Here is a 60,398-nt window from a genome sequence, read left to right on the forward strand (position 1 = left end):
CCACCACACCTGGCTAATTTTTGTATTTTTAGTATTAGACGGGGTTTCACCATATTGGTCAGGCTGGTCTCGAACTCCTGACCTCAGGTGATCCATCCGCCTTGGCCTCCCAAAGTGTTGGGATTACAGGTGTGAGCCACCGTGCTCGCTGAGAAATTTATTTTCTTACAACAAGAAGTCTGGAGACAGGACAGTTTCAGGGACAGTTAACCCAAACCTTCAACATCTTTAAAAACAATTTTACTGTTGTTTTGTTTTGTTTAATTCTGCTCACCTCAAGGTGCTGGATTTTGTTCTCCACTTCGTACCTTCATAGTTGCAAGATGGGATAGATACAGCAGTTCTCAACATTATACTTTCAAGTAAACAACATTCAAAGACAGCAAAAGGGAACAATGGTACAGAAAAAGTACTTGCTCTCTCTCTTTTTTTTTTGGCTGAAGAGATTTAAATTTTTTTTAGAGTTTTATGTTTACAGAAGAATTGAGCAAAAAATACAGAGAATTCCCATTCACTTCCTTCTTTCCCCTTTCAGTTCCTCTATTATTAATATCTTGCATTGGTGTGATACATCCGTTACAGTTGATGAACTAATATTGATACACTATTATTAGTTAAACTCCACAGTTCACATTAGGGTTCACATTTGTTTGTAGAGTTCTGTGGTTTTGACAATGTATAATGGCATCTATCCATCATTACTGTATCATACAGAACATCTTCACTGCCCTAAAAATTCTTTGTACTCTACAAGTTTACCTCTTTTTCTGTCTTTGCTAGCCCCCAGCAACCACTGATCTTTCTGTCTCCATAGTTTTGACTTTTCCAGAATGTTATATACTTAGAATAATATAGTACGTGGCTTTTCAGATTGGCTTCTTCCACTTAGCAATATGCATTTAAGATTCCTCCATATCTTTTCATGGCATCACAGCTCATTTTTAAATTACTGAATAATATTTCATTGCATGGTGTACTGTAGTTTGTTTATCCACTCATATATATTAGGGAAATTTTGGTTGTTTCTAAATTTTGGCAATTATGAATAAAGCTGCTATAAATATTTGTGTTAAGGTTTTTGTGTAGGCCTAAGTTGTCAACTCATTTGGGTAAATACCTAGGAATGTGATTGCTGGGTCATATGGTAAAACTATGTTAGCTATGTAAGAAACTGCTAAATTGTCTTCCAAAGTAGCTGCACTATTTTGCATTGTCACCAACAGTGAAGAAGAGTTCCTGTGGCTCCACATCTTCACCAGCATTTGGTGTTGTCAGTGTTTTGGATTTCAGCCATCCTAATAAGTGTGTAGTGATACCTTATTTTTTAATTTGCAATTCCCTAATGACATATGAGGTGGTGGTTGGAGCCTGGGGTTTCTGAAACTATGATTATGGAAAGTGGAGTTATTGGTGATAAGGTAAAGGAAATACCAATGAAAGTGGGTGGCTGTCATGAGTGGGGGAAATGTTGCTGGAGGAGAGGAGGCTTAAGAATTGAGAGGCAAACAAAGACCAATTAAAAGTAAGAAACAGGCTGGGCGTGGTGGCTTACCGCCGTAATCCCAGCACTTTTGGAGGCTAAGGCTGGCGGATCATGAGGTTAGGAATTCGAGACCAGCCAGACCAACACGGTGAAACCCCATCTCTACTAAAAATACAAAAATTAGCTGAGCGTGGTGGTGCGTGCCTGTAATCCCAGCTACTCAGGAGGCTGAGGCAGGAGAATCGCTTGAACCCAGGAGTCGGAGGTTGCAGTGAGCCGAGATCGCACCACTGCACTCCAGCCTGGGCAACAGAGTGAGACAATCTCAACAACAACAACAAAAAAGTAAGAAACAGTGAGAAATTTGTCTTCTTAATAAAGTTCAGATTATCAAAGAACAAAATTTCCACCAATTGAGTTTCAAATATCTAGTTGGCTTTTATTAGACCTCATCTCTACAAAAAAAAAAAAAAAAAAAAAAATCCAAAAATTAGCCAGGCATAGTGGTGTATGCCTACAGTCCCAGCTACTTGGGAGACTGAGGCGGAAGGATGGCTTGAGCCTGGGAGGCGGAGGTTGCAGACAGCAGAGATCATGCCATTGCACTCTAGCCTGGGCAATAAAGCCAGATTTTGTCTCACAAAAACAAAAATGTAAAATTTTGTTGCATCAAAAGATACTATCATGAAAGTGAAAAGACAGACCACAGAATGGGAGAAAATATTTAAAAATCATATATCTGATAAAAGTCTAGTATTGGGAATATATAAGGCACTCTTAAAATTCAATAACAAAAAGACAACCCAATATTTTAAATGGGCAAAGGACTTGAATAGGTATTTTTCTAAAGAAGATAAACAAACAGCTAACAAGCACATAAAAAGATGCTCAATATCATTAGTCATTAGGAAAATGCAAATCAAAATCATAATTAAATACCGCCTCACACTGACTAGAATGGACATAATTTTTTTAATGGAACATACATGTTTGTGAGGATGTGGAAAAGCTGGAACACTTGTACATTGCTGGCAGGAATGAAAAATGGTGAACCACTGTGGAAAACATTTTGGTGGTTCAACATAGACTTAACGATATGACCTGGCAATTCTACTCCTAGATATACACCCAAAAGACTTGAAAGCAGGGACTCAAACAGATACATGTATACTGATGTTCATAGCAGCTTTATCACAGCAGCCAAAGGTGAAAACGATCTAACTAGTGTTCATCAACAGGCGGGTGGAGAAACAAAATGTGGTAAATCCATGCACAGAAATATTGTCCAGCACAAAAAGGAATGAAGTGCTGATGCATGCTGCAATGTGGATGAACCTTAAAAACATGTTCAGCAAAAGAAGTCGGACACAAAGGCCATATATTTTTTGACTCCATTTATAAGCAATGTCCAGGACAGGTGAACCCATAGAGACAGAAAGCAGATTAGTGATTGCCAGGGATCAGGGGGAAGGGGAAGTGACTGAATAAAAGGTACAGAATTTCCTTTTGAAGTAATAAAAATGTTCCAGAACTAGATAGTAGTAAAGGTTGCACAAAATTATGAATGTACTAATGTCATTGAATTGTATACTTTTTTTTTTTAGACAGTCTTGCTCTTTTTCCCAGGCTGGAGTGCAGTGGCATGATCTCAGCTCACTTCCAACCTCTGCCTCCCAGGTTCAAGCAGATCTTGTAGCTGGGATCACAGGTGTGTGCTACCATGCGTGGCTAATTTTTATGTTTTTAGTAGGGATGAGGTTTCACCGTGTTGGCCAGGCTGGTCTCAAACTCCTGACCTCAAGTGATCTGCCTGCCTGTGCCTCCCAAAGTGCTGGGATTACAGGTATGAGCCCATAATCAGTGTACATTTCAGCCTAGCCTGAATTGTACGCTTTTAAATGGTTACATGATTAATTTTATATTATGTGAATTGTACACACCCCTCCTCCACACACACACACACACACACACACACACACACAGAGAAGGGGCACGGAATGGATTCTGAAACAGTGAGGGGAAATTAGCCAGCCCAGGAAACAGGGAGAGGTGCTTCCCTTGGAGCAGCCCAAGCCAAGGTGAGTGGACTGGGCTGGGGCACCTCAGCAGTGGAAAGATATACCTGTGGTCAGAGATACAGGAGGGCAGAGGCTACTGCTCCTACATGACAAGGCAGTGTAATCCTTAGGCGATTAGCACAAAGCACATCAAAAGGCTTCAACAAATACCCATTTAAAGGCTGGAGATATGAATGAAAAGAAATTGCAAGCCTTTGCTATGAAGAGTGGTTCCCTCTCCTTCCCCTGCGACAGAACATAGCCTTCCTTGCTGTGAGAATTCCAAGTGTGGTCTGGAGAGTCTAAACCTGTCTGTTGAAAGAATGGCTCTTAGAGGGTGAAAAGCAGGGATGTTGTCGCCCTCATCTGGTCACTGAGCAGCTTTGGTGTCCCCCCTCTGACTGAGGCGGCCACCACTGCTGTGAGTGCAGAACCCAGGGCTGGAGATGTTTGGCAGCCAAGGTACGGGGCTGTGAAGGCAGTTGGCTCTCCACTCCCTCCTCACCCCTCTACAAATGCTTTCTCAGTTATTCAGGAGGCTGAGGTGGGAGAGTGGCTTGAACCCAGGAGGTGGAGGCTATAGTGAGCCATGATCAAACCACTGCACTCCAGCCTGGGTAACAGAACGAGATTTTGTCTCAAATTAATTAATAATATAAATAAATTTTTACAAATTAAAAAGGCAGCATGTAGACAAGGCGTGGTGGCTCACACCTGTAATCCCAGCACTTTGGGAGGTCGAGGCAGTGGATCACTTGAGGTCAGGAGTTCAAGACCAGCCTGGCCAACATGGTGAAACCTTGTCTCCACTAAAAATACCAACATTAGCTGGGCATGGTGGTGCACACCTACTTGGGAGGCTGAAGCAGGAGAATTGCTTGAACCTGGGATTCAGAGATTGCAGAGAGCTGAGCTCGTGCCATTACACTTCAGCCTGGGTGACAGAGTGAGACTCCCTCAGAAAAAAAAAAAAAAAGCATCATGTAAAAGTGTAATGTTTCCACATTGGTGTGAAAAAATTACCTATATTTCATTGTGCTTATAAGTGCATAGAATATGTCTGGAAGGATAATGAAGAAACTAGGTAATGTGAAACTGGGTAATATGATTTTGTGTCCGGAACTGGGTGGTTCTTGGTCTCACTGACTTCAAGAACAAAGCCACGGACCCTCGTGGTGAGTGTTACAGTTCTTAAAGGCAGCGTGTCCGGACTTTGTTCCTTCTGATGTTCAGATGTGTTCCGAGTTTCTTCCTTCTGGTGGGTCCGTGGTGTGGCTGGCTCAGGAGTGAAGCTGCAGACCTTCACGGTGAGTGTTACAGCTCTTAAGGTGGCGTGTCTGGAGTTGTTCGTTCCTCCCGGTGGGTTTGTGGTCTCGCTGGCTTCAGGAGTGAAGCTGCAGACCTTCACAGTGAGTGTTACAGCTCATAAAGGCAGTGTGGACCCAAAGAGTGAGCAGCAGCAAGATTTATTGCAAAGAACGAAAGAACAAAGCTTTCACAGTCCCCAACAGGACCCCAGTTGGTTGCCACTGCTAGCTCAGGCAGCCTGCTTTTATTCTCTTATCTGGCCCCCACCCACATCCTGCTGATTGGTCCATTTTACAGAGAGCCGATTGGTCTGTTTTAACAGGGTGCTGATTGGTGCATTTACAATCCCTGAGGTAGACACAAAAGTTCTCCACCTCCCCACTAGATTAGTTAGATACAGAGTGTGGACACAAAGGTTCTCCAAGTCCCCACCAGAGTAGCTAGATACAGAGTGTTGATTGGTGCATTCACAAACCCTGAGCTAGACACAGGGTGCTGATTGAGCTAGATACAGAGTGCCCATTGGTGTATTTACAATCCCTTAGCTAGACATAAAGATTCCCCAAGTACCCACCAGACTCAGGAGCCCAGCTGGCTTCACCCAGTGGATCCCTCCCCGGCTGCAGGTGGAGCTGCCTGCTAGTCCCATGCGGTGCACCCGCTCTCTTCAGCCCTTGGGCGGTAGATGGGACTGGGTGCCATGGAGCAGGGGGCTGTGCTCACCCGGAGGATCAGGCTGTGCAAGAGCCCACGGCCAGGGGGAGGCTCAGGCATGGCAGGCTGCAGGTCCCGAGTCCTGCCCCACAGGGAGGCAGCTAAGGCCCAGCTAGAAGTCGAGCACAGCAGCTGCTGGCCCAGGTGCTAAGCCCCTCACTGCCCGGGCTGGTGGGACCGGCCTGCCTCTCGGAGTGCCGGCCCACCGAGCCCACGCCCACCCGGAACTCACGCTGACCCGCAAGCACTGTGCGCAGCCCGGGTTCCCACCCGTGCCTCTCCCTCCACACCTCCCCACAAGCGGAGGGAGCCGACTCTGGCCTTGGCCAGCCCAGAAAGGGGCTCCCACGGTGCAGCAGGGGGCTGAAGGGCTCCTCAAGCACAGCCAGAGTGGGCACCAAGGCCAAAGAGGTACAGAGAGCGAGCAAAGGCTGTGAGGGCTGCCAGCACACTGTCACCTCTCAATTTTTCTGGGGAGAACTAAGGGACTAGGAAGACAAAGGCACACTTTAGTCAACACCCCCTTTTTGATTGTGGTAAAATATACATAACACAAAATTTACCATTTTAACTGTTTTTAAGGGTACAGTTCAGTGGCATTGAGGACTGATATGGTTTGGGTGTGTGTCCCTGCGCAAATCTTGAGTAATCCCCCTTGTTGGAGGTGGGGCCTGGTGGGAGGTGATTGAATCATGGGGGCAGATTTCTTCTTTAGTGCTGTTCTTGTGATAGTGAGTGAGTTATTGTGAGACCTGGTTATTTAAAAGTGTGTGGCACCCCCCCCTCCAGCCCGACTCTCTTTTCCTCCTGCCCTCGCCTTGTAAGATGCGCCTGATTCCCCATCACTTTCTGCCATGATAGGAAGTTTCCTGAGGCCTCCCCAGCCATGCTTCCTGTAGAGCCTGTGGACCTGTGAGCCAATTAAACCTCTTTTCTTTATAAATTACCCAGTCAGGTATTTCTTTATAGCAGTATGAGAACTAACACAAGCACATTCACATTGCTGTGTAAATAACATCACCACCCATCTCCAGAACTGTTTCATCTTCCCAAAGTGAAACTCTATATCTATTAAACAATAACTCCCCATGTCCCCTCCCCGCAGCCCTGGAAACCACCATTCTATTTTCCATCTTTATGAATTTGACTAGTCTAGGAATCTCGTTTAAGTGACATCATACAGTATTTGTCCTTTAGTTTCTGTTTTATTGCTTTTAGCATAATGTCTTCATCAATACACTTTGATAGATTTTTAAAGCTCTTGGGGAGCTTTTCTAAAAATGTTGATACCCAGATCTTACCTCTAGAAAGTCTGATTTTTTTTTTTCTTTTTTGAGACGGAGTCTCGCTGTGTCACCCAGGCTAGAGTACAGTGGCGCAATCTCGGCTCACTGCAACCTCCACCTCCCGGGTTCAAGCAATTCTCCTGCCTCAGCCTCCTGAGTAGCTGGGACTACAGGCACATGCCGCCACACCCAGCTAATTTTTTGTATTTTAGTACAGACGAGGTTTCACCGTGTTGCCCAGGCTGGTCGTGAACTCCTGAGCTCAGGCAATCCACCCGCCTCGGCCTCCCAAAGTGCTGGGATTACAGGCGTGAACCACTGCACCTGGCCAAAAGTCTGATTTTATAGGTCTGTGGGGCAGCTTGGGCACTGGATTTTTAGGTGATTCTAAGGTGCAGCCTGGACTGTGAACCACTGCTCACTCCCAAACCAGGCTGTGCACCAAACTCACCAGGAGCTTTTCAAAGCTCACCCTCATAGACTCCCTTGTCCCACCTCTGACCTACTCATTCAGAATTTTCAGGAATGTGAAGTTTTAACCACCACTCTGAGGGATTCCTAAGTAACCAGCCTGGCCTGGGCTGCAGAGAAGCCCCCAGGAAGCCCTGTCCTGGATAAAGCTAGGAACTGTCAGTGCAGCCTTTTACTCAGCTGCAGTGATTGATGCACATGGGGCGCTGTCCCCACCAAGTACTGAGGAAACAGAATAAAAAATAATTGCTAATCAAAAGAGAAGAAGTTCCTAATTTTAAAAAATAGTAATAGGCCCGATGCGGTGCCTCACACCTATAATCCCGGCATTTTAGGAGGCCGAGATGAGTGGATCACTGAAGGTCGGGAGCCCCAGACCAGCCTGGCCAACATTATGAAACCTGGTCTTTGCTAAAAATACAAAAATTAGCTGGGCGTGGTGGCAGGCGCCTGTAATCCCAGCTACTCAGGAGTCTGAGACAGGAGAACCACTTGAACCTAGGAGGCAGAGGTTGCAGTGAGCTGAGATCAGGCCACTGCACTCCTGCCTGGCCGACAGAGCAAGATTTCATCTCAAAAAAAACAAAATAAAATGAAAATAAAAGTAGTAATAACGACTATTTTCACACTCGCCTGTGATAGTCTTGGTTCTAGAATGATTCTACTTAGGGAGGGAGGTACAGGAAGGGACAGTCTGTTTCTGGTAACCTCACACTGAATGAGTGGGCAGAAGCAGACTCATTAAGGACCTTACCCTTGACTATACAGGACTAGTGGGCTCCATATAGCAGCTGAGGGCTAGGAGAGGCACGTAAGTGCATTGCCAAAAACCCTCACCTGTATATTCTCTCCCCATTCGTGCACCCATCAGTCATTCTAGAAATAGCTGCTGCTCCACGGGCGACTGAGGGAAGAAGAAAGAGGAGCGTTCCGTTCTTCAGCTCCCCCACCAGTCCCCTCCTGTTCAACCCCCCTCCCCGTTCCCACACACACCATTCGGTAACTACTTGGTTTCTAGTCCCAGCTCTGCCACTGGCCTTGTCCGAGTTTGCCCAGGACTGTCCCAATTTATTACTGAAAGTCCTGTGACCCAGGAAAACCCTCAGTCCTGGGCAAACTAGGGTGATAGGTCCCTCAGCCTGGAGGGGAACATGGTTAAGTGTTCAACTTTGTGAGAGGTGACACAATAATGCATGCAGAGTCAGGGGGGTGGGGCCTTTGAACAGATTCAGCTCCCTCAATTTAAGATCAGCAAAATGAAGCCCAGGGAAGAAGAGCACCCTGCACAAGGTCACAGAGCTGGTGGCAGGGGCACAGTGCCCCAGCCTGGTTCTATCCCCACAGGTGCCAAAATGACTTAGCTGATATTTTCCCAGGGGCAGAGGGACAGATTAGTTGAGCTTTCAGGCATTTTCTTGCACTACCAGCCCCGGCCCCCAGTTGATGAGGCCCACCATGCGTCAGGGCTGTGACTGTCCCATCCAGGGGCAGGAATTTCTGCCTCTGCCAATGACTTAGCTTTCTCTTTTACCTCCTCCCTCCTTACTCACCCCACACCACACGTTACAGGACAGGAGACTACTGCAGTAGCTCACACCCACCAAATCCCCATCAGAGCCACCCTTATTCTTGGAGGGAGCCAGTAAGCATCATAAAAAAAAAAAAACGTGCTTTCTCAGGATCCCTGCTCAAAATCTCTCCCCACCTGCCTGGCTATTTATTTATTTATTTATTTATTTATTTATTTTTTATTTTGAGGTGGAGTCTCCCTCATCACCCAGGCTGGAGTGCAATGGCACGATGTCTGCTCACTGCAAACTCCACATCCCGGGTTCGAAAGATTCTCGTGCTTCAGCCTCTGGAGTAGCTTGCCTGGCTTTTCAAACAGACACTAGGGCAGCACTGTGCGAAAAGGAATATAATGCAAGCCACAAACATAATTTAAAATTTTCTAGATGCTACATTAAGAAACACTAAAAAGAAACAGATGAAATTAACTTTGAATATCTTTTATTTAACCTGATATATGTAAGATACTGTCATTTCAAAATATAATCAATATAAAACGTTATTAATAAGATATTTTTACATTCTTTTTTTGATAGTAGGTGTCCAAAATCCAGTGTGTATTTCTTTTTTTTTTTTTAGATGGAGTCTCACTCTTGTTGCCCAGGCCGGAGTATAGTGGCTTGATCTCAGCTCACTTTTACGTCGGCCTCCCAGGTTCAAGTGATTCTCCTGTCTCAGCCTCCCAAGTAGTTGGGATTACAGGCATCCGCCACCATGCCCAGCTAATTTTTTTTTTTTTTTTTTTTTTTTTTTTAGTAGAGATGGGATTTCACCATATTGGCCAGGCTGTTCTCAAACTCCTGACCTCAGGTGATCCACCTGCCTCGGTCTCCCAAAGTGCAGGGATTACAGGCATGAGCCACCATACCCAGCCTTCCAGTGTGTTTTTCATATGCTTACAGTGCTTATTAATTTAGACTAGCCATCTTCAAATGACTCAGCAGTCACCTGTGGCTGGAGAATACCATATTGGACAGCATACACTAGAGGCCCAGGAAACAATGCAAATATCCTTTGGAAGGATCCTGCACAATCACTGCACACACACACACACGCACACACACACATATTTTAGAGACAGAGTCTTCTCTGTCTTCCAGGCTGGAATGCAGTGGTGCTATTATGGTTCACTGCAGCCTTGACCTCCTGGGCTCAAGTGATCCTCCTGCCTCAGCCTCCCAAGTAGTTGGGACCATAGGCATGTGCCAGTGGGCCTGGCTAATTTGTATATATACATATATATGTGTATATACGTATATATGTGTATATGTGTATATACGTATATATAATGTATATATATATTTAGACATGGGGTCTCACTGTGTTGTCCAGGCTGGTCTTGAACTCCTGGCCTCAAGAAATCCTCCCACCTCAGCCTCCCAAAGTTCTGGGATTACAGGTGTGAGCCACCACACCCAGCTTCACTGCCCACATAAAATGATGCAACAACTCTGTCTCCTTGGAAGTCAGGGTGAACAGGGCCCTCAGAAAATAGGATGTGGAATTATTGGTTATTGATTATAGCAGAGAAAAGCCAAGGCCAGGCCAAAAAGGCAGGTTCACGGAGGGTTGCTGCCACCCTCGACTCTGAGCAAGAGTCCCCCACACTGGGAGCTCTCTGCCTGCTCCGTGGTATAAGGCAGCAGGCTAAGGGGCTGCAAGGGGTACATGCAGGGCTGAGGTCCCCTGGTGAAAGGAAGTTTCAGAAGGGGGAAGTGAGAAGGGGAGTCACAGGGTTCTACAGAGAAACAAGGAGTGCCACAAGCATGCGCCATCCCCATGAAGCAGAGGCCTCCTCTGGCTGACGTCCCTGTCAGCCATAATCGCACCTAGAGCACCTGTCTCCCAAGGAACATTCCACAGCAGCTGAAGAGAGATGTTAGCTCATGCCAGGCCAACCATGCAAGCGGAATCTTTCAGACAGTCCTTCCAAATGGGGGTCCCAGGAAAAGATCAGCAGTTCTTAATATAGAACGCCTCCTCATGCAGATCAAAAGAATGCAAAGTCCTGGTGAGTCTCCAAGGGACTGAGTTCTTAAGAATGTAATTATGGATTGGAAGAAGATAAGTCCCTAGAGTCCAAAAGTTAGTTGTCAAATTGTAAGTGCCGAGAGAGAGAGAAGAAAGAAAGGAATCCTGGCTAGATTGGACTATTTGTCATGGTGGGATGGAAGTGGTTTAACAGCTGCTTTGCTGGATTTCCTAGCACTCCTTGAAATACAGGTTCCTTGATAAGTAGTGTGTATTTGGAAGAGTTTCTCTTTCTGCAAAAGCATTACTTAAACCCTGCATTACACACACACACACACATAAATATGTACTCCCCAAATTTTTGGAATCAATGGCACCTAACAGTGTTGAAGAAATCAGTCAAAGAAATATGCTTAAATTTGGTAATAAATGAGTCTCATGGCAGGAGGGAGATGTACAGCAATCCTAATTGACTATGTTAATACAACTCATGCTGTTAAATTGTTCTAGAGAGGGCACAACAGCATGAGGTACTTGCAGTTTTTCCGGCAGCCTTCAAACCTGCTGTAACAGGCTATGGGCAGATAATACCCCAGCAGCAGAGCATGAGGACTAAGCTGAATAGTACATGTCCATCTAACAGAGCTTACCCCAAGTGAAAGCACTTTATTAAAAAGAGCAAGGGATGTGCCTGATAGGCTCTGGGGGTGGCTATATTCACAGTAGGGAAAGAGGGATTACGTTTTGAGATGAGAAATGATTTCCACCCCCTCACCCCACACACCCTGCAGGAAATCCCATCCTAGCCAAACCCTCCGTTGGGAGAAACCAGCTGAGATATCTTGCCCACTGCCTCTTTCTGCAAGACTCCACATGTCACACAGGCTGGATTTACTCCACCCAGTGGAGCCAGGGCAGGACCAGAAGGGGGAAAGCAGAGGAGCGAACTAGAGACTAGGCAATGGCTTTGCCTGTCTGTTTGTTGCTTATTTTTAATGATTGTTTAAAGCCCATCCATGAAAAAATACTGACAATATTTCTTTAGTTAAGAAATCATCATGAACTGCTCTCTTATCTAAAGAACTTTGAAAGTAGAAGCTCTAAAGCTCAACTTTCTGCCACAGGCTGCCTGCCATTGGCCACACCACAGGCTCCAGCTCCAGAAACACATAGAAGCAGAGAGGGCAAGATTTGAACACCCCTTAGAGATGGATGAACCAACCCCACCAGCTCAGACTCCTCCCCATCCTATAGCCAGTTGGGGGCAGTCACACAGTCAGTTGGAGACAGTCTTGCATCAGTGCTGGGGAAACCAGAAGTTATAGGTTTTAATTTTTTAGGTAGACCTCATTTGTTCACATCTAAGTCTCCATCTTATTTAATGAAAAGCCTTGGGAAATCCAAAATGGTAGGCCACCCCTTACTTTTCTTGGGAAAGGTAAGAGTGAGCAGGTTAATCATTAAGTCCTGGTATAATCGCAGATCCAGGTAGGGCAAAGGTCTTTTAAGATGAAACAGATTTAACTATGCAAATTCCATTACCTTCATAATACAACCTTCTCTTTGTTTATTGATAGTTAATGGGAGGACACCAGACATAAATACAAATAGTTTAACCACGTAAATAAGCAAACCATGTTTACTATAGGAAATTGTGTTTGTTCCCTTAAGTCATAAAATTTTTATTTAGGAAATTGAATTTGTTCCTTTAAGTTGTAAAATGAGCTCACTAGCTTTGAATTAATTTAATCCACCACTCCGCACAGTGTGTAGATCTTACTCGTCAGAAAATCTCACATTCCTGGGCTTCCTCTTCTCAGGCTTGTTGGGAGCTAGTAAATCAACTGTCACTCTAGTAGATTTAAATCCAAACATATAAAATTTTCATTTTTCCCTAATGGAGTTTAATTAGTTTTTGACTTAAACTTTTTTTTTTTTTTGAGACGGAGTCTCGCTCTGTCACCAGACTGGAGTGCAGTGGTGCGATCTCAGCTCACTGCAAGCTCCTCCTCCCGGGTTCACACCATTCTCCTGCCTCAGCCTCCCAAGTAGCTGGGACTACAGGCATGTGCCACCACGCCCAGCTAATTTTTGTATTTTTAGTAGAGACAGGGTTTCACCATGTTGGCCAGGATGATCTCCATCTCTTGACCTCGTGATCCACCCGCCTCGGCCTCCCAAAGTGCTGGGATTACAGTCATAAGCCACCACGCCTAGGCCACTTAAACTTGATCTTACAATTACTACTAGAGTAACTTACAGGAAAAGAGTCAGGTTTTCCACAATTCCTGAATGTCATTATTTGTATCATACCAAAAAAGTTTGGATATAACTAAATTTTACAAAATAGATAGGTGTTAAACTTGTAAACTGAATCTATTTGACATGTAATGGGTACTTAGTATCTGGAACAAACAGCCTTATGTAAAACAATGTATCTACCTAATTTTACCGCGTTTATATTTTTAAGATATTTATGCATAGTGATTACTTGGTGCTTTTAGTTTTTATTTATTTTTATTTATACTATTTATTTATATTATTATTTATTATTATTTATTTATTTATTTATTTATTTTAAATTAAAATCTATAGTACCTGGCCACAAGTAGGCTGGGCACTGTGGCTCACGCCTGTAATCCCAGTACTTTGGGAGGCCGAGGTGGGCAGATAGCTTGCGGTCAGGAGTTCAAGACCAGCCTGGCCAACACCCTGTCTCTACTAAAAATACAAAAATTAGCAGGCGTGGTGGCATGTGCCTGTAATCCCAGCCACTTGGGAGGCTGAGGAAGGAGAATTGCTTGGACCCAGGAGGCAGAGTTTGCAGTGAGCCGAGATAGCGCCACTGAACTCCAGCCTGGGCAGCAGAGCGAGACTCTGTCTCAAATAAATAAATAAATTGAGATCTGTGTTAACATCTTATTTCATTCTCTCCACCCTCCACCTTGTACAAATAGGCTCCAATCATGAGTGGCTACCATGTAAACAGGAACACTCCAGCCACAGTTTACATGGACTGTCTCATCTGATCATCAGAGTATCTTGTGCTATGGGTTTTACCTCCACTTGACAAATGAAGACCCCGAGGCTCTGAGAGGTTATGTGACTTGCTCAAGATAACCAGGTAGTAAATGATAGAGTCAGAGTATAAAGTTGGGTCTTCTGATACCAAATGTAGTGTCCTTTCAGCCCGCACGATGTCACATTTGAGAATTGAGCTTCTCTCCTCTTCCAGCGGCTGGTTATATCTGCTGATGCAGTCAGGCAGGCATGTTGAAAAGCTTTGGATTTCTGATCGCATTTTTGCTGTGGCAGAAGCATGTGCCTCTAGCAGTGTCGCTTAGGAAATGACATTTTTAACTCTCTGAGCCGCATTTCTGAAAAACATTTTCTTCTTGCAGGGAGACATTTGGGCCATTACCTGGTTAACATTTGCAAACTGCTGTAGGAAATTCATCTGCTTGAAAGGAACATGATTAACAGCATCACCCTCGGAAAAAGAAGGTGGGGTGTTAATTATTAACAAGAGCTTGCTTAAAAGATACAGCACAGAATTCTTAACAGAGCTGTTGGGAATATTAGGATGGAATGAACAGGGCCTATTGAAACCATCTCTAGAACGTAAAAATGCACTGCTCCTGCTCTGAGCAATCACAGCACCCCAAAGGGCCGAGGGGGAAAGAACCACTTGCTATTCTCATTGTTATGATTCTTATCTGTATTAAAATTCCAAAACCTATCAGGTGACAGATTCCTACTTGGTCAAAATGCCAGCATTTGTAACTCGATGAATTCAACCAATCTTTACTGAACACCCGTGTCAGGCAAGGCTCAAAGCTACATTCTTGAAGAACTAATAAAGGATACAGAAGCTACCTCCAGGACTGGTGGATCAGGGTAATGCTCAAATTACCAATGGACCTGTCTGAAGACCTGGGCAGCTTCAAGAAGAGAAGAAATAATGTCTGGAGAGTTTGTTGGGAATGAGAAACAAAAATAACATTTCCTAAGCACCTTCTATGTACCAAGCACTCTGCCAAGTGCTCAGTGTGACTTAATTGAATCTTTGCAGCCCAGCAATTCTATTCATTGGGTTATTGTCTCCATTTCACAGATCAGCACACTGAGGCTTGGTGCGCTGACTTGCCCACACCTGGCTAAACGGCAGAGCCAGGCTGCATTCTCCCAGCAGCTCTGCTCTACCTCTGAAGAAATGGGCATTTGGAATCAGTCCAGGGAATGGCTGATAGAACCAAGGAACTGGAAAGTATTCCAGACAGTAGGAATTGAGGAAGCATCATGGGAAATTCTAGGTTGGTGTTTATTATAAGGAATCTTAGAAGTCTGGCTTGGGAGTCTTAACTCCCAAGTGCTTAACTTGGTAAATAATAGGTGCCTTTGCATATCAAATCATCCCTCCTCAGTAAATTAGGATGTGTTGGGTTTATCTAGAACCCAGGGTTTTCCTGAAACCATTTAACATGTAAATAAAGGAACAAAATGTTTACTGTACTGTGGTCAGACAAAATTAATGTAAGTTCAGTAACATAAATAAAATGATAATCAATCATAAGTCATTTTATTTGTCATCAAGTTATATTATCAACAGGTTATTGTCATCAACAGATTAAAACAAAATGTCTCAAAAGGACAAAGGCAAACACATACTATTGAGAGTAAACAATAACCATCCCAGGCTTTCCAAAGCATATTATCACTTACACTCATGGACTTTTTTTCATTTTAAAAGGGCACTTTGCATGTGTTTTATAACTATAAAAGTAATACACGCTCATTGCAGCAAACTTAGAAAATGCAGAAATGCACAAATATCTGTCTTCCATACAACACTGCTAGCTACCCTACACAGCTGTTGTTTCTCACTTTCAAAACATTCTAGTGCTTTTTTATAACGTGTGACGCGTTCCCCCAATTAAGTGGTCTATTAACTGGAAGTTCACAGGCTTCTGCTCTCATTTGGTAGCAGAATTGGTCACACCTGTTAGATTCTCAGCCTCCTCCTTTGTCATTTTCTCTCCTCTCTCTCCACCACTTCCCTCTCCCCTTTAAGAAAGACCTATCTCAGCCAGGAGCGGTGGCTCACGCCTGTAGTCCCAGCACTTTGGGAGACCAAGGTGGGCGGATCACTTGAGGTCAGGAGTTTGAGACCAGCCTGGCCAACATGGTGAAACCCCATCTCTACTAAAAATACAAAAATTAGCCAGCCATGGTGGCAGGCACCTGTAATCCCAGCTACTCAGGAGGCTGAGACAGGAAAGTCACTTGAACCCAGGAGGTGGAGGTTGCAGTGAGCTGAGATCGTGCCATTGCACTCCAGCCTGGGTGACAGAGCGAGGCTCCATCTCAAAAATAAAAATAAAGAAAGACCCATCTCATGAGCACCAGGGACACAGGGGACCAAGCATAGCTCTACCCTGAGCACTTAGCATGGGGGCGGGGCACTTGAACATTCCTTCTCTACCCTGAGCACTTAGCATGGGGGGCGGGGCACTTGAACATTCCTTCTCTACCCTGAGCACTTAGCATGAGGGTCGGGGCACTTGAACATTCCTTTTTTCTTTCTTTCATTCAACTGCTCAATAAGGTTCAAAATTAATGTTCAAAATTAAGAAATGTCAAAACATTACCTTTGGGTTGGCATTCAAATAAACGTGGGGAAGGGGAAACTTGAAATGCACAAGCATAAAGGTAACCTGTACATTGGTTATAAGGAATGAAATCGATGACCCTCATTTGTCAAAATGGGCTCCTCCCAGGAAGGAGTGACAGCTTCAGATGACTTTCTGACATTTTTCCCCCTAATCAACATTCATTTACAGAGTACTTTTGCTGTCACCGGGGAGATACAATGAGGTACAAGATACAGCCCTGCCTTCTGTAGTTTCAATCTAACAGGATAAAAAAAAAAAAAAACATAAAGACATATACAAAAAAAAAAGCTTTTCAGATAAGATATAAGTGGTATAATATTGCTAGAATGTTCTGGGAATTCAGAGGCTCGAGCTCTCCCCTGATTGGGGGGATCAGGACTTTGATCTAGGCGTTGGAGTACAGATAAGAGATACACGTGAAATGTGTGTGTGTGTGTGCATGTGAGTCCAGGTGGGTGTGCACAGGTGAGCAGGGAGGGGACGCAACACGGAAATGGCAGACTGAGCAAAGGTGAGGGGGTGTAGGAGAACAAGACATGTTGAGAAAAGAGAAAGGACCCAAACTTGGCTGAAGCACAGAGAGTAACAGAAGAAAAGGAAGTTTGAAAGCCTGAAATGGCAGACTGGACATTGGACTTTATTCCCTCTACAATTTGGAATCATTTAGTCATTCAGCAAATGTTCCTTAATCACGTGGCCAGGCCCTGTGGTAGGTATGGTGAGAAACAGAAACAAACAAACAAAATAACATAGTCCCTTGCTCTTGCCACCAAATTTCATGATAACATAAATTTCTGGAAATAGAATTTAAACTCAAAGAAGACTTATGAAAAGCAAAACAAAATTAGCCAAGACAACAGTTAATAATAAGGAATCTTCTTTGGTTACTTATTGCAGTGTGACAAATTATCCCAAAGGTTAATGACTTAAAACAACAATCATCTGATTCTTTGTTCATGCTTCTGCAATTGAGACAGGCTTGATGGAGACGCTCGTCTCTTTTCCATATGGTGTCAGCTGGAGTAGCTTCAACAGCTCGGGTCTGGCTGGAAGGGACAACTTGTGTCATGTGTCTGGGCCTCGGACTCTGCCGTGGGTTGGGTGTCTCCATTCTCCTTCACATGGTGATCTCAGGCACTCTCATTTGTTCCTGGTAGTTCAACCCCTTATGTGGCAGCTGGCTTCCCCCACAATTCAAACGAGGAAAAAGCCAGGGTTTCTAGGCCCAGCACAGTACCATTTATCACAATCTCCTGATTAAAGCAAGTCACAAAGGCAGCCCAGATTCAAACAGAAGTGACTAAATAAGGACATGAGTATCAGGAGGCATGACTCATTGGGGGCCACCAAAATAAAAGGCTACCATTGAATCTTAAAGTCAAATAATCCAACCGCATCTTCCACAATTTTAACCGACAGAGGGACATTAACTGCATAGGTTTTTCTTCTCTAGAGCACGTAACCCCACCCATCTCACCCTATCTCCACCTTTTTGAATGCCAGCCACATGCAGCCATTTCTCAGACCACTCACTGATCACTTAATGGAACTGCATCAAGTTTAAACCAACCTTGCAACAAAATTTCAAAGAGGCCAACATCCGGGGAGCGGGTGCTGGGGAGGGGCAGGGGGCTTACAGCTCAGAACCACCCATTTGCTCTTGAGCCTGTGTCCCTCCTAAAATCTCTTGCTGTCATATTCTTCAGATTCAAAACAGGAAGGAAGAAAATCCATTCCTGCCTGGCACTTGCCACTCCATCTGCCATCTCCCACATCCTTGTCTCGCCTAGGATTCTCCTCATCCCCGCATCTGTGTCACACCACGCTGTCCCTAGGAGCTACAGCAGAAAATTGAGTTCCTGATTCTCAGAATGCCATTTAAGATCCAGCTGTAGCTTTTATAATCTCCTTTGTTTTAAATTGTCTTGAACAAAACGCTCCAGGTGTGGCCTAGATACTGAGTTCAGGGGTGGTACCAGAGTTTCTATAGAAGCTTGGGATGCAATCTGGTTAGAAGGAGGGTGAGAGGGACTAAGAGATTTTTCTTGTGATTTTTATGAGTGATGTGACTCCTCAGATAACTAGGATTGATCACCAAGATAATTGGCAATAATAGCCAAAAAGTAATTAATAAAAACATACACTCAGCTCACATAAATTAATAAAAATGTATACTTAGTACATATAAAATCAAAAGCTAACTGGGCTTAGTAGAGGAGCAGAAGCAGAGACGTTTGCATTTGTTTTGTTTCTAACATTTCCAACCAACCATCAGTTATTCCACGGAGAGGCAGGATGGCATGATTATTGAGTATGGGCTCAAGAAGTCAGTCCGTACGCGTTTGAATTCCAGCTCCACTGTTTACTGAGTTATCTGGGGCAAGTTACCTAATTTCCCTATGTGTTAGCTTTCTCATCTACAAAATGAGAACAATAATAGTACTTACTATCTCATAGGGTTGTCATGAGTATTAAATAGAACTCTCAAAAAGCACTTAGACTGTGCCCACTAAATTGTAAGCACTCAGTGTTACCTACTATTGTTATCCCATAAGTTATCATGAGCCTGAGGATTTTCAACACATGCTTTATAGATCTTTTTCTGTCTATTAATTCTTGTTTAGGATGATCTTGAAAGCAATGACTGTTTAAAATTATGAGAAGCCAAAGATACCCCTGCAAGCCACCTTCTTGGTATCTTGGCCAACTTTAAATAAATCTTGGCAAGAAAAGGTATCAATAGCAAAGTATCAATAGCAAATACACTAAAACAAACAAACAAACAAACAAAAATGCTTAAGGTAACAAGTAGTCTCCTAAGCCTCAGAAATTATTAAAAATAAAAGCTAGGTGACAGATGAACTTAAGAAAGAAAAAGCTGAGAAATAAGCACTGAATCTATATACACTTGGAATGTTTTAAAGAAAGTGTGTACCTGCTCATCAAATTTGTATGGGGAGGAAATGAAATAAGTGAAAGCAGTCTAGAATTTTACTTTAGATATAATCATACAATTCCATGTATTATTTTTGCCTTTGATTGCTCTCCCAGCACCCTGGTTTCCATTACAATCCCAAGAGGCAAGCAGAAGAGGCATCCAGTGAGATAAAACAGGGGAATATCATGGCTCAGCAATGCACTCATATAGAACAATTTCCCTGCTGTTCTGCGCTTACAGAATTTTATTTGCGTAGAAGAACTGAAGGATCTCTGGATGATAGTGGCTCTGAAAGAAATTAGCAAAGGTACGCGTGAGGGCGGGATTCAGCAAACTTCCTTGACAATATAACTAGTAGGCAGTGATCAGTGCAGGGCATGTGGATAAGCAGGAGAGGTGGAGGCATCATCTGTATCCAGCTAGTGACCTGAATTGGAACTGCCAATATATCTTGTGCTTGATCCTCTAGGCGTTTTGCCATTTACATTGTATGATGGGTCAATTACAATCAAAACACAGTTGGCTTGGCCGGGCATGCTGGCTCATGCCTGTAATCCCGGCACTTTGGGAGGCTGAGGCAGACAGATCACTTGAGATCAGGAGTTCGAGACCAGCCTGGGCAACATGGTGAAACCCCATCTCTACTAAAAATACAAAAATTAGCTGGGTGTGGGGGTGCATGCCTTTAATCTCAGCTACTCAGGAAGCTGAGGCACGAGAATCGCTTGAACCTGGGAGGTGAAGGCTGCAGGGAGCCGAGATGTTGCCACTGCACTTGCTCTTCTCAGAAAAAAAGAAAAAATAAAGAAAAACATAGTTGGCCTGAGTCGTTTTATGGGGGGTAACTCTTTCTTGTGCTTGGCCACCTTCCGTGTTAACCACCGGGAGGGCAGGGACCGGAAAAGAACTCTCTGCTCCCCTGGCTCACTCACCAGCTGCCGGTAGAGCTTAGTGTTCCTTTGATCTTCTTCACTCTGGAAGCTGTATTCCTTCTTTAGTTTCAGATATGGAGAACAGGCTCGAAATGTGGTTTTGCAAGCCTGAGAAAAATAATATTACTATTTTATTTATTAAAGAGTTCCATAATCCCAAGCAAGGAAAAGTATCCTAGAGGATTGCACCCAATCTGTGGTCAGGGGCCCACTGAAAGTGTGAAAGTAACTTCCAGGTAGTTTCAAAATTTGAATCTTAAAGGATGTATGCTTATAAAATGGCCATGTCTATAATTTGGGGACTGGTGGGAAGGGCGTAGCTTTATAGTTTAGCACAGCCTTTTTTATTATCCCATCAAAAGTAGTACTGGATTCCTAAATTTAATCTCTCTCTCAGTAACTTAAAGAAGTCAAGTGGTTTGATAGAAAGCTTTGCTCCCAATTGTTTTGAAACATTCACCAAGTCCCACTCCAAAGCAGGCCTGAAGTTGATCCAACCTTGTTAGGACACATTTTCTCCAAGAATAAAACAAAAATGCCAGAAGAAATTAATAAGTCATGGGTGGAGCCCAGCGAGGTGGCTCATGCCTGTAATCCCAACACTTTGGGAGGCTGAGGCGGGTGGATCACCTGAGGTCAGGAGTTCGAGACCAGCCTGGCCAACATGGTGAAATCCCATCTCTACTAAAAATATAAAAAATTAGCAGGGCGTGGTGGTGGGCACCTGTAATCCCAGCTACTCAGGAGGTTGAGGCAGGAGAATCGCTTGAACCCCAGAGGCGGAAGTTGTAGTGAGCCGAGATCATACCATTGCACTCCAGCCTGGGCAACAAGAGCAAAACTCTGTCTCAAAAAAAAAAGAGAGAGAGAGAAGGAGGGAAGGAAGGAAGGAAGGAAGGAAGGAACGAAGGAAGGAAGGAAAACGAAAAGGAAAAGGAAAAGAACAGAACAGAAAAGAAGCCATGGGTGGGAAATCTATACCAAGCACAATGACAAAAGCTAACTGGGCATGAATAAATATCCTCATTATGCGGGCTGCTGCACCATTGATTAAATCTGTGCCTCTCTGCCCCCAACCCCATTACCCTGAGCTTATCAATAGCATTGACAGGTGCTGGGCTTAGGCAGGTGGGGCAGATGAAAAGTAACACTCTTGCTCAAAGAGAGATTACACACCAAAGAGGCACCTTGTCTAGGATGTGTACAGAAACGCTGCTAAGCATCTACAGCAGTGCTGGCAGGAACCCCAGGGTCTGGCGTCTCAACTCGCAACTCCCTTTATAAATAGCATGGAGATGTCACTCCGTTGGTTGCAGAGTCAAGGTCTTACCTTGGCAACCTGGGGATTTCTGTCCTGTAAATGGATCAGGAGGGAATCTTGTGTCTGCTTAACCTGACTGGTGAAAAATTTTTTCCATTTTCTCCCGGCAAAGGCAGCCAATTGCCCAAACAAAACAAAGGCCGAGTATCTCAGACTGTCGTTCTCCTGTGGTCCCCATCAACAAAACAATAAGAAAGCCAGATCATTACCAAAAGGCAACTGCATCTGAACACATCACAGCCATCGGTCAGAACACATCACAGCAGTCAATCAGAACACATCACAGCCATCAATCAGAACACATCACAGCCATCAATCTTGGCTGTACATTACAGGGTGGGCAGTGAGATCTGGTCTAAAGCATTTAGCTGGGTAGGTGGGGGTGGCTTGAAGAGGGCCCAAAGGCTTCAATGAACCTCTTCTCCAGCAGACAAGAGGACTAGCCTGGGAAATCACTAGTGCTACTCCCACCTTCCCAGATTTTTTCTTCATTATTTCATGTTTTGGAGATAGAATACATTTACCAATTCCCAAAATTCAAAATAACCAAAAAGCTTCATAGAAAAAGTAGGTCTACTTTCTACTCCTCTCCATCAGCCACCAAATTTTCCTCCCCACAAGCTAATAAAGTTATGTTTTGTGTGTATCTCTCCAGAAAATAAAGAAGAAAGATGCATATCGTATAATCCTTTCCCTATTTTTTACATAAATGGAAGCACATGCCACTGTTGTTATGCACCTTGAGTTTTCTCAGTCTGAGAGCTCTTTCTACGTCAATACATAAAGGAGGTTTCATTTTTCTTTTTCTTTTCTTTTTTCTCTTTTTCTTTTCTGCACCAGAATTCATTCAACCAGTTCCCTGTTTATTACTCCAGCATTTTTGCCAAGTCTCTTCTCTTTGCTTTTGGTCTGAGTTTCTCCTACCTGCAGTGGATATAATAATCACATTTCTTCCCCCAACACCCTCTCACCTCTCCCTGCTTCCAGTCTGACTGGTTGGTTTGTCCCTGAGTGCATTTCAGTGGACTCTGCCCTCTCTTTCTTTCCAAGGTAAGCTATTTGGTCCAAGTATTACCTTTCCAGGTGAGGAGACCAAGGCCCAAGGCACTTAAGGAACTTGCCCAAAATCACACTGTCAGGTAACAGAGCCAGTATACTAACCCAAGCACCTGACTCCCGGTGCAAGGGTTTTTATATCAGTGTTTTGTAGTCTAAGTCCTCCTCCAGGTAAATCAGAGGCAGGAGGGCTGGGGTGGGCCTTCACAGGGGGGAAGAAGCACCAAGAACTGGGGGTCACAGAGACCCAGCAAGACTGAGGACCACTAATCATATTGTGAAGTATCTTTTAAAAATTTAGCACATGATGCATACAGAAATTGTCTTAGGGTTTTTTTTTGTTTGCTTTTTTGTTTTTTTAGAGATAGCATCTTGCTACATTGCCCAGGCTGGCCTCCAACTCCTGGGCTCAAGTGACCCTCATGCCTCAGCCTCCTAAGAAGCTGGGCTTACAGGCACACACGACCATGCCTGGCTTAGGGTTGTATTATCTTCACAGTTCTATCAGTGAGAGTGTGTGTGTTTGTAGTGTGTGTGTGTGTAACTAATTTTAATGGAGAATGTACCCCATTCAAAGCCATACCCTAATGCTTTAAGATGTACAGACATGTAAGACAGATGTTCGTCCCCTTAGGAGTCTGACAACTATCTAACTGGGAACACACGCACGGGTGAGCTTCATGGCCTCAGATAGTGAAGAGTGCTATCTGTAATCGAGATGTAAACTGTCAGCAAACAGCTCTGCATAAGAATTTCTGTGTTTCTACATGGCCAGGAATTTATGCTCAAAAATTCCAGGCAACCAGGGTTTAAAAAAATGGTTGAAGGCCAGGCACATGTCTCATGCCTGAAATCCCAGCCTTTTGGGAGGCCGAGATGGGAGAATTGCTTGAGCCCAGTTAGAGACCAGCCTGGGCAACATAGCAAGACCCCATCTCTACAAAAACTACAAAAATTAGCCAGGCATAGTGGCATGCACTTGTGGTCCCAGCCACTCAGGAGGCTGAGGTGGAAGGATCACTTGAGCCTGCGAGGTTGAGGCTGCAGTGAGCTGTGTTCCTGCCACTGCACTCCAGCCTGGGCAATACAGCGAGACCCTGACTCAAAAAAAAAAAAAAATAGTGGTTGAATGACTAACAAGTCCTCGAAGTTCAGATGGCACCTCCAAGAGATTTAGAGCCATCTCCCTGGAGACATCTGCTTACACTTCAGGGTGGTAAGTAGGGACCTTCGCCCGCTCCCTCCCCAGAGAGGACTGGCTTACATTCAAGAGCAAAAATCCCTCTGTGTCTCTGGAGCAGGTGGGACACATGTGCCCAGCTCCTATATGAGCTCCAAGTTACATAAGGTCAAGGCCTCTTCTCCCCTTCTGCGCTGCTGACACATCTGGCTCTCGCCATGTGGCTCCAGAGAGAATTAGGGCGTGGGGAGATGATGCAAATCTCTCTGGGAGTAAATAAAAGTTCTGTTTGCTGTTCTGTAGGTCTTGTCTTTCAGGGACAGAATAACTGGCAGGCTAACTTGTTAGCTTGCAGTCAGGGTCTCTGACTCTTCTCAGTTTCGGGCTGAACAATGTGCCAGTGCACTTTTTGCTTAGCCCGATTTGTCATCTGGTAGTTGAGTGCAGCCCTATAGTCAGAGGAGCTGGTGGCATGTCCACTTCCTGGCTCTGTGAACTTGGGCAAGTTCTAACCTTTCTGTGCCTTGGTTTCCTTGTCTACAAAGTAAAGATAATTTCAGTGCCCATCTCACAGGGTTATTGTGAAGATTATATGAGATGATTCACATAAACTGCCTAGCACTGTGCCTGGCACACAGTGAGGGCTCACTAGATGCTAATCATTGCTATTGCCACATTTATAAGAGAGCATTGACATGTTAGTCAATCAGTGTACATCATCATCAGTGTACATCATCATCAGTGTACATATACCCACTTCTCTGTTAAGATGAAAACTCGCCAGGCACAGTGGCTCATGCCTGTAATCACAACACTTTGGGAGGCCAAGGCAGGTGGGTCATTTGAGCCCAGGAGTTTGAGACTAGCTTGGGCAATATAGTGAAAACCCATCTTTACCAAAAATACAAAAATTAGCCAGCCGTGGTGGCATGTGCCTATAGTCCCAGCTACTTGGGAGGCTGAGATGGGAGGATCAATTGAGCCCGGAAGGTGGAGGTTGCAGTGAGCTGAGATCACACCATTGCACTCCAGCCTGGGTGACAGAGTGAGACCCTGTCTCAAACAAACAAAAAAACCGTTGAGGGGTAGAGATAAAATTCTATACATCTTTATATGTCCTCCCAACCCTAGCACAGTACTAGGCTCTCAACAAGATGTGTTAATAAATAAGTGAATAATAGCGACCTTGTTCCCACAGCAACAAACCACCCACAGCTCACATTTCTTTCTTTCTTTCTTTCTTTTTTTTTTTATTTGAGAGGGAGTCTTGCTCTATTGCCAGGCTGGAGTGCAGTGGCGCGATCTCAGCTCACTGCAACCTCCACCTCCCAAGTTCAAGTGATTCTCTTGCCTCAGCCTCCCGTGTAGCTGGGACTACAGGCATGCACCACCATGCCCAGCTAGTTTTTTGTATTTTAGTGAAGACAGAGTTTCACCATGTTGGCCAGGATGGTCTTGATCTCCTGACCTCGTGATCCACCAGCCTTGGCCTCCCAAAGTGCTGGGATTACAGGCGTGAGCCACTGCACCCCGCCCCACAGTCATATTTCTAATCCCATTTTGATTTCAATAACCCAGAATTTTTCTAATTTACTTACATCATCTAATAAAGTCCTGGTCTGAAGGGTGATGTCTATGAAGAAGGAACCCAAACCTTTCCCCTGGATCTTGCCCAGAACAACGGTCAGAGTCTTCATACTCTCATGGATGACTTCCAAATTCACAGGGTCATACAGTCCATACACCAGCAGGTCGAGGACAATTTTCTTATACTTTCTCACCTGTCACCAAGGTTTGAAAAGCATTAATAGCACAGGAATTGCTCCCCATAGGTTGAAAAGCAACCCTACATCTAAGCTACTAATAACCTAGGACTTGAACTAACAGACCAGGGCTTTTTTCAAGATCTGCACAATTCTCATTAAAATACAAATGCTTCCATTAACCCAACCCAAGAGCCCAACTCAGCCTAGGAAAGAAAACAGAAAGAGCAATCTGGAGTGTGGCATGTGGGTGGGTGAGGCTGGGTGGGGCTCTTCAAATAGGGTGGCAGACCTGGGTGATCGCAGGGCCTGGGGAGAACGAGGTACCTTTATAGTGGGGAGGAGACAAAATGGGCACTGAAGTTGGCGGATGGTAAAGGAGGAGGTGGGAAAAACATCTTTTATGAAACAAACATAAATTGCTAGAAAAAAAATCACTTAAATTCACGAGGAAGGGTAACAGCTGTGAGTTTATCCTTCCTGCAGCTGTCTCCCACAGCTGATATCGCTGAGGTGTCATGAGCCTAAGATGACCCTGAATGAGTGACACCCTGAATGAGTCTCCTCCCCTTGAGTGCAGAAGGAACCTGTGACTTGCTTCCAGCCTACGGACATGACTTGACTTTACATTGCATAAGACTCTATCTTTTTTTTTTTTTTTTTTTGAAATGGAGTCTCGCTCTGTCGCTCAGGCTGGAGTGCCTGGTGTGATCTCTGCTCAAGCCTCAGCCTCCCGAGTACCTGAGATTGCAGGCACATGCCACCATGCCTGGCTAATTTTTTGTATTTTTACAAAAATATAAAACAGATGGGGGTTTCACCATGTTGGCCAGGCTAGTCTTGAACTCCTGACCTCAAGTGGTCCACCCGCCTTGGCCTCCCAAAGTGCTGGGACTGCAGGCGTGAGCCACTACAGCCCAGCCCATAAGACTCTATCTTAGCAGACAGGAGGAGGCGACACCCTCCTGCTGGCCTGGAGGAAGTGAGCTGCCTGATGTGAGAGAGTGGCCTCTAGGCATTGAAAGTGGCCCCCGGCATAGAGCAGGCAAAAAAACAGAAACCTCTGTCCCACAATGGGAAGTAACTGAATTCTGCCAACAACCATGTAAGCGAACCCTGAGCTTCAGGAAGGAATGCAGTCTGGCAGACACTTGATTGCAGCCTCGTAAGATCCTGAGCAGATGACCCAGCTGAGCTGCACCTGGACTCCTGACCCGCGAAAACCCGAGATAATCAACACGTGTTGCTGTAAGCTGCTAAGTGTGCGGTGGTTTGTTCCGGGGTGATAGATAACTAATACAACAGAGACCATACTCCAGCCCTGGAGTCTCCACACCAAGGGGGTTGGAGAGGCTTGGGGGGCTGGCTGAGCCCCACTCTCCTTCCCTACCTTGTCAGGGGCTTCATAGGCCATGGTTCCCAAGTTTCTCATTGCCATGTGACGCTTTTTAGCATTGGGGTCCCGAGCTCTTTCTGCCAAGATGAAAAACACATTCTTCAGAGGCTCCCGCTTCTGGAACCTCAGTTTCCAAGAGACCTGGGTGATGGGTCAAAAATGTATTAATTTGGGAGTGTTCAGAGTCATACCCAATCCCAACCCCAATCCCTCCCTCTAAAGAAAATCCTGTGATTGCCTGCTCAATTTTACCCCGTCTTTCTCCTAATAAAGATGCCTGGGTTTTGTTGGAAATGTACTCATTTGGTCTACATAACGAAGAAATTGATGGAGAAAGAAGGCAATAAAGATAATGCAGGCTGGTGTTGAGGTAAGTTTAGGAGATTAAGGGGAGGGGCTCTAGAGCAGCTATGGGTGTGATAGAAGTCGAAAAAAAGAGGACTTGATCAGTGTTGATGTGACCTGGGAATAGGGATCCATTTCACAGGGAAAGGCGTGCTGTTACTCCTCAAAGAGCTCCCTTTACCCCTTCTTCTCCAGCTCTTTCCCATTTTTCTGCTCTCCTTTGTAGCCAAATGCCTTGAAAGACATCTATACTTGTTTTCTCCCGTTTGTCTCCTCGCATTGCCTCTTGAGCCCTCTGCAATCAGGCTAATGTCCCCTCACCCCTACCCTGCCATATGACTAATTCCAAGGGTCAGTTCTCAGTAGTCACCTTACTCAACATCTCAATAGCACTTGACACAATTAGCAAAGCATATCTGCAAACATCTAGTACACATCTACAAACATTTCAGGACTGATCTAGTACACATCTACAAACATTTCAGGACTGATCTAGTACACATCTACAAACATTTCAGGACTGATCTAGTACACATCTACAAACATTTCAGGACTGATCTAGTACACATCTACAAACATTTCAGGACTGATCTAGTACACATCTACAAACATTTCAGGACTGATCTAGTACACATCTACAAACATTTCAGGACTGATCTAGTACACATCTACAAACATTTCAGGACTGATCTAGTACACATCTACAAACATTTCAGGACTGATCTAGTACACATCTACAAACATTTCAGGACTGATCTAGTACACATCTACAAACATTTCAGGACTGATCTAGTACACATCTACAAACATTTCAGGACTGATCTAGTACACATCTACAAACATTTCAGGACTGATCTAGTACACATCTATAAACATTTCAGGACTGATCTAGTACACATCTACAAACATTTCAGGACTGATCTAGTACACATCTACAAACATTTCAGGATTGATCTAGTACACATCTACAAACATTTCAGGGCACTTAAAGGATGTCCCAACTCCAGAATGCATGCATCTGAGCATGCAGTTAAGAGCAGGAAGAGAAATACATGAATAATGCAAATTGGGGAACACTGTGTGTCTGATGCAGAAACCTGTATTTTAAGAACTAAACTCTATCACGCCTGTAATCCCAGCACTTTGGGAGGCTGAGGCAGGCGGATCGCCTGAGGTCAGGAGTTCGAGACTAGCATGGCCAACATGGTGAAACCCTGAAACCCTGTCTCTATAAAAATACAAAAAATTAGCTGGACGTGGTGGCAAATGCCTGTGATCCCAGCTACTTGGGAGGCTGAGGCAGGGAGAATTGCTTGAACCTGGGAGGCAGAAGTTGCAGTGAGCTGAGATCACACCATTGCACTCCAGCCTGGGCAACAGAGCAAGACTCCGTCTCAAAAACAAACAAACAAACACAAACACTAAACTCTAAGTAATTGCAGGGCCAGGGATGGGGCTACTCTAGACTAGAGACTAGACTAGATAGGCTAGTCTCTGAGCCTTTGTAGCAAACCTATGAGCTCTCATGCAGGAAGACCCTGGTGTGCAGCAGGACCCAGAACACAGCAACATGTACTAGAGTCAGAATCAAGATGATGAAAGATCCGGACAAGATCAAAGAAGACAAAAGCCACCTCTCCACCATCCTTAGAAAGGGGCCTAGAGGGGGAGACTGGCTTGAGATTCAGCTCTCTCAATGGTGCTATGGATGAGATTTGGTGATTTCCAAGCTTCATTAGTATTCCTGGATTTTCATTCCAGTTCATTCCTTTTTTATCTTATATATATATATATATTTTTTTTTTTTAATTTAAGACAGCATCTCACTCTGTCGCCCAGGCTGCAGTGCAGTGGCATGATCTCAACTCACTGCAAACCCTACTTCCTGGGCTCAAGCGATCCTCCTACCTCAGCCCTGAGTAGCTGGGACTACAGGTGCATGCCACCATGCCCAGCTAATTTTTGTGTTTTTGGTAGAGACAGGGTTTTGCCATGTTGCCGCCTGGTCTAGAACTCCTGAGCTCAAGTGATCTGCCTGCCTCAGCCTCCCAAAGTGCTGGGAGGCGTGAGCCACCACACCCGGCCTCATTCTATATTTGTATTATTGAGTTAGCAGCAAGTTAAATTATTCTCAACTAATCTTTCTGTCATCCTGTATACATCCTATCCGTGTTAAAAGAACTGTCATCAAAGTTTTTTCAGAAGGAACTTCAGTGGAGCAGGCCTAACTAACCGCAGACCAAGCAAACGTATATCTTACAAAACAGCTGCTGGGAGGAGAAATTTGTTCATAATATTTTGTGTCAGACCTTGGAAAAGAAAGATATCATTGATGTCCTTTTCTGCTTAGGCTGGGAAGTAGGGATGGAAAGGGTCTGGCCCAGGATTCTCCTCTGTCTTTGGTCCATGGAACTAAAAAAAAAAAATCACATGAGCCACTGACACTCATCATCAACAAACATTGTTGTACAATGCATTGTGCTAGGGTAAGAATATAAAGAGGCAGCAATCCTGAGGCCTGTCTTTAGGAACCTTCCACTGTGGTGAGACAGAACAGTCACATAGATAAATAGCAACCCAAGGCAGCCCAAAAAGAATAGCAGCTTGGGGGCCAAGGGGCATCTGCCCTCTAGTTCCCCACTCCATTCTGCAGATTTCTTTTATCACTATCAACAAAGAAGTAAAATGCAGATTCCCAGGCTCTGCCCACAGAGTTCTCATGAATTGAAATACAGAGTAGCCTCAAATTTTGTGTTTTTAAAAGTTCTCTGAGAATGTAAATTGGTACCTCTTTTTAGAGAGGATTTGGCACTATCTCTTACCACTTTAAAGTGCACGTAATTGGCAATTCTCTAATCCTATAGATATTAGCACATCATATGTTCAAAGATATACACAAAGGATAGCCACCATAGCACTGTAATAGACAATATTGTGTTCTTTAATGGTTTGGGCAGGGGAAGGGGGAATGGGGCAGGGGTTTGAGACAGGGTTTTGCTCTGTCTCCCAGGCTGGAGTGCAGTGGCAGGACATAGCTCACTGCAGCATCAACCTCCCAGGCTAAAGCAATCCCTCCACCTCAGCCCCTGAGTGGCTGGGGCCACAGGTGCATGCCACCATGCCCAATTAATTTTTTAATTTTTTTTTTTACGTTGTCCAGTCTTGTCTCAAACTCCTGGGTTCATGCAATCCTTCTGCCTCAGCCTCCCAAAGTGTTGGGATTATAGTCTTTAGCCACTGTGCCTAGCCAATGGTTTGAACATAAATAAATTACGTATATTACAACTATACAACTTTACAACGACTGCTATGCAGTCACTAAGAAGAATATTGGGCAGTTCAACATGTGCTAAAATAATCTCCACGATATATTGTTGAGTGAAAAGTGCAAATCCATGTGCACAGTGCGTTACCACTTGTGTAAAATCAAAATGAGGGCAGGAAATACATATGTACATATATGCTTGCATATGCATAGAAGGAGGAAAAATACACAAGAAACATTAAGAGAGATGGCCTCTGGGCTGGAAATCCGAGGAACTGAAATTGGAGGGAAACTTACTTTTTTCACCTTTTTTGTATATGTACAGCTTGTAATTTCACCATGTACATGTATTATTGAATATAATATACATAAACGTAGCTTACCAAGTGATTCTGATCCACAGCCTGACTTGGGGCCCACTAGTACAAACCAGCACTTCTCAAACATTAATATGCACTAAAATAATTTGAAGATCTTGTTCAGTGTGTCTGCAGCGGGAACTCAAGATTCCACCTTTCTTCCAAGCTCCCAGGGGATTCCAAGCAGGTACTATGCTCTGAGTGTCAAGGGCATAAAGTTTGTTTTTTTAACTTATTATTATACTTTAAGTTCTACGGTACATGTGCACAACGTGCAGGTTTGTTGCATATGTATACATGTGCAGGGCATAAAGTTAAGAGCCACTGGAGTCGAGAGAGGACTGTGGGCTGGAACAGCTGGTGGAGACTTCCCAAAGCACACTGGTGAGCTTGGAAGCAGAGGCAGAGCATATATGACACATTGGGAGTCAACGGGATCCCATGCAGTATCATGGTGGTGGTAGCAGTAACGATTAAAATAGTAGGAGAGAGGTAGAAGATAGGCTACAGAGGCTAGTTAAAGGCCAGCTGTGGAGGACTCTGACTTCTAAAGAGCTTGATTTCAATTGTACTTTGTAGATATGAGTAACCTGATGATTTTCTTTTAATTTAGGTGAAATCCATGTAACATACAATTAGCCATTTAAACAATGTTCTGCAACCACCACCTCTGTCTAATACCAAAACTTTTTCATCACCCCAAAAGAAAACCCTGCATCCATTAGGCATTCATTCCCTATTCCATCCTCCCCCAGCCTCAGGCAATGTTAATCTGCCTTCTGTCTCGATGGATTTACCTATTCTGAATATTTCACATATATGGAATCATACATTATTGTGATCATTTATAACTGGCTTCTTTTTCTTAGTATATTGTTTTCGAAGTTCATCCACGTTGTAGCATGTATCAGTATTTCGTTCTTTTTTATGGCTGAATAATATTCCATTGTATGGTTATACCACAATTTGTTTATCCATTCACCTGTTGATAGGCACCTGGGCTGTTTCCCTGTTTTGGCTATTCTGAATAATGCTACTATGAATATCTGTGCACAACTATTTGTATCTGCTTTCAGTTATTGGGGGCATATACTTAGGAGTAGAATTGTTGAGTCATATGGTAATTCTTTTTCTTTTTTTTGAGACAGAGTCTTACTCTGTCTCCCAGGCTGGAGTGTAGTAAGCTCACCGCAACTTCCGCCTCCTGGGTTCAAGGGATTCTCTTGCCTCAGCCTCCTGAGTTGCTGGGATTACAGGCACATGCCACCATGCCTGGATAATTTTTGTATTTTTAGTAGACATGGGGTTTTGCCACGTTGGCCAGGCTGGTCTTGAACTCCTGACCTCAAGTGATCTGCCTACCTCAGCCTCCCAAAGTGTCAGGATTACAGGTGTTAGCCACCAAGCCTGGCCATCACATGGTAATTCTATGTTTAACTTTTTGAAGAACCACCAAACTGTTTTCCACAGTGGTTACACCATTTTACATTCCCACCAGCAACGTATGAGGGTTCCAATTTCTCCACATCCTTACCAACTTTTATTTTCCATTATTATTGTTTTTAATTATTAGATCCATCTTAGTAGGTATGAAATGGTCTGTCCGTTGTGGTTTTTATTTGCATTCTCCTAATGACTAATGAGGCTAAGCATCTTTTCATGTGCTTGTTGGTGATTTATATATCTTCTTTGGAAAAATTTCTATTAAAATCCTTTGCTCATTGTCAGTTAGGTTGTTTGTCTTTTTCTGAGTTGTAAGAATTCCTTATATATTCTGAATACTAGACCATTACCAGATATATGATTTACAAATATTTTCTCCCATTCTGTGGGCTGTCTTTTCACTTTCTGGATAATGTCTGTTGTGCACAAAAGTTTTTATTTTTGATGAAGTCCAATTTGTCTATTTTTGTTGTTCTTACACTTTTAGCGTTAAATCTATGAATCTATTGCCACATCTAAAGTCATGAAGATTTACCCCTGTGTGTTCTTTTAAGCATTTTATAGTTTTCACCTTTCTATTTAGGTCATTGATCCATTTTGAGTTAATTTTTGTATGTAATATGTGGTAGGGGTTCAACTTCATTAGAACCATTGACTTGTATGTGTTTTGTGTTTTATTTTTTTTAGTAGGAGAAATGGCAGGCAAGCAGCTGCAGCCGTTCTTAACCCTGGCTATATTAGGATCACCTGAGGAACTTCTGAACATCCAGACTAAGTCTGCCATTATCTCTGGAGGGAGGCCCAGGCATCAGTATTTTTTAAAGCCCACCAGGTAATTCCAGAAGGCAGTCACTGAACTACAGTGACCAGTGACCAACTGCCTTGGTTTGACCAGGGCTGAGGAGCTTCCAGGGACATGGGACTTTCACTGCTAAAGCTGGAAAAGTCCTGGCCAAACCAAGACACACTCCTCTGTGATGCAATCTGACCCTTTTCAACAGCTGTACTTTGGAACATTTGACTCACTTGATCTGGAGGTGCACGGGGACTCGGTTTCTCTGCCATCCTTGCCCCCCAGGTGGATTTGGTCCATGAAACCCCAGGTGGATTTGCTCCATTCTGGAGAGGTCCATGAAAACACTCCCTCACCGCCTAACTTCCAGGACCTGTATCTCCTTCATATCTGGCCAATAGGAATCTTGTCACCACTGCAATGGGGAACCAAAATAAAACCCCAGAAAATTGCACCCCCACCAGTTAGCAAGAGTTTCTCTTTTCATCAGTTACCTGGCTGAACTGAGATTCTCTCTGTTTGATTGAAGGTATTCCCACAGGCTTCCTCATTAAACCAGTGGTTCTCACACTTCATTGTGCATCAGAATCACCCGGAAGACTTGTTAAAACACACATTCCCAGGCCTAGGCCCCAGAGTTTCTGATTTTGTGCATCGGCAGCAGGGCCTAATAATTTCTATTTCTATCTACAAGCTCCCACGTGACACTGGGATGTGGCTGGTTTGGTGACCACACTTGGAGAACCAGTGCATTAACAGAAACAAACCACAGCAGTACAGTGTTGCTTCTCTCCAGAATAAAGGGACTTTAAAATTCACATTAAGGATGGAGCTGGAGGTCATTATCCTAAGCAAACTAACGCAGGAACAGAAAACCAAGTACCACATGTTCTCACTTACAAGTGGGAGCTAAACATTGAGTACCTGTGGACACAAAGAAGGCAACAGACACCAGGGCCTACTTGAGTGTGGAGGGTGGGAGGAGGGTAAAGATCGAAAAACTACCTGTTGGGTACCATGCTTATTACCTGAGTGACAAAACAATCCATACTTCAAACCCCTGCAACACACAATTTGCCTTTATAACAAACCCACACATGTACCCCTGAAACTAAAATAAAATTTAAAAATTTAAAATTCACACAGAGTCAAAAAACATGCTTGGTTGTTTCTTTCTGGGGCTTTTCTTTTAACAACTTTATGTTTCAATAGAACCTAATGATTCTCAGGTCAGATGTTCCGGATCAGAGCCGACAGGTGCCTGACAATGGGTACAGGGAGCCTAAAAGACGCAAAACTCCTGTCCCATGTTGAACGAGGGGTTGAACACAATCTCACTTTAGACAAATAGGATTGGTTATTTATATTAGCATATTTGTGAATTTTAATAGCATTAAGATTACCTTCAAATAAAAAAAAAAAAAACCTCAAAGTGGAGGTAAAGCTGTCACCTGATTGCCCCCAGCCCGACTCAGGCCATCACCATGTGCCCCTGCAGCAGCCAGTGAACGTGGGGGCGGGGAGGAGAGCCATGACCCATGGGAATCAGGGCAGTTGAGAAAACTGGTTCTTGGTGGCCTGAGCTTTGAAACTACAGAGGCCCGTTTAAGAGGCCATATTGAGGAATGGGGCACACCCACAGATTGTGTGGTAAGGAGAAACTCCCAAACAAAACATCTCGGGGGCCTTGGTTTTGTGACTTACACTCGTGCAGCAAAGTGTGCTCAACCACACAAGGTTGATGGGCATGTAGCAGAACCAAAGACAGCTGTTTCTAGAGAGGGTTCTGTAAAGCCTGGTGCCCGTCCAACAGTAAAGAAAATGTTTGTTGGGGGGTAATAAGGAAGAGACAGAAGAATATAATTTGAGAGACTCCTTTGAAAAGTGTGACAAGATTGAAACTGTAGAAGTTATGAACCGGGCACGGTGGCTCATGCCTGTAATTTCAGCACTTTGGGAGGCCGAGGCGGGCAGATGACTTGAGCTCAGGAGTTCGAGACAAGCCTGACCAACATGGTGAAACCCCGTCTCTACTACAAATACAAAAATTAGCTGGGCATGGTGGCACGTGCCTGTAATCCTGGCTACTCGGGAGGTTAAGGCAGGAGAATTGCTTGAACCCAGGAGGCAGAAGTTGCAGTGAGCTGAGATCATGCCACTGTACTCCAGCTGGGTGACAGAGCGAGACTTCGTCTCAAAAAATAATGATAAAAAATAAAAACGTTAGGGAAGCCAGACAGAGTGGAAAACAGAGAGGATTTGCTCTGGCAACTTTTGATGATCATGAAACAATTGATGAAATTGTTATTCAGATATACCACGCCATTAATGGGCATAATTGTGAAGTAAAAAGGGTCCTTTCTAAATAAGATGGAGTCTACTGGGTCATAAAGAGGTCATGGAAGTGGATCTGGCAACTTGGCTGGTCATGGAGGAAACTTTGGAGGTGGTGGAGATAATTCTGGCCGTGGTGGGAACTTTGGTGGAAAGGAGGCTATGGTGGTGAAGGTGATGGTAGCAGAGGCAGTTATGCAGGAGATGGCGGTGGACAGAATGGATTTGGAGGTGATGGTAGCCACTATGGGTGGTGATCCTGGTCATAATAGTAGAGGGGGCCGTGGTGGTGGTGGACCAGGATATGGATATCAAGGTAGTGGATATGGTGGCAGTGGTGGATGATATGATGGTTACAATGAAGGAGGAAATTTTGGTGGTGGTAACTACAGTGGTGGTGGGAACTATAATGATCTTGGAAACAACTATCAAATTATGAACCTATGAAAGGGGGCAGTTTTGATGGAAGAAGCTCAGGCAGTCCCTATGGTGATGGTTATGGATCCGGTAGTGGAAATGGTGGATATGGTAGCAGAAGGTTCTAAAAACAGCAGAAAAGGAGGCTGGGCACGGTGGCTCACACCTGTAATCCCAGCACTTTGGGAAGCTGAGGTGAGCGGATCACCTGAGGTCAGGAGTTCGAGACCAGTCTGGTCAACATGGTGAAACCCCGTCTCTACTAAAAATACAAAAATTAGCTGGGCATGGTGGTGGGCGCCTGTAATCCCAGCTACTTGGGAGGCTGAGGCACGATAATCGCTTGAACCCGGGAGGCAGAGATTGCAGTGAGCCGAGATCATGCCCCTGCACTCCAGCATGGGGGGTAGAGTGAGACTCTGTCTCCAAAAATAAAAAATAAAAAAATAAAAACAGCAGAAAAGGGATACAGTTCTTAGCAGGAGAAAGAACAAGAAGTTTTGGGAAAGCAGCAAGTTACTTTGAAACAGTCATCCCAAATGCATTAGGAACTAAAAATCTGCCACAGAAGAAACGATGATACATAGTTAGAAAAGTTACTGCAGCTTAAACAGAAAACCCTTCTTGTTCAGGACTGTCATAGCCACAGTTTGCAAAAAGTGCAGCTATTGATAATGCAATGTAGCATTGGCTAGATGAACATCCCTATGGTCTTTTATCTGCTGTAGCTTTTTCTTTTTCTTTTTCTTTTCATTACATCAGGTATATTGCCCTGTAAATTGTGGTAGTGGTTCCAAGAATAAAAAATTAAGGAATTTTTAACTTTTCAATATTTGTATAGTTCAGTTTTTCCACATTTCTGAACAGACACTTTAACAAAATACAGTTTTGAGAGTGTTTCCTTGTGAGTTAACAAATAAAGCAGACCATTGTGAAGTACTGTTTTGCATAAATTTTGCTAACGTTAGCTGTAAAGAAACACCAGCTGACTTGCAGTTTAAGGGAATTCTATTCTCCCCATTTCCAAACCATGATCTAAATGGGTGCTGACATGTGGAGAGAATATTTGTATGCTTGCAACGTCTATTTTAAATAAATAGGATCAGGTATTTAAATTAGCATATTTATGAATTTAATAGCATTAAGATTACCTTCAAATGAAAAAATCTCAAATTTCAAAATCAAAATAAAAGAAGCAAAACTCCCTCAAGCTGAGGGCCCACTCACCAAGGAGGGCACGGGCCTCATTATAAAACAGCTGGTATCTCTGTTCCAAGGCATAAGAAAATCATGCCTGAAGCTCCTTTCCATTGGGAAGGAAAGCAAACCTGCTACCCTGTTCTTTCTGCTAGACTTCTCTTAAAAGATTAGCATAACAGCTAAGGGCTTTAGCCAGCCAAGGCAGCTTCCCCAGGCTTCAGAAACCAAGCAGCCAGCCTCGCCTTCATAGGCGTAAGTAGAACTCAAGGTCATGCTCCCGTGCAGACAAAATAAATGAGAACGGAGTGGCTCCACCTGGAAGATTCGATCTGTGGTTAGAGAAACTCACAGAGTTCCATCTTGAGCTCACTATCTCTTCTAGCAAATCCTGCCTCTCCATCACAGGAGAAAAACTGTGATGTAGTTTAATCTTACAGGTTGTCAGGGACCATCTCAATCTTGGGTGCAGGAAAGATAAAGCATTTCTCAGTGTTGGTTGTGCCTTCTATTTCAGAATTCCCCCGGGTACATGTTATAAACTCCAAGCCAGAGGTGGGTGCAGTGGCTCACACCTGTAATCCCAGCACTTTGGGAGGCTGAGCATCCCTCGAGCCCAGGAGTTTGAGGCTGCCGTAAGCCATGATTGCGCCACTGCACTCCAGCTGGGTTGACAGAGCAAGATCCTGTCTCTAAAAAATAAAAATAAATAATAATAATAATAATAATAAACTCCAGGCCTGCCCCAGAATTATTGGATCTGAATCTCAGGGAGTGTCAGAGTGTTGGGCCTGAGCATTGTACTTTTTGTATGTGGTGCCTGGTGATGCTACACGCCTGTTGGTATAGCAGAACCTCTATCCTGGAAATTAAATAAAGCTAAGCTGAGCCCAAGCAGTAGTAGACACCATGGAAGTCAGGGAGGGAGCTGGGGCCGAGGGATGAGAAAGGGAAAGAGGTCAGTGTCTTTGCAGAGAACAAGAGATTGATACCATATGTTTGTGAAGCACTTTGAATTTCACTTTAAAAATAAAATTAAAATCACAGCAGCTGTTTGTCTATGATTTATGCAACTTTTCTAGGATGCTATTCTTCAGTTAAAAGTTTCATTAAAAAATAAAACAAATTAGGAGTTAAATCAAGGTCACAAGGCCCCTCGCTGGAGCCTTGTGTTTCTTGTACTTGCAGCTTCTTAAAGAACTCCCACCACCCCCATGCCCTCCTTCTTGCCTGCAGTGCCTCCCTCCTTTCTAAAACATTAAGTCCTTTACACCCAATCCAACAAAAACAAAAGGATCATTCTCATCTGTTGCAACACAGGATCTCAGAAAGGATCGTTTTAAACACACTGTGAATGAACGTAGTATACAGATTCCAAGATTTCTTAGGATGTTCTAACTCCTCCTCCAAGCCCTCTCACCCGTAAGACAGGCATTCTTTCCTAGGAGAATTACATTTTCTGGTGAGTTTCTATGGTCACCACACATGCCTAGCCTTGTATGACCAAGACCGGGAGGTGCCCTGGCCATTTGGAAGCCAAAGACACAGCTCTGCTTATAGTTTTACTCATCTCTGCACACGTTCTTCAACGAATTCTTCTTCCTCTGGAACATACTCCTGAGGGAGCTATGTGCAGACCCCCTGGTTTTCACCAACCCCAAGACCCCGGCTGGGGCTTGTGTTCATTGCCATGTTGTGCTTCTACCTGATCTTACTGAAGATATATGGATTTGGGGTAACTTAGAAGACTGTTTTATGCTTTACACTGACTCCCATCTGCTTTTGCAAACTTGAATGATTCTGACTCAAAATATTAGATTTTTGGTCAATAATCCTTTTATTTATTGAAGCCAAAAGGTATATTAGGAAGGCCAAAATTATAAAACACTTTGATTTTATCTCCTCATCTGTAAAATGAGCAGAAGAAACTGTTAGATTGCTTAAAAATCCTTCCAACACTGAACTTACAAATGACAATAGTAGGCTGAGTGTGGTGGCTCATGCCTATAAATCCCAGCATTTGGGGAGGCTGAGGCAGGCAGACTGCTTGAGGTCAGGAGATCAAGACCAGCCTGGGCAACATGGTGAAACCCCGCCTCTACTAAAAATACAAAAATTAGCCAGACATGGTTGTGCACACCTGTAGTCCCAGCTACTCAGGAGGCTGAGGCAGGAGAATCACTTGAACCCAGGAGGCAGAGTTTGCATTGAGCCGAGATCGCACCACTGCACCCCAGCTTGGGCAACAGAACAAGACCCCGTCTCAAAAAAAAATAAAAATTAATATTTTAAAAAATCGTCTTCATTTTAGAAAAGAAGAAACTGGGGCTTAAAGTAATGTTGAACAATTAACTCAAAGTCAAATAGTAGTGGCAGAGCAGATTTTAGGACTCTGAAAGCTATCCTTCCAGTCACTGTGCTATAAGCCTGGGTTCAGCTCCTGTGTGCTGAACCAGGGAAGACAGACCGCATAGACATTTCAGTTTAAAGCGTCAATATTTCCCTGAGTCCCTGCCATTCTATTATATTGCTGACAATAGAATGATCTATAACCCATCTATTGATCGATTAACATAGTTTGTGAAAAGCAAACAAAATCAGCTTCCTGGTCAACATTGCCCACTTCAGTTTTACAAAGAGAACATTACCAAATATCTACCCCCTAGAGGTCGAACTGCCTCTGATACTGATGACCAGAGTGACATTCCAGAAAGGTTTTGGGAACCCAGGTGCAGCAAGGACGCCTCCCGCTGCATCTGGGCTGCCCCGGCCAACAGTATCCCTTACCTGCGGCTCCTGCAGGCGGCTGCCACGTGATGAACCGGAGCCCGTTCCTGACTCGGGAGGGCTGCTTTCCCGGGTAGTAGCCAAATGTGATGACTCGGCTAAATTTTCCCAGCCCTGAATTCCTAACATACAAGAAGGGAAATTAGGAGGTGGTGATGCAGGGTCTGTTCAGGATAACGGGTCGGCACAGAGTGATGGAAAGTGAGAATCAAATAAGAGGGGAAAGTCAAAGTTTATAGAGTATTTGGGCAGGGGAGGGAATTGTTCTGGAATGAAACCGACAAGAATATTGTAGGCTGGCACAAGCATCACTTGCGCCCTTTGCTTTCCCACGACATGCTGAGGTGTTTTTCCTTCTCTCTGCTGTGATTTCCCTTCATTCTTCCCTCATGCCAGCCTGGCCGACACTTTCTGCAGAAATTCTGCAGACGGCAATTCTGGGGACCTTCCTTCTGCACCAAACAAAACCGCCCTGCCAAGGCTCGTTCCCCATGCGACCGCGAGATGGCGGCATGACTCAATGGACGGGTTCCAGGCGGCCTCTGCACAGAGCCGCCGCCGTGGCTGCCTCCTTCCTTACATAATCCTGTTAGAGCGCATTTAATCTAAGGATGGGACAGTGTGTTCCATGCCAAGCAGCCTCATCGTGACTGTTGCACCAACAACAAGAGCTTTAACCGTTGACGTCCCTTCCTGCTCAAGAAACACCGTATGTCCCGAAAGGAGCGATTTAAGCTCTCAAAATGATTTATTGGTAAAAAGCAAAGCAAAATTAAAACCAGGGAATTACAGCACCTGTAGAATTTAGGAGCCTCTCTCCCTCATCATCCCTCCTTCCCCGGATTCTCCAACCATGTGCATAAATCTATTTAACAATAATTAGTTATCGTCTCGCTCTGCACTGGGTCATAAAGGGAGAAAATATGTCCTAAAAGGAAAAAAGAACGGTTATATTTTCAAAGATCGAGGCACTTATTGTTACGCTAATAGATAACATTCAATTAAAACTTCTCTGTGCCACATGTTGTGATAAATATTACATAGACTATCTCATTCAATTGTTACATCAAACCAAAGGTTAATACTCCTACTATAGTCTCCATTTTAAGGCTGGAGAAACTGAGGCACAGGGCGATTACCTTGACAAAGGTCATGCAGTTAATTTATGGCAGTTAAAATTCAGCCACAGGCAGGCTAATGTAAGAGCTTGGACTCAGCCATGATGCTATGCAGTGGACTGGTCTAGAAAACCCAATTAGGAGATAAACAGAAAAATATAAACCAGAGAATTATGTCAGAGTGGAAGATGAAAGAAAAAAGGCAGAAAGAAAGAAAATCGATGCTGCTGAGAAAATAAGAAGAATGAGGCTAAAACACCACCCTCTTCAGATTAAGTTACAAGGGCACCACTGTGACATTTGAGGACACAATTTCAATAGAGTGACAGAGAAAGGAAGCTAGACTGCAAAACTAAGGGGCTATGAGGAAAGAGGAAATTGAGATGTCTTGCTGCAAAAGGAAAGCAATAAATAGACTAGAAGAGACAGCAAGGTCAGGCAAAAGCATTTTGGTTTTCTTGTGTGCTTTTTAAAATGGAATAAAGCCTGGCCTTGTTTGAAAGTGGTTGCAATGGAGCCCTAATATGTGGGTGGTGCCAAGTAGTAGTAATAGGAAGAGGTGGAGGGGGGCATCAAGGGCACAAGGGAAAGGGTTAGCTCTGGAGGAGGAAGAAAGGTGGCTGCCTCTGTCTGCAACTGGGAGGCAGCCACAGAGATGAAGATACATCAACACGAAACTGAGAGGAATGGGCGAGTTCAATTCTTCCAAATTAGCTTTAATCTTTTCAGTAAAACCAGAGTTAGGTTATCTGCCAAGAGTGAGAATGAGGTTTATACGGCCATAATCTATATACTGAACTAATCCATGTAGTGCTTAGAATGACCAAAAAGGTAATAAGATTATCCAAAGAACAGAGAAGACTGGAGAAAGGAAGCCCGAAGTATGATTGTAAAGATTCTCTGCAAAATCTCCTTTGTGAATCAGAACTGAAATTTACATCCCCTCCTCCCCATGAACAGAAACACAACAGATACACTATTAATAACCCCTTGTGTCTAAAGTTTCTTTGTATTCATGTTTTAAGACATTTGACAGAGACATAGTATCTTCTCTACTGCTAAATAGGAGAACTAATATGCAGATAAATTTTCCTGTTTGACTTAAAACTACAAAGAATATCAGGGCCAGAACTGGAATTGATATCCAGGAGCCTTTCTGATACTTGCACTGTGCTGACTTCAGCTCTACTAAACACTTCTCATAAAGGGCCTGGATGCAGCTAACTGCCCCTAGAGAATCCCAGACACAGCACAAACTTGGGAAGCATCAAAATCAATGCATGATGCCCACAAGAGTCTAAGATTCTCCTTATGTGGCCCTGGGTCACAGTAGAGTTCTTTGGAAATTAGAGGGCAAGTTTGATAACTTGATTGCAACATATTTGCATATCGATAACACGATGTCCTTAAAAGAACACACCATAATTATTTAATGTAAGGATTTAATGACTCTATTTTCATTCTCAATTAACATTTCCTTATTGCCAGAAGTACACTGGGGCTGGCACAACTGGAAAAAGCAAAGAGGGTAATTATTTAGCCTGCATTACTGATGAAAAGGGCAACAGGCAAAACTAAAGCAATCCACAATTCACCTTCCGTTTAGACAGGGGATAAGGACAAAAGAGAGTCACCAATCAAAATGGTTTCTCTTCAGTTTCAGGTATTTCAGAAGCACTTCCTTGTGTGTGTGCATGCGCAATGTGTAATCAGGAAATTTATCTCTTTTATTTTATTTTATTTTATTTTATTTTATTTTTGAGACAGAGTCTCACTCTGTCACCCAGGCTGGAGTGCAGTGGGGGGATCTTGGCTCACTGCAACCTCCGCCTCCCAGGTTCAAGCGATTCTCATGCCTCAGCCTATGGAGTAGCGGGACTACAGGCACCTGCCACCACACCCGGCTAATTTTTGTATTTTTGATAGAGACGGGGTTTCACCATGTTGGCCAGGCTGGTCTCCAACTCCCGACCTCAGGTGATCTGCCCGCCTCTGGGATTACAGGCATGAGCCACTGGGCCCTGCCAGGAAATTTATCTTAAAGGAAGAGATTTAAGTTTCCTCCCTCTCATCTTCTTTCAGGAAATACATCCCCCACCCCATGCCCCCCAGCTAAGCTAAACCCTAATCAGCCACCTCCTTAGCCACAGGTTGAGTTTACCAGCTTCTCATTCTTTCCTTCTTTCTTCCAGTGTTTATTGAGATCCTGCTTCCATGGAGGCAGAGTGCTCGGCAGGTGGGACCAACACTCAGACTGCGCTCTCAAGGAGAATCGACCAGTAGAGGACTTAGGACTGGGGCTTATGTGCCCACAGCGCAAGGCAGGAATTGATAAGAGCCAAGGAGAGGAGGTGATAATGAGTCAAAGGGCAGTCACTCGGGAAAACCCTTTGTAGAGGATGGAGCACCTACTCCTGCGCTTAGTGAAACCTGTTAGACAGAGAGACATATGAGAAATGCCTCCCAGGAGGCAGGCCCAGCAAGAACACGAGGCCATGAAAGCCCGCCAGCTAGCCACCCCAATGAGCCACCTAACCTGACTCCTCCACAATCCACTCGCCTCCAAGGCAGACAGCCTTGGGAGGCTCTTCCCAAACTTCATGCCACATTTGCTTCCCACTCCTCTACCTACATGTTTTAATCTAAAAACAAAGGTCTTTTGGCTGCTATTCTTTGAATGAAATAGATGCTGCAGGAAGAAGCATTGGGGTTTATCCCTTGGCTTCAAATACCCTCCAGCATGTGGAGGCAGGAGAGCCCTGTGGCCCAGGTCTCCTCACGCCCAGATTTAGTTCTCCAAACCCTATAAACAGTAAGCTGTTTCATCCAACCCTCCATCTGGCTGTTATGCCTTCCATTTTCTCTATTTTGTTACTTGATAGTTATTGTTGGTACCAGAATGCGAGAAAAAATTCAAGCTCTTTCTGTAGCCTCTTGGCCTGGGGTAATCTCTGAAAATGGTTTGCCTATCCCTTGACCCAGAAAACTCCACAAAATCATGCAAACCAAGGGGTTCAAATCTTTATGTTCGCTTTAAGAACACCCACGTAACTGTGCAGGCCATCAAGGTACGCATACCCAAAAAACCACCAAGTACCTGAAAGATGTCACTTTTCAGAGGCACTGTGTGCCTTTCCATCATTACAAAGGTGGAGCTGGCATGTGTGCCCAGGCCAAACAATGGGGCTGGACGCAGGGTTGGTGGCCCGAAAATGTGTTGAATTTTTGCTGCATGTGCTTAAAAATGCAGAGAGCAATGCTGAACTTCAGGGTTTAGATGTAGATTCTTGGATCATTGAGCACATTCAGTTGAGCAAAGCCAAGATGTACACCATATTTACAGAGCTCATGGTCAGATCAACCCATATGAGAGATCCCCCTGCTACATGGAGATGATCCTCGCTGAAAAGGAACAAATTGTTTCTAAACCAGAAGAGATATTTACACACAAGAAAAAGGTATCCCACAAGAAACTGAAGAAACAACATGGCCTAGGAATACATTCAGTATAAGATAAATGCAAATAATAGTTTAGCCAGGCATGGTGGCTCACGCCTGTAATCCAAATACTTTGGGAGGCTGAGGGAGGAAGATCACTTGAGCCTAGGAGTTTGAGACCAGCCTAGGCAACATAGGGAGACCCCCATCTCTATAGTTAAAAAAAAAATTTAATTACCCAGGCAAGGTGGCATGTACCTGTGGTCCTAGCTACTTAGGAGGCTAAGGCAGGAGGATTTCTTGAGCTCAGGAGGTCAAGGCTAAAGTGAGCCATGATCATGCCACTGCACTCCAGCCTGGGTGACAGAGCAAGACACTGTCTTTTCTTTTTTTCTTTCTTCCTTTTTTTTTTTTTTTTTTTTTTTGTGACAGAGTCTCATTCTGTTGCATAGACTGGAGTGCAATATTGCGATCTCGGCTCACTGCAACCACTGCCTCCCGGGTTCAAGCGATTTTCCTGCCTCAGCCTCCTTAGTAGCTGGGACTACAGGTGCGTGCCACCATGCCTGGCTAATTTTTTGTATTTTTAGTAGAGACAGGGTTTCACCATGTTGGTCAGGCTGGTCTCAATCTCCTGACCTTGTGATCTGCCCACCTCGGCCTCCCAAAGTGTTGGGATTACAGGCATGAGCCACCACATTCAGCCAAGACACTGTCTTTTAAAAAAAAGTTCAAAAAAAAAAAGGCCAGGCACAGTGGCTCACGCCTATAATCCCCACACTTTGGGAGGCCGAGACGGGAGGATCACCTGAGGTCAGGAGTTCAAGACCAGCCTGGCCAACGTGGTGAAACCCTGTCTCTACTAAAAATACCAAAATTAGCCAGGTATGATGGTGCATGCCTGTGATCCCAGCTACTTCGGAGGCTGAGGCATGAGAATCACTTGAACCTGGGAGGCAGAGGTCGCAGTGAGCCGAGATCGCACTACTGCACTCCACCCCAGCCTGGGCCACAAGAGCGAGACTCCATCTCAAAAAAAATATATATATATTAAAAAAAAAAGTTCAAGTTTAAATGCCTTTCCTACCTGAGATATTAATTACTCCCACACCATCACCAACACCCCTACTTCCAAAAGGTAATTATGAACTTCTGTAAACGTTTTTCAGTTGAACTGGTTAAGTCTATAGCAATCTATCAACTGTGTTGAACTACAATGTCTAACAGAATCAGTTGAATCCTGAAACTGTTCTGTGCTGTCTTACCTGAGCTAGGCAATGAGGAGCACAGCGTGGCTAGCTTCTCGCTCTGTGCTCATCCTGATGAAGGGTGAATATGAATCAATCTAGAAACATCTCTGTCCTTTAAACAAGCTTGCAGTGAACAATAAGCCACATTTTGTCCTTAAGGATGAAACATAGGCCAGATTAGAGTTTTATCACAAGAGAGAAATACATAATAAGGCCTCTGCTATCTGCCCCTGATAATTGCTGGTGATACATTCTAAATGATGCAGTTTTGCAAACTTCTAAGATTCTCACATTACATTTCCTATTTGTGCAAGGGCCCAGTGAGAAAGCTACACATGTTTTATTGTGGAAGAGAACAGAATCAGTAAACAGCACCATGAGACATCAAACCAGTCCTGCAGACAACACTGCCTATGATCTCTGCTCTTAACACCTCCAAGTGTTCTTAGGCTATTTGTCATTTTCTCCTCTCAACCTTGGAAAGGTCATTCTTGTGCTTCTTTGACATACAGGGAAACTTGGGGGAGTGGAGAAGAGTGAGTGGGGAGCTTCCCGAAAGTCCCAAAGCTAGTTGATGGGATTGGGATCTAAATGTTTGGCGTCCTCTTGGGCTTTGTCCAGCCAGTCATTCTATGGATTCTGCCTTTCACCTCTAAAGGCAGAGTTCTCATTCCCATGGCCTTCCTTCTTCCCACTTTTTAAAAATCTTTTCTCAGCTTGTTTTTTTTCTCTGCCCCCTCCCCCACCCCCACCTGCCTTGTTTCTGTTTTAAGTTTGTTTTGAGCATTGCTTAACATATTCCTTCCTCTGAAACTGACCATAGTCTTAACATTCCACGGCTCATCCTTCAATTTTATACTTAGAGTAGAATCCGGTCAAATCCCACAAAGCGACCAACCTGTAGGCATTTTATGACAATGAGAGTGATGTCAGGCACAACGTGACCGATAAAACAATAAACCCATGCCCAAAAGTGCTTTACCAGGCCTGCTGCTGTCATAAAGACCCAGACTATTATTGGAACTGTTGACTCTTCCTTGACAGATTGGAGGAGACTCTAAGAGTAGAACCTATTTTTTATGTACCCCACAATAGATACATTACAACAGTCCTGTCTTTAATCCCATAATACCAGCTTCCCACCACAACTCCATCACAGCATTACTGCAACTTTCCCATTATTGCTCATTTAATTTCTCCAGTAAAGAACAAAAGAACAGCAAGGTGCAGTGGCTCACCTGTAATCCCAACAATTTGGGAGGCAAAGGTGGGCAGATCACTTGAGGTCAGGAGTTCGAGACCAGCCTGGCCAACATGTCGAAACCTCATCTCTACTAAAAATACAAAAATTAGCCAGGCATGGTGGCAGGCACCTGTAGTCCCAGCTACTGGTGAGGCTGAGGTGGGAGAATCACTTGAACGTGGGAGAATCACTTGAACCCAGTAGGTGGAGGTTGCAGTGAGCCAAGATTGTGCCACTGCACTCCAGCCTGGACAACAGAGCAAGACTCTGTCTCAGAAAAAAAAAAAAAAAAAAACAGAACAAAAGCAAACATTTTTATCAACATATATATGTTCAGGAACTAACTATGCAGGTTTCAGGTGCCCTGCAACTAGAGCAGATTATTTTGTCTCCTGCTGGCGTCCAATCCTTCAAGGGATTGTGCATTAGATCATCCCTAGAAAGGAAAGGAAAACAGGTAACAAGCAAATTACCTGATTTTCTCATTGAGAATTTTTGGGGAGGTAGCTTTTCGCTATTCCTGTTCTCATTCTTTCTTACAACCTCAGGTAAATAAAAGTTGACCATGACTTAAAACAACACAGTATGTTTTAGATCTTAGAAATCAAGCCCTATTGTCTGTCAAAAATCAGTCTCTCTTGGTACAACCATTTTGCAGGGAAAGTTGACAATATTTTATCAAAAGAGTCCATGTGCATATGCCTTCTTTTTTTTTTTTTTTTTTTTTTTAGGTAGCTCCTGAGCGGCTGGGATTACAGGCATGCACCACCACGCCTGGTTAATTTTTGTATATTTACTAGAGACAGGCTTTTGCCAAACTCCTAATTTTGAGTTTCATCTCCGACTCCTGACCTCAGATGTTCCACACGCCTCGGCCTCCCAAAGTACAGGCATGAGCCACCACGCCTGGCCACATATGCCCTTTGACTCAGTTGTTCTGTTAATATTGATTTACCCAGGGCCATGGTGATTTTGTTCAAATTAGAATAAAGTATCCCTTCATCAGGAGATTTTATGTCTATCTTCCAGAAAAGTATCATAATAACTATTTAAATTTATGATGTCTACAAACTGAATGGTGCCCTCATAGAAAAGGCACTTTATGCAGTGTACAACTTATGTAACTATACGCAACAGCCCAGTGACCTCATGAATTCATATGAAAGATGATATCGAGTTATACGTAAAAGGGTATCAATTGAAGGGTATTCATTGTAACAGCAAAATAAATTATCACAAATGTCCACCAGCAGGGCACACTGTATATAAATAGATTAGAATACCTTTATACAATAGAATACTAGGAAGCATTATAAAAATAATATGGGAAGATCCATACTGTAGATACTGATAATGAAAACATGTTCAAAGCTTATTAAGTGAAAAGAGCAAGGTATAAAATAAAATATATTATAATTCAATTTATGTACATTTCAAAAAGAAATATATGCTGGTACATAGCCCTTTTTGCTGAAAAGACACTTAAGAAATTATTAACAGGAGCCTTCTAGGAAGAGAGTAATTGGGTGAAGAAGGAAGCTTTCAGTTCAAATGTTTACCTTTCTATATTATTTGAATTTTCTCACTGAAAGCATTTATTACTTTCTTTTATTTATTTATTTTTTTTGAGTTGGAGTTTCACTCTTGTCACCCAGGCTGGAGTGCAATGGTATGATCTCAGCTCACTGCAACCTCTGCCTCCTGGGTTCAAGCAATTCTCCTGCCTCAGCCTCCAGAGTAACTGGGATTACAGGCATGTGCCACCACGCCCAGCTAATTTTTCTATTATTAGTAGAGACGGGGTTCCATCACGTTGGCCAGTCTTGTCTTGTACTCCTGATCTTGGGTGATCCACCCGCCTCGGCCTCCCAAAGTGCTGGGATTGCAGGCGTCTCAAAACAAAACAAAAAACAAGTCTAAGAGGTGTCGTTTAATTTCTGCGTACATGCCCCCAACAGAATACATGAAAAAATAGACTACAGGGGTTTTTGATATAGCAATGGGGCCAAGGAAGGGAGGGAGGCAGGAGGCAGGTGGTGAAGGCTGGGTGCTGACCCTCTATGCACCTCTGTTCTCTAGGGGCATTTCTACCTCACAATTCTTGCTTCTGAAAACAAACAGATGCTACATTCATGTATCTATTGGACAGTGAATATATTTAATCATAGAAAAAGAATATCATTAAGCTCACTTTCTTTTATTAATTCAGTCCTAGTGGAGTATAAATACAGTGCAGGCAGAGCTGCCCATCACCTAAAAACCCAGGGGCTGTTAGAAACCTATTGTCCTTCCTTGATTCTACCATACTAAGTGGGTGTAGAAGAATGACATTTGCTGCCTTTCTCATTTTGATTTCAGTCCCCAGATAAAGGAGAATTCTAGCTTTCTGTTTGTTTCTGAAATGTAAACCACTATTATGATAAAATAAAGCTGAATTCATTATAATAAATTTTATGCTAAGAATATATTGTCTCAAATGACTTTTTTTTTTCTTGAGACCAGGTCTCACTCTGTCACTCAGGCTGGAGTGCAGTGGTGCAATCATGGCTCACTGCAGCCTTGACCTTCCAGATTCAAGTGATCCTCCTACCTCAGCCTCCCTAGTAACTGGGACTACAGGCATGCACCACCATGCCCACCTATTTTTTTATTTTTTTGTAGAGATGGGGTCTTACCACGTTGCCCAGGCTGGTCTTGAACTCCAGGGCTCAAGTGATCTTCCAGCCTCAGCCTCCCAAACTGCTAGGATTACAGGTGTGAGCCACTGCGCCCGGCCTCAAATGAATATTTACTTAGACTACACATACATTATTCCACAAAAAGAGGGCAAAAAAAAGATTTTCTTTTGATTAACAGAAGTTACATTTAATGTAATTAAATAACATAGCAACCTCAAACCTAAGAAAAGAGTGACATTTATATGTTTATTTTTAAGATGAAGTATTTGTATTAAATGACTTTTAAAAAATTCCCTTCAGTAAAAGATATCAGAGGAGAGCATTTTAACTGTTACAGATTTTACAAAACATTTTTCTGCTTTGCAGTTTTGCCTTTTGAATCATGTGTTTGTCCCAATGTCAAGGCATCAGACCTTGAGTTTGATTACAACTTATACACATTTTGATCCAAAGTTATACACATTCCATTCTTCTACCCCTTGGAAAATGGGTTTTAAATACTGAACTCATTCCAGGCCAAGGTCTTCTCTTGACACATTAACACAACAAATACTCTTTTGTTGCTGAATTTCTATTTGGAGACTGATTATTTAAAACTCCACTATTCATTTGCTTACCAGATTTGCCTTGGTTACCCTGTGTCATTAGACAAATATTTATTCATTCGATAAACATTTTTGAGAATCTTCTAGGTCCCAGTCTCTCTGTCCAGCACTAGAGCACAGGGAATAGACAGATAAATATAAAATTGAAAAACGCTGGGCACAGTGGCTCAAGCCTGTAATCCCAGCACTTTGGGAGGCTGAGGCAGGGTGGATTACCTGAGGTAGGGAGTTCGAGACCAGTGTGGCCAACGTGGGGAAACCCTATCTCTACTAAAAATAGAAAAATTATCCAAGCGTGGTGGCATGTGCCCCTAATCCCAGCTACTCGGGAGGCTGAAACAGGAGAATCACTTGAACCGAAAGGCAGAGGTTGCAGTGAACCGAGATCCCACCACTGCACCTCAGCCTGGACAACAAAGGGAGACTCTGTCTTAAAAAAAAAAAAAAGTCTGGGCGAGGTGGCTCACACCTGTAATCCCAGCACTTTGGGAGGCCGAGGAGGGCAGATCACAAATCAGGAGATGAAGACCATCCTGACTAACACGGTGAAACCCCATCTCTACTAAAAGTACAAAAAAATTAGCCAGGCGTGGTGGCGGGCGCCTGTAGTCCCAGCCGCTGGGGAGGCTGAGACAGGAGAATGGCGTGAACCCGGTGGGGCAGAACCTTCAGTGAGCCAAGATCGTGCCACTGCACTGCAGCCTGGGTGTGGAGCGAGACTCTGTCTCAAAAAAAGAAAAAAAAAATTGAAAGAACAATGTGATTCCTGCCCTTAAAGAAGTTGCAAGCTGGGCTCTTCTGTCCAGTGTTTATCACGATGTTTGTTCTATACAATCAGGGGCAGGACTAAGGTGAGACCAGAAAGACACATGTCCTAGGAGAATTTTAGGAGGTGTTGACTCTTGGGGTTGCACAGGCCTGCCAGTATCCTAACCCAGCCACATGGCTGCCCCACATCATATCCGCTTCCCTTCTGCTGTCCTCCCAGCTCAGAGACATCACAGACTCACACTTTCATCACAGTCAGCTCCTTTCACTTCCTCGAAAATGTCTACATTTCTGTCTATTTTCTTTTTTTCTTTTTTTTTTTTTTTTGAGACAGAGTCTTGCTCTTTCGCCCAGGCTGGAGTGCAGTGGCACTATCTCAGCTCACTGCAACCACTGCCTCCTGGCCTCCAGCAATTCTCCTGCCGCAGCCTCCCGAGTAGCTGGGATTACAGGTGCCCGCCACCATACACGGCTAATTTTTGTATTTTTAGTAGAGACAGGGTTTCCCATGTTGGCCAAGCTGATCTCGAACTCCTGACCTCAGGATCCACCCACCTCAGCCTCCCAAAGTGCTGGGATTACAGGCATGAGCCACCGCTCCCAACCTCTTGTCTATTTTCATGTCTAAGACTATGCAACTCTCTCTATTGCTCCCACACCTCACCCCAATTAAGCATTTTTTCCAGGCCTTGTTTAAACCCCACAAGGAGCATCCTCCCTAGATCTTACAGCCTGACCAATCTCTCCCCATGCCCTCTGCAATTCTGAGAAGGCCTTTAGCACTAACCAATTTATATTCAAATTATCACATGAGAATCTCCTACTCCTGGTCTGTGAGCCTGTGGAAAGCAAGGCCTGTGTTTCAGCTTTTGGGAGACCTGACTCCAAACCCATGGCCCCCAGCACAGTACTTGGCACATGATGGGCTTTTAGCAAATTATTCCTTCATTTATCTGAGTCTTTAAAATCTTTATCACATTTTTAGTATTTCTTTTCACTTTCACGGAAGCAAACATTTGTTTGAGGCATTCATAACACTTGAATGTGATTCTACAGAAGCAAGACAGAAATTATAATGAGTTAGCTTGTTAGAAAATGCATTTCTTATTTCCCAGCAACTAATTAAATGTAATAGTAGCTTAAGTAAATAGACATTTTGTTTAGTACTACTATAATTTGTGTGTGGTAGGGTGTTAACTTGTTTATGACAATAGACTTTCTCTGTTGTGCAAAAGATGGTCACTCATTGGGCGAAGGTCTCCAGAGCAACTTCTTGGGGTAACACCACTATTCAATGAGTTATAATTAATAAAGAATTATAGTGGTGACACTCTTCCAGTCGGGCAGCTCCTAATGATAGCACGATCTCTTTACTGATGATGAGAATGTGGCCTTACCCATCACTAAGGCACACCACATCATCAATGTAGGAAATTATTTACAACCCCCCTCCCAAACATGTACCCCAAATGGTCATCTAAGAGTGTAGTTAGGATACTTCTTGAGATGGTGTGCTGAAAGAGTTAGTGGCCTGGGAGCTTTTGAAGAATTGCACTAATGGTCATGAAAGGGACTGATCTACCATAATTATTTCAATAGCCCCCCTACCCTGGGCATTTGTGATGTTGATGGGGAATTAATTTAATAGCCAAAGCTTGACTATGACCAGTCATTGGCAGTAGGGAGTAACCCTTCCGCCTTCCCTTTGCTGTTTCCTTGCAAGGACCTGCTATATGAGATGTTTGTGTTCATGGTGTGACTTGACAATGCAGCTTAGAGCTATAGCAATTTTGCTAAAATATTTTACACAAGTAAACTGCAAATAGTGAATGGAAAGCCCTTGTCTTTCTGGAAAGCTGTTAGCTAGAGCCCTTTATGATGTTTTTCCTCCCTCCTCTCCCCACAGCCAGCCATCGTTCCTCCTCCACCTAAAATATCTAGCAATTACAAACAAAATGAGCTTCAGTTGCTAAAGTGGGGAGCAGGGAATTTCTAGTCCTTGGTGACTTTACTGCTGCAATCAAAATAAGCATTATCAACCAGAAAGCTTCCAATGCTGGAAGCTCCAGGCCACACCCAGGAGATGTGCTATGGAGTGAGGCTAGGTTGTGGGCAGGGGGTAAATAAAGACAACACACACTGTTTAATCAATAAGCTTCTGGAAAGGTGACATAAAGATGGAAACTCTGTAAAATCAATGAGATTTTAAAGTTAGGTAATAAGAGTTGGTTGTTTTACAGGAAATACAAATGAAAAATCATTTTCTATTTTTTCTGCTTTCAAGTTTTGAATTTAGGGCTTTCTAAAAGTAGCCAGCCAGTTCTTTGAGGCTCGGGTTCCACAACCTGCAGATCTGAACAAAAGAGAAGGTAATGAAGGGGGACCTATACCGATGTTACTCAGCATCAGGTGCTCTGGGGCCTCATTATTCATCTCAACTGGTAATGGGGGAAGGAAGAACCACCTGCCCTCTGTCTTCCAAGTTATCTTTATATCAATTAGCAAGAAGATTTGCAGGCCAGGTGCAGTGGTTCACGCCTGTAATCCCAGTGCTTTGGGAGGCAAATGCAGGTAGATCACTTGAGTCCAGGAGTTCAAGACCAGTCTGGGCAACATGGCAAAACTCCATCTCTATAAAAATTTTTAAAATTAGCTGGGTGTAGCTGTGCATGCCTACAGTCCCAACTACTAGGGAGGCTGAGGCAAGAGAATTGCTTGAGCCCAGGAGGTGCAGGTTGCAGTAAGCTGAGATCGTGCCATTGCACTCCAGCCTGGGTGACAGAGAGAGACCCTAGAAGATTTGCAAAAATTCCAGAGTCTCATGGCTTCAACCTCGAGCATATGTTTCTTGATAATCCTGTCACTTCACTGGTTTGGGTTCAATAAACAATTTTATATATAGATACACATACACACATATATGTATAAATATATGTATATGTAAATGTGTGTATGTGTGTGTGTGTATATATACACACACACTTTTTTTTGAGATGGAGTCTTGCTTTGTCACCCAGGCTGGAGTGCAGTGGTGAGGTCTCAGCTCACTGCAAGCTCTGCCTCTTGGGTTCAAGTGATTCTCCTGCCTCAGACTTCTGAGTAGCTGGGATTATAGGCACGTGCCAACGCACCTGGTCAGTTTTTGTATTTTTAGCAGAGATGGGGTTTTGCCATGTTGACCAGGCTAGTCTCAAATTCCTGAGCTCAAGTGATCCACCCACCTCGGACCCACAAAGTGGCTGGGATTACAGGCATGAACCACCACGCCTGGCCTTTAGAATATTTTCTGAATGCACATCTTGGGCACAATGTGGCCAAGGAGACCAAATAGATGAAAAATAAAAGAAGTTTATAGATTAATTAAGAAATCAAAACAAATTGCCCTGATTTTATTCTCTGTGCACTTCACATCATTTCACATCTTGCGGATCTTCCTAGAATCCTCAAGAACTTTTTAAGTTCAGGCTCCTCATACGGATCCTCAAAGCTTTCGAAGCTCTGCCCCACTTTATTTTTCTAGCCTTATTTCCCCTGGCCCTGTCGTCTGCACACGTTCCGCTCCCCAGCCCCCAAGGCAGGGTCTCTCCAATACCCTGTCTCTCCAATACCATCTACTTAGCTCAGCCTCCCTGTTATTGTTCATAAACCATCATCACAACAGTACAGGTCAAGACGGCTTTATGTAAGCAATGGTTTTGGAAAACAAAAGACAATTTCAAAGATCTCCTGTCGTGGTCTGAGCCAATTAGCTTCCATCTCTTCGCTTTAGATATGCTCATCCTCATCCAAATAACAATCCTTTATATGTAGTGAAAGTTAATTGACTCACAATTTTGAATATATGGTAATTCAGACAAGGATTAATTTGAAGTTTGACTTTTGCAACTGACAAATGGCAGTAATTGGTATATAAACAAACTTGATGTGGGAAAGGTTTAAATATCTTAAAAGATCTAAATTTTTAGCACCTTCAAGTATTTGACAAATATCCTTTCTGGTGTACCAATAGAAACAAAGCTTATCTATTTACTAAAGTAAAATCCATGAAGATCACAGAAACAAAGCTTATCTGTTTATGAAAGTAAGATTTACGTAAGTCATCTACAAAGATTTTATTAACTTAATTGAGATACTGTCAATACTTCAAAGTAATCAAAATACTATTCCTTTACATATTAAATAATTTAACTTTTTCGTCAGGTTGCTTTCAATTTAGTGCAAGTGAAGAAGACATTGTGAAAGAAAAGAAAACATATAAATACTTCTTATTTGAGGAATGTGACCCCTTTTAAATTATCAGGCCCAGAGAGGCATTAAAATGAGACAGCAATTATGTCCTACTTCTTCCCACCCCAACCTGAGCTATGTAATTATCTTTTTTTTTTTTTTTTTTTTTGAGACAGGGTCTCCCTCTGTCACCCAGGTTGGAGTGCAGTTGTGTGATCTCGGCTCACTGCAACTTCTACCTCCCAGGTTCAAAGGATTCTCGTGCCTCAGCCTCCTAAGTAGCTGAGATTACTGGCGCACACCTCCACAACCAGCTAATTTTTAAATTTTTAGTAGAGATGGGGTTTCGCCATGTTGGCCAGGGAAAGGTCGAACTCCTGACCTCAAGTGATCCACCCACTTTAGCCCCCCAAAGTGCTGGGATTACAGGTATAAGCCACTGCACCCGGCCTGTAATCATCTGTTGAAACTGCTTGCTATTTTCACAAGTAGTTATAAATTAACCTAGCAATGCCACACACAGGACACCATACTCATACCCTATAGTTCAACAATGTGTAGCCAATCTAATCCATGTTATTTCTTTAAACCAGTGAAAATTCCTGACAAACAACTTTGTATCAGTCCACCCTTTGTCCCCAAACTCCCCCTTTTTTTGGCCTTTGAAAACCTGCTTGTGACAAAAGATTAATGGAGCACTCCCCAAGGCATATGTGTCCAGGGCAGTGGTCCTCAACCTTGGCCCAGATAAACTCTATTTATTTTGCCTCAGTTTTTTTTTTTCCTTTAGGCTCACAACATTATTCATTTGAAAGTCATTAAAATAATTCTGTAAACCCAATTTCTGGCTCTAAGATTTACTGTGTGACTTTGAGCAAGTTATAGTAACATGTCTAAGGCTCAGTGATCTTATCTGTGAGATGGGGAAAAGCTCTTGTGAGGTTTGTGAAAACTGAGTGTGAAGATATCTGGTACTGAGCCCAGCCAGTGGTAGGCACTAAATGAACATCAGTTTCTTTTTCCTTACCTACTTTTTCAGTGATTCTCAAAGGAAGTTCTGCACATATGTTTAGATTGATCTTTTAGTACTCCATTTTTAATTGAATGAAAAGTAATGAATTCATTACTTTTTTAAAACCAAAATCCCTATATTGATATTTTATTTAGATAAATCCAATTGTTTTCCATCCTAGTAAGTTCTTTTCTTTTTTTTTTTTTGAGATGGAGTTTCGCTCTTGTTGCCCAGGCTGGAGTGCAGCGGCGTGATCTCGGCTCACTGCAACCTCCGCCTCCTGGGTTCAAGCGATTCTCCTGCCTCAGCCTCCAGAGTAGCTGGGATTACAGGAGCCTAATACTATGCCCAGCTAATTTTTGTACTTTTAATAGAGATGGGGTTTCACCATGTTGGCCAGGCTGGTCTTGTACTCCTGACCTCAGGTGATCCACCTGCCTCAGTCTCCCAAAGTGCTGGGATTACAGGTGTGAACCACTGTGCCCAGTCCCTAGTAAGTTCTTTTGATAGGACTGAGATCTGGTCATTGATGTATTCCTACGGGCTGTATCAATTAGGAAGGTTTTAACTGCAATCAAGTATCAGGATATCTAACTCATCAAGAATCTTGTTTTTGTTTTTATATATTTTCGGTTTTTTAACACAACACAGAAACCCAAACATGGGGGTCATTAGCATTGGTCGGCTGCTCAGGGGTGACATCAAGGATCTCCATTCTTTCCATCTTTTTACTTACTCTGCTGTCATTATTATGCCAGGGCTTCCTCCTTCTGCTTGTCTGCGATAGTTACCACGTCTGCAGGTATCATTCTACATTCACGGTTGGATGAGTGGGAAAGGGCAACACTAACCACATTTTTTAATCAGAAAAGCCAAGTGTTTACGAGAAGTCCTTCAGCACACTTCCTCTTACATATTTTTAGCCACAACTAGCCACATGGACACTTCCTTCCAATTGCAAAGAGAGGCAAGGAAATCAGATATTTGGCAAAAGGAAGATGGATTGCCATAATTTGCTTAAGCTAATAATAAATGAGTCATCAACTAAACCACCTGGAACAAAATCAAGAATTTTTTCTGCTCAATGAATCTGTCATCTGAAAAATTCAAAGCATTCTTGGTCCTGGATCTGCTACCCTCAGCTTTCATCAGGTACAGATATCTCAGATACGCTTCCACAGTTGAGAGTAAACTTATATAAATCTCCAATTTTTTGGTATGTTTGCTTTATCAACCAAAAAAAAAAAACCCTCTCTGTAAAAGCAGGAAGCTGGATTAGGTGATTTATTGAGATTTCTCACAGGTTGAAGACCTATGATGCAAAATTCAACGTAAGAATGGCGAGGGTCGGGAGGCTGAGGCAGGAGAATTGCTTGAACCTGGGAGGCGGAGGTTGCAGTTAGCCAAGATCGCACCACTGCACTCCAGCCTGGGCAACAGAGGGAGACCCTGTCTCGAAGAAGAAAAAAAAAAGTGGAATGGCGAGAGTCCTGCGTGTACTTCTTATGTAAGTGTAAAAACACAATTACTCTGCCTTTATCTGAACCTTATTCAACTTATGATGTGTTAGAATCCCAAGTTCTATTTCAGAGAGCTCTCTTTCTCTTTTTTGCAGCTAAATTTTCCTTCATAAGTAAACTAATTTGTACTTTTCATTATTAATACCGTTCCAACCAATTTGAACCAATTATCATTCAATTATTCTACAAACATTCACAAAGCACTTACTTTGTGCCTAGCACTGGGAATATGAAGATGTAGAAGAAACAATTTCTTATCTGCAAGTTTATAATCTGGGAGGGAGAAAAATTTGTAAGCCAGTAATGTATAAGCAATAGGATGTCACAGGTGTAATCATTTTTAAAATATATATAAAGGTGAAGGGGGAAATAACAAGGCAGGAGTGGTCGGTCCTTGATGGGTGGAGTCAGAATTCTAAAAATCTGATTTAACATCAGAGACTTTCTCCAGAACTAGCATCTTCTGGATTGCTCCAACAGTGTCAGCTCTAAGTATAAAAAGGATCTGGTCGGGTGCAGTGGCTCACGCCTGTAATCCCAGCACGTTGGGAGGCCGAGGCAGGCAGATCACAAGGTCAAGAGATCAAGACCAGCCTGGCCAACATGGTGAAACCCCGTCTCTATTAAAAGTACAAAAATTAGCTGGGTGTGGTGGTGCACACCTGCAGTCTCAGCTACTCGGGAGCTTGAGGCAGGAGAATTGCTTGAATCCAGGAGGCGGAGGTTGCAGTGAGCTGAGATCGCGCCACTGCACTCCAGCCTGCCAATAGAGCAAGACTCCGTCTCAAAGAAAAAAAAAGGATATGGTTTTGCCTAATATTGCAAATGAGATGTTTAGTTAGGAGTTGAAATCGTATTTTCAGGGGGTTTGTTCAGATGTGTTTTCTCTTGGTTAACAATCACATGTGTTCTAAACTCCTTAAGGATTCGTAAATCGGGGGGTAGCATTTCTTTGTTTTCAGTGATGACACAGACATTCATCATACCTACCGTGCTGATCTCAAGTTTGTGGGAAGATAGCCAAAAGAAAAAATATTGATTCCCTATTTTCCTTTGGGCTCAATGAGAAGTCACTCATTTTTTTTCCTTCTTGGTCACTTAGCTCCACTGACAGACACATTTGTACATGATACTGGGAAGTGAGTGAGCATCTACCACAATCACCAGCTTCTGTATTCATTTCCTCAACTTTTAGCAAGGTAAAGATGAGATTAGAAATTCAGTAACTTCATGTATCACCAGTGTCTTCCAAACTGCAGACTCTGAATCACTGATGGGTCATAAAATCCAATCAGTGGGTCTTCATCAGTCTTTTTTTTTTTTTGAGACGGAGTCTCACTCTGTCACTAGGTTGGAGTGCAGTGGTGCGATCTCGGCTCACTGCAACCTCCGTCTTCTGGGTTCAAGCGATTCTCCTGCCTCAGCTTTCCAAGTAGCTAGGACTACAGGTGTGCACCACCATGCCCAGCTAACTTTTGTATTTTAGTAGAAATGGGGTTTCACCATGTTGGCCAGGATGGTCCTGATCTCTTGACCTTGTGATCTGCCTACCTCGGCCTCCCAAAGTGCTGGGATTACAGGTGTAAGCCACCACACCGGCCTTAATCAGCTTTAAAAAAAAAATAGAAAAAAGAATAGAACAGGAAAATATCAGAACGCATTTCACCTAGTAAGGTAAAAGTTAGCTCATGAAATTTTTGTTGCAGTGTGCATGTATGTGTGTATTGAGTCACAACATAAAAGATATTTCTTACTGTGGCACTGTCAAAAAATTAAGCCACAAAATCAGACACTAATTCCCATGAAGGCACTTATTAGCCATCTAGCAAATATTTGTTGAATTAAACTGATTTGCATGTGTGCTTATGTATCTACTCAACAAATACTAAGACTGTGTACACAACATTGATCATTACAATCCCTCATTTAAATTTTGTGAAAATGTAGGACACCAACAGGCTGTCAGTTAGTCAGACTCAGTAAATGTTTTCTAGGAACAAATCATCCCACTTCCCAGGACTGTTTCATAATTTTTAATCCAGCTTAACCCCCGCCTGCAGTATTAAATAGATTTTGAGATATCTAAACAGGTATCCAGGAAAAAGAAAGCTATAAAAGCATCAGGTGCAATGCATTATCAGCAAACAAAGCCTTCTGATCCTTATTAGTCTCAGGAACACAAGTCATGTCCTAGTTCAAACCCCTCTCATAATCAGGGCAGGCTGGCACAGTGTCCTGAGTCCCAGGATGGATGATGTCACAGGTCCTGGCCCCCTGTGTTCCTTTTTCAGGCCTTGGGTACTGAGCACTTACCTGTTCTGACTACAGTAAGCCCCCTCCCAAGCCAGCAGGGCTGCCTCTGGAGGTTTTGCCCTCCCTGGAGGCCACATTCTCACCACCCCTCGGTGGGCACAGCTCCTCACTGTCCAAAGTCATCACAGTTTTCAGTGCCCAAGATGTGCCCTGAGGGTCTCACACCATG

At 43.5% G+C, this 60,398-nt stretch overlaps 1 protein-coding gene and 2 pseudogenes across 1 annotated transcript; 2 read left to right on the forward strand and 1 right to left on the reverse strand.

Moving 5' to 3' along the window:
• Window positions 1–15,418: 15,418 nt before the first annotated feature.
• On the reverse strand, window positions 15,419–40,168 carry MRO (maestro). The gene is made up of 7 exons (XM_002828223.3): window positions 40,058–40,168; window positions 29,772–29,874; window positions 27,112–27,258; window positions 25,557–25,739; window positions 21,732–21,887; window positions 20,402–20,509; window positions 15,419–19,757 (listed from the first exon to the last, which is right to left on the reverse strand). The coding sequence occupies exons 2-7, from the start codon at window positions 29,868–29,870 to the stop codon at window positions 19,704–19,706; spliced, it is 747 nt and encodes a 248-aa protein (XP_002828269.3). The 5' UTR covers window positions 29,871–29,874; window positions 40,058–40,168; the 3' UTR covers window positions 15,419–19,703.
• Window positions 34,590–36,222, forward strand: LOC129051652 (heterogeneous nuclear ribonucleoprotein A3-like; annotated as a pseudogene).
• A 3,964-nt stretch (window positions 40,169–44,132) lies between the features above and the next one.
• On the forward strand, window positions 44,133–44,687 carry LOC103892989 (large ribosomal subunit protein uL22-like; annotated as a pseudogene).
• The last annotated feature ends 15,711 nt before the right edge of the window (window positions 44,688–60,398 follow it).

Source organism: Pongo abelii, chromosome 17, assembly GCF_028885655.2.
Source record: "Pongo abelii isolate AG06213 chromosome 17, NHGRI_mPonAbe1-v2.0_pri, whole genome shotgun sequence".
Classification (NCBI taxonomy): domain Eukaryota; kingdom Metazoa; phylum Chordata; class Mammalia; order Primates; family Hominidae; genus Pongo; species Pongo abelii.

Coding starts and splice junctions, on each gene's coding strand:
- MRO (XM_002828223.3), bottom strand. CDS start 29,870: ATGGACCAAAGACAGAGGAGAATCCTGGGCCAGACCCTTTCCATCCCT. Junction 27,259..29,771: donor TGATATCTTTCTTTTCCAAG/GTCTGACACAAA, acceptor CCCATCACCCAG/GTCTCTTGGAAACTGAGGTT. Junction 25,740..27,111: donor CCTATGAAGCCCCTGACAAG/GTAGGGAAGGAG, acceptor CCTTGGTGACAG/GTGAGAAAGTATAAGAAAAT.